Below are 72,089 nucleotides of genomic sequence, written 5' to 3' on the forward strand. Positions count from 1 at the left end.
TGTTTTGAATCTTACGGATCTGAACATTCATGTCACATGAAAGAAGTTGCAAAGGACAAATATGTTAGGTAGCATTCCACATCAAAAATTTAGTCTTTATCACTTCCCTACTCGAAGACGAATAGGAGTTAAGCTTGGGGATGCTTGATACGTCTCCAACGTATCTATAATTTTTGATGGTTCCATGCTATTATCTTGTCAACTTTGGATGTTTTGTATGCATTTTATATCTTTTTTGGGACTAACCTATTAACTCCGTGCCAAGTGCCAGTTCCTGTTTTTTCTGTGTTTTTGACCCTTTTCAGAGAAGAATATTAAACGGAGTCCAAACGGAATAAAATCTTCGGAATGATTTTTCCGTAACGGAAGATACACGGGGAACTTGAGAACCAAGGCAAAGGACCCCGGGGAGGTCACAAGCCCCCTAGGCGTGGCCCGGGGGGCCGCGCCTAGCAGTCTTGTGGGACCCCCGTGGCTCCTTTGCCCTACTTCTTCCGCCTATAAATTCCCTAAAAATCTGAAACCACGGGAGGGAGCCACGAAAATAATTTTCCGCCGCCGCAAGCTTCTGTCTCCGCAAGATCCCATCTGGGGCACGTTCTGGTGCCCTGCCGGAGGGGGATTCGGACACGGAGGGCTTCTTCATCAACACCACTGCCTCTCCGATGATGCGTGAGTAGTTCATCACAGACCTTCGGGTCCATAACTAGTAGCTAGATGGATTCTTCACTCTCTTGGATCTTTGATACAAAGTTTTCCATGATCTTCATGGAGATCTATCCGATGTAATCTTCTTTTGCAGTGTGTTTGTCGAGATCCGATGAATTGTGGATTTATGATCAGATTATCTATGAATATTATTTGTGTCTCCTTTGATCTCTTATATGCATGATTTCGTATCCTTGTAATTCTCTTCGAGTTGTGGGTTTCGTTTGGCCAACTTGATCTATAATTCTTGCAATGGGAGAAGTGCTTGGTTTTGGGTTCATACCGTGCGGTGTCCTCACCCAGTGACAGAAGGGGTAGCGAGGCACGCATCGTGTTGTTGTCATCAAGGGTAAAAATATGGGGTTTATATCTATTGCATGAATGTATCCCTCTACATCGTGTCATCTTTCTTAAGGCGTTACTCTGTTTGTTATGAACTCAATACACTAGATGCATGTTGGATAGCGGTCGATGTGTGGAGTAATAGTAGTATATGCAGACAGTATCGGTCTACTTGTCTCGGACGTGATGCCTATATGTATGATCATTGCCTTAGATATCATCATGACTTTGCGCGATTCTATCAATTGCTCGACAGTAATTCGTTCACCCACTGTAATACTTGCTATCATGAGAGAAGCCTCTGGTGAACACTATGGCCCCGGGCTCTACTTCACATCATATTTTCAGCTCTACACTTTCACTTTGTTGCACTTTCCGCCTTCAGATCTCACATTGCAATCAATCGTGAAGGGATTGACAACCTCTTTATAGCATTGGGTGCAAGTTTATTTGTTTTTGCGCAGGTACTTTGGAGACTTGCCTTGAAACTCCTACTGGATTGATACCTTGGTTCTCAAACTGAGGGAAATACTTACTGCTACTGTGCTGCATCACCCTTTCCTCTTCAAGGGAAAAACCAACGCAAGCTCAAGAGGTAGCAATGATCTTGAGTTGCCGGCAGTGGTACATGCTCTGATGACTTGGAGACATCTCTCGTTGGGAAGATAGGTTGAGGTCTACACGGATCACAAGAGTCTCAAATACATCTTCACCCAGCCTAGTCTCAATGTTCGGCAAACTCGTTGGGTGGAAATGATCCAAGATTTTAATCCAAGCGTGGACTACACTCCAGGAAAAGCAAATGTCATTGCAGATGCTTTGACCAGAAAGGCTTACTGCAACAGTCTCATTCTGAAGCCTCTCCAGCCTGATCTTTGTGAATCTTTCAGGAAGCTCAACCATCAGTTAGTACCTCAAGGATTTCTTGCTAATCTCCAGATTTATCCTACCTTGGAAGACCAAGTCCGACAAGCTCAACTTCTTGATGTGATGGTGAAGAAAGTTAAGATTGGCTTGGCAAAGAGCATTCCGAAGTATAAGTGCTTCCGTGTTGATGACAGACATACCTTGTTCTTCGAGGACCGCCTTGTCGTTCCGAAAGGAGAGCTCGGAAAAGTTATCATGGATGAAGCCCATAATTCCCTTCTCTCGATACATCCAGGAAGCTCCAAAATGTATCAGGATCTGAAGCAGACCTTTTGGTGGACTCGCATGAGACGTGAGATTGCTCAGTTTGTGAACGAGTGTGATGTGTGTCGTAGAGTGAAGGCGGAGCACCAACGTCCATCAGGTCTTCTGCATCCCTTGCCTATACCCGAGTGGAAATTATATCATGTGGAAATGGATTTTGTCACTGGGTTTCTGAAGTCCAAGAAAGGCAATGATGCCATCTTCGTCGTCGTCGACAAGTTGACCAAAGTTGCTCATTTCCTACCGGTCCAAGAGTCTATCTCGCCAGCTGAGCTGGGAGAGTTGTATACGTCAAGGATAGTCTCGTTGCATGGTGTTCTTATGCTCATTTCTTTAGATCGTGGAAGCTTCTTTACTTACAAGTTCTTGGATTCCTTTCAGACTGCGATGGGTACTAAAATCCGTTTCAGTACAACTTTCCATCCTCACACAAGTGGCCAAGTTGAGAGAGTCAATAAGATCCTTGAAGATATGCTCAGAGTGTGTGTGATTTCTTTTGGCATGAAGTGGGAAGATTGCCTGCCATTTGCCAAGTTCTGATACAACAAAAACTTTCAAGCAAGCTCCGGCAAGGCCCCATTCGAGATTCTGTATAGCAGGAAGTGCCATAACCCACTTGATTGGTCAGAGACTGGTGAGCGTCAGATTCTTGGGAATGACATGATTGCTGAAGTAGAAGAAATGTGTCATGACATTCGGGATAATCTCAAAGAAGCTCAGTCCCGTTAGAAGAGCTACTACGATAGCAAGCATCGTGACATGACTTTTCAGCTCGATGATTTTGTGTATCTGAAAGTGTCTGCTATGAAGGGCACTCAACGCTTCGGCATCAAAGGAAAGCTCGCTCCTTGCTTTGTTGGTCCTTTCACAATTGTTGGCAAGAGAGGCGATCTTGCATATCAGTTAGAGCTTCCTTCCAACTTCTCAAATGTGCATGATGTGTTTCACGTCTATCAGCTCCCGAGATGCTTCAAGACTCCCAAGTGCACAGTTGATCTCCAGGATATCGATCTCCAGCCTGACCTATCCTACCATGAGCATCCAATAGCAGTCTTGAAGAGACTGAGCGCAAGACCCGCAATATGTCAATCAAGTTCCTCAAAGTGCAATGGTCACATCACTCAGACAAAGAAGCCACTTGGGAGCGCGAGGATCACCTCCGTTCCGAGTACCCGGAGTTCTTCCAGTCATAGATCTCGGGTCGAGATCCTCTTGTAGTGTGGGAGAGTTGTGACAGCCCCAATGCTTTTCCTTCCTCCCTTGTAACTCCTTTCCATGTTTGGCAACCTTCTGATGCAATGTGAATGGATGAGAGACTTGATGATGTTGCCATTTCATGTGCATCATGCGTCATTGATAGCATTTTATTTCCTTTTGTCTCCCTTGTTTGATCTTGGTGTGGTGGTGTCACCTTGGTGGTGTATGTGATTGCATGTGTACTGGTGATTGATCTTGTGGAATGTGGTGTGGGTGCAACAAGAGCCCTTTAAAAAACCCTAGTTGCACGATGGACCAAAAACCCCTTCTTTTCAAATACCTTAGGCAGATTTGAAGTTTCTGTTTTGGCCTATTAAAAATGTTCAAGTTATTTAAAAACCCCTTTCAAAGATTTGTGGGTGGCAACACACACTTATTTGAATTTAATTTTCCTTTTGTTTTATTTTAAAACAAAGTCACGTTCAAATAAAACATGTTATTTTTCTTCACTCTAAAATGTCCCACCTATTTTTGTAAATAGGAGGAACATTTTAGATGCCCAATTATATTTTAGGTTTATTTTAACAATTTTCCCTAGCTCGTGGCTTTTACCTCATTTGTCTTTTGGTTTTATTTCTAACTTGTTTGAGAGTGAGAGAGAGTGAAGGCCATTTGGGCTCTCCTGGCCCATCTCCCTTCTGCGTGGCCCAAGTCCCCCCCCCCCCCCCCCCCGAACGGCATTGTCGACGTCTCCTTCTCCCCCTTTCCGTCAGAGAGGGAGAGTGTGTGAGAGAGGAGGTGCCACCGTGGCCCTCACGGGCGTTGAGGACCGTCAGCGTCGCCCTATTTAAGCCCATGTGGCCTAGGGTTGCGTGCTCTCCCTCCTCGCCGCCGACATCTAATCTTGCCTCCTTCTTTCCTCCTGTGCAAGTTTAGTTCTGTAGATTTAGTAGTGCAGAGAGGTTCAAGGAGAGAGCAGTGTGCCTCGCCGCATCACCGCCGTCCCCCTCGTCCTTGATAGCTCCTCCGGGGTCATCCAGATGGCAGGGAGGATGCCGGAGCCTCCCTCAACCCGTTCCCGTTGCTAGGAGGGCGGATCCCCCTCCCTGGCGTCGTCTCCGCGTCGCCGTCGTCGGAGCGGGTGCAGCTTCGCCGCGGAGCGCCTTGATCCTCTTCTTCCTGTCCATCGAGTGCGCTCGTCCTTTTCTTTGTGCCCCTCGGTCAGCCACCGTCGTCTTCTCCCCTCTCACGCGCGTAGCTAGACCTCTTTGTGTGTAGTGCCGCCGCCATCTGGTCTGCCTGGCCAGGAGCAGCAACTCCGTCGCGCCGCAGCTGCAGCCTCCCTTGCGGTGAGCTAGGCACGGGAATGGGTTCCCCTAGGTCCTCGCATCTCCTCTCGGGTTCCAGCCCCGTCGGTATGTGCCTGTGCCGGCGACGCCGTCCTCCCCTGATTCGGTCGCCAACATGGTGGTGACAGATGCAGAGGTGCTTCTCAAATTGCAAAGCACCCCCCATTAGTGTGCATCAAATGGCACAACGTAACTGGGTAACTATAAAGGTGCTCTACAGATAACTGGGTAACTATAAAGGTGCACAACGTCGAACCTTAAGTGTGCAGACCCTGCGGGTTCGAGAACTATGTAGACATGACCCGAGAGACTCCTCGGTCAATATCCAATAGCGGGACCTGGATGCCCATATTGGATCCTACATATTCTACGAAGATCTTATCGTTTGAACCTCAGTGCCAAGGATTCATACAATCCCGTATGTCATTCCCTTTGTCCTTCGGTATGTTACTTGCCCGAGATTCGATCGTCAGTATCCACATACCTATTTCAATCTCGTTTACCGGCAAGTCTCTTTACTCGTTCCGTAATACAAGATCCCGCAACTTACACTAAGTTACATTGCTTGCAAGGCTTGTGTGTGATGTTGTATTACCGAGTGGGCCCCGAGATACCTCTCCGTCACACGGAGTGAGAAATCCCAGTCTTGATCCATACTAACTCAACGAACACCTTCGGAGATACCTGTAGAGCATCTTTATAGTCACCCAGTTACGTTGCGACGTTTGATACACACAAAGTATTCCTCCGGTGTTAGTGAGTTATATGATCTCATGGTCATAGGAACAAATACTTGACACGCAGAAAACAGTAGCAACAAAATGACACGATCAACATGCTACGTCTATTAGTTTGGGTCTAGTCCATCACGTGATTCTCCTAATGACGTGATCCAGCTATCAAGCAACAACACCTTGTTCATAATCAGAAGACATTGACTATCTTTGATCAACTGGCTAGCCAACTAGAGGCTTGCTAGGGATAGTGTTTTGTCTATGTATCCACACATGTAAATGAGTCTTCATTCAATACAATTATAGCATGGATAATAAACTATTATCTTGATACAGGAATTATAATAATAACTATATTTATTATTGCCTCTAGGGCATAATTCCAACAGTCTCCCACTTGCACTAGAGTCAATAATCTAGCCCTCACATCATCATGCGAATTACATTGTAATAAATCTAACACCCATACAGTTCTGGTGTTGATCATGCTTTGGCCGTGGAAGAGGTTTAGTCGGCGGGTCTGCTACATTCAGATCCATGTGCACTTTGTATATATTTACGTCCTCTCCTTCGACGTAGTCGCGGATGAGGTTGAAGCGTCGTTTGATGTGTCTCGACTTCTTGTGAAACCGTGGTTCCTTTGCTAAGGCAATGGCACCCGTGTTGTCACAGAACAAGGTTATTGGATTCAGTGCGCTTGGCACCACTCCAAGATCCGTCATGAACTTCTTCATCCAGACACCCTCCTTAGCTGCCTCCGAGGCAGCCATGTACTCCGCTTCACATGTAGAATCTGCTACTACGCTTTGCTTGGAACTGCACCAGCTTACCGCACCCCCATTAAGAATAAATACGTATCCGGTTTGCGACTTAGAGTCGTCCGGATCAGTGTCAAAGCTTGCATCGACGTAACCTTTTACGGCAAGCTCTTCGTCACCTCCATACACGAGAAACATCTCCTTAGTCCTTTTCAGGTACTTCAGGATATTCTTGACCGCCGTCCAGTGATCCACTCCTGGATTACTCTAGAACCTACCTGCCATACTTATGGCCAGGCTAACGTCCGGTCTAGTGCACAACATTGCATACATGATAGAACCTATGGCTGAAGCATAGGGGACGGAGCGCATATGCTCTCTATCTTCATCAGTTGCTGGGCACTGAGTCTTACTCAATCTCGTACCTTGTAAAACTGGCAAGAACCCCTTCTTGGACTGTTCCATTTTGAACCTCTTCAAAACTTTATCAAGGTATGTGCTTTGTGAAAGTCCTATCAGGCGTTTTGATCTATCCCTATAGATCTGAATGCCTAGAATGTAAGCAGCTTCTCCTAGGTCCTTCATAGAGAAACTTTTATTCAAGTAATCGTTTATGCTCTCCAAAAACTCTACGTTGTTTCCAATCAGTAATATGTCATCCACATATAATATTAGAAACGCCACAGAGCTCCCACTCACTTTCTTGTAAATACAAGATTCTCCAACCACTTGTATAAACCCAAATGCTCTGATCACCTCATCAAAGCGTTTGTTCCAACTCCGAGATGCTTGCACCAGTCCATAAATGGATCGCTGGAGCTTGCACACCTTGTTAGCATTCTTAGGATCGACAAAACCTTCGGGTTGCATCATATACAATTCTTCCTTAAGGAAACCGTTAAGGAACGCCGTTTTGACATCCATCTGCCAGATTTCATAATCGAAAAATGCAGCTATTGCTAACATGATTCTGACGGACTTAAGCATCGCTACGGGTGAGAATGTCTCATCGTAGTCAACTCCTTGAACTTGTGAAAAACTCTTTGCCACAAGTTGAGCTTTATAAACGGTCACATTGCCGTCAGCGTTCGTCTTCCTCTTAAAGATCCATTTGTTCTGAATAGCCTTGCGGCCCTCAGGCAGTACCTCCAAAGTCCACACTTTGTTCTCATACATGGATCCTATCTCGGACTTCATGGCTTCTAGCCATTTGTTGGAATCTGGGCCCACCATTGCTTCTTCATAATTTGCAGGTTCATTGTTGTCCAACAACATGATTGATAAGACGGGATTACCGTACCACTCTGGAGCAGCACGTGGTCTCGTCGACCTGCGTGGTTTGACAGAAACTTGAACCGGAGTTTCATGATCATCATCATTAACTTCCTCCTCAACCGGCGTCACAACGACAGAGGTTTCCCCTTGCCCTGCGCCACCATCCAGAGGGATGAGAGGTTCGACAACCTCGTCAAGTTCTATCTTCCTCCTACTCAATTCTCTCGAGAGAAACTCCTTCTCGAGAAAAGCTCCGTTTTTAACAACAAACACTTTGCCCTCGGATTTGAGATAGAAGGTGTACCCAACTGTCTCTTTTGGGTAACCTATGAAGATGCACTTTTCCGCTTTGGGTTCCAGCTTTTCAGGCTGAAGCTTTTTGACATAAGCATCACATCCCCAAACTTTAAGAAACGACAACTTTGGCCTTTTGCCATACCACAGTTCGTATGGTGTCGTCTCAACGGATTTTGATGGTGCCCTATTTAAAGTGAATGCAGCTGTTTCTAATGCATAACCCCAAAACGATAATGGCAAATCGGTAAGAGACATCGTAGATCGCACCATCTCTAATAAAGTACAATTACGACGTTCGGACACACCATTACGCTGTGGTGTTCCAGGCGGTGTCAACTGTGAAACAATTCCACATTGTCTTAAGTGAGCACCAAACTCGAAACTCAGATATTCACCCCCACGATCAGACCGTAGGAACTTGATCTTCTTGTTACGATGATTTTCAACTTCACTCTGAAATTGCTTGAACTTTTCAAATGTTTCAGACTTGTGCTTCATTAAGTAGACATAACCATATCTACTCAAATCGTGAGTGAAGGTGAGAAAATAACGATATCCGCCGCGTGCCTCTACGCTCATCGGACCACACACATCGGTATGTATGATTTCCAACAAGTCACTTGCACGCTCCATTGTTCCGGAGAACGGAGTTTTAGTCATCTTGCCCATGAGGCATGGTTCGCACGTGTCAAGTGAATCAAAGTCAAGTGACTCCAAAAGTCCATCGACATGGAGTTTCTTCATGCGCTTTACACCAATATGACCTAAGCGGCAGTGCCACAAAAATATGGCGCTATCATTGTTAACTCTAACTCTTTTGGTCTCAATGTTATGTATGTGTGTATCGCTATCAAGATTCAATATGAACAATCCTCTCACATTGGGTGCATGACCATAAAATATGTTACTCATAGAAATAGAACAACCATTATTCTCTGACTTAAAAGAGTAACCGTCTCGCAATAAACAAGATCCAGATATAATGTTCATGCTCAACGCAGGCACTAAATAACAATGATTCAAGTTCATAACTAATCCTGATGGTAACTGAAGTGAAACTGTGCCAACGGCGATTGCATCAACCTTGGAACCATTTCCTACGTGCATCGTCACTTCATCTTTCGCCAGCCTTCGTCTATTCCGCAGTTCCTGTTTCGAGTTGCAAATATGAGCAACAGAACCGGTATCGAATACCCAGGCACTACTACGAGAGCTGGTTAAGTACACATCAATAACATGTATATCAAATATACCTAATTTTTCTTTGGCCGCCTTCTTATCTGCCAGATACTTGGGGCAATTGCGCTTCCAGTGACCCATACCCTTGCAATAGTAACACTCTGTTTCAGGCTTAGGTCCAGCTTTGGGTTTCTTCGTCGGATTGGCAACAGGCTTGCCGCTCTTTTTGAATTACCCTTCTTGCCTTTGTCGTTTCTCTTGAAACTAGTGGTCTTATTCACCATCAACACTTGATGCTCTTTACGGAGTTCAGACTCTGCGACTTTCAGCACCGCAAACAACTCGCCGGGTGACTTGTTCATCCCTTGCATGTTGTAGTTCAACACAAAGCCTTTATAGCTTGACGGCAGTGATTGAAGGATTCTGTCAGTGATAGCCTCTTGCGGGAGTTCAATCCCCAGCTCAGCTAGACGGTTTGAGTACCCAGACATTTTGAGCACATGTTCACTGACACACGAGTTCTCCTCCATCTTGCAAGCATAGAATTTATCGGAGGTCTCATACCTCTCGATCCGGGCGTTCTTCTAAAAGATAAACTTCAACTCCTAGAACATCTCAAATGCTCCATGACGCTCAAAGCGACGTTGAAGTCCCGGTTCTAAGCCATACAAGACTGCACATTGAACTACTGAGTAGTCCTCCTTACGTGCTAACCAAGCGTTCTTAACATCCTGATCAGCCGTAGCGGGTGGTTCATCTCCTAGTGCAGCATTAAGGACATAATCCTTCTTCCCAGCTTGTAAGATTAGCTTAAGATTACGAGCCCAGTCTACAAAGTTGCTTCCATCATCTTTCAACTTAGCTTTCTCTAGGAACGTATTAAAATTCAGGGTGACTGTCGCGTGAGCCATGATCTACAACACAAATATATTCAAAGTGGACTTAGACTATGTTCAAGATAATTAGAGTTTAACTTAATCAAATTATTCGCTAAACTCCCACTCAAAAAGTACATCTCTCTAGTCATTTGAGTGGTTCATGATCCACTTACACTAGCTCAAGTCCGATCATCACGTGAGTTGAGTATAGTTTCAGTGGTAAGCATCCCTATGCTAATCATATCATCTATATGATTCATGATCGACCTTTCGGTCTCATGTGTTCCGAGGCCATGTCTGCACATGCTAGGCTCGTCAAGCTTAACCCGAGTGTTCCGCGTGCGCAACTGTTTTGCACCCGTTGTATGTGAACGTTGAGTCTATCACACCCGATCATCATGTGGTGTCTCGAAACGACGAACTGTAGCAACGGTGCACAGTTGGGGAGAACACATTTTCATCTTGAAATTTTAGTGAGAGATCACCTCATAATGCTACCGTCGTTCTAAGCAAAATAAGGTGCATAAAAGGATTAACATCACATGCAATTCATAAATGACATGATATGTCCATCATCACGTGCTTCTTGATCTCCATCACCAAAGCACCGGCACGATCTTCTTGTCACCGGCGCCACACCATGATCTCCATCAACGTGTCGCCATCGGGGTTGTCGTGGTACTCATGCTATTACTACTAAAGCAACATCCTAGCAAAATAGTAAACGCATCTGCAAGCACAAACATTAGTATAAAGACAACCCTATGGTTCCTGCCGGTTGCCGTACCATCGACGTGCAAGTCGATATTATCTATTACAACATGATCATCTCATACATCCAATATATCACATCACATCGTTGGCCATATCATATCACAAGCATACCCTGCAAAAACAAGTTAGACGTCCTCTAATTTTGTTGTTGCATGTTTTACGTGGTGACCATGGGTATCTAGTAGGATCGCATCTTACTTATGTAAACACCACAACTGAGATATATGAGTTGCTATTTAACCTCATCCAAGGACCTCCTCGGTCAAATACGATTCAACTAAAGTTGGAGAAACCGACACTTGCCAGTCATCTTTGAGCAACGGGGTTACTCGTAGCGATGAAACCAGTCTCTCGTAAGCGTACGAGTAATGTCGGTCCAAGCCGCTTCAATCCAACAATACCGCGGAATCAAGAAAAGACTAAGGAGGGCAGCAAAACGCACATCACTGCCCACAAAAACTTTTGTGTTCTACTCGAGAAGACATCTACGCATGAACCTAGCTCATGATGCCACTGTTGGGGAACGTCGCATGGGAAACAAAAAATTTCCTACGCGCACGAAGACCTATCATGGTGATGTCCATCTACGAGAGGGGATGTGTGATCTACGTACCCTTGTAGACCGTACAGCAGAAGCGTTAGTGAACGCGGTTGATGTAGTGGAACGTCCTCACGTCCCTCGATCCGCCCCGCGAACTATCCCGCGATCAGTCCCGCGATCTAGTGCTGAACGGACGGCACCTCCGCGTTCCGCACACGTACAGCTCGACGATGATCTCAGCCTTCTTGATCTAGCAAGAGATACGGAGAGGTAGAAGAGTTCTCCGGCAGCGTGACGACGCTCCGGAGGTTGGTGATGATCTCGTCTCAGCAGGGCTCCGCCCGAGCTCCGCAGAAACGCGATCTAGAGGAAAAACCGTGGAGGTATGTGGCCGGGCTGCCGTGGAAAAATCGTCTCAAATCAGCCCTAAAACCTCCGTATATATAGGTGGGAGATGGGGGACCATGCCTTGGGGCTCAAGGAGCCCCAAGGGGGTCGGCCGAGCCAAAGGGAGGAAGGACTCCCCCCCAAATCGAGTCCTACTTGGTTTGGTGGGTGGAGTCCTTCTTTCCTTTCCCACCTCCTCCTTTTTTTTCTCTTTGATTTTTCTTCCAATGTGCATAGGGCCCTTTTGGGCTGTCCCACCAGCCCACTAAGGGCTGGTGCGCCACCCTCAAGGCCTATGGGCTTCCCCGGGGTGGGTTGCCCCCCCGATGAACTCCCGGAACCCATTCGTCATTCCCGGTACATTTCCGGTAACTCCGAAAACCTTCCGGTAATCAAATGAGGTCATCCTATATATCAATCTTTCTTTCCGGACCATTCCGGAAACCCTCGTGACGTCCGTGATCTCATCCGGGACTCCGAACAACATTCGGTAACCAACCATATAACTCAAATACGCATAAAACAACGTCGAACCTTAAGTGTGCAGACCCTGCGGGTTCGAGAACTATGTAGACATGACCCGAGAGACTCCTCGGTCAATATCCAATAGCGGGACCTGGATGCCCATATTGGATCCTACATATTCTACGAAGATCTTATCGTTTGAACCTCAGTGCCAAGGATTCATACAATCCCGTATGTCATTCCCTTTGTCCTTCGGTGTGTTACTTGCCCGAGATTCGATCGTCAGTATCCGCATACCTATTTCAATCTCGTTTACCGGCAAGTCTCTTTACTCGTTCCGTAATACAAGATCCCGCAACTTACACTAAGTTACATTGCTTGCAAGGCTTGTGTGTGATGTTGTATTACCGAGTGGGCCCCGAGATACCTCTCCGTCACACGGAGTGAGAAATCCCAGTCTTGATCCATACTAACTCAAAGAACACCTTCGGAGATACCTGTAGAGCATCTTTATGGTCACCCAGTTACGTTGCGACGTTTGATACACACAAAGTATTCCTCCGGTGTTAGTGAGTTATATGATCTCATGGTCATAGGAACAAATACTTGACACGCAGAAAACAGTAGCAACAAAATGACACGATCAACATGCTACGTCTATTAGTTTGGGTCTAGTCCATCACGTGATTCTCCTAATGACGTGATCCAGTTATCAAGCAACAACACCTTGTTCATAATCAGAAGACATTGACTATCTTTGATCAACTGGCTAGCCAACTAGAGGCTTGCTAGGGACAGTGTTTTGTCTATGTATCCACACATGTAAATGAGTCTTCATTCAATACAATTATAGCATGGATAATAAACGATTATCTTGATACAGGAATTATAATAATAACTATATTTATTATTGCCTCTAGGGCATAATTCCAACAGTCTCCCACTTGCACTAGAGTCAATAATCTAGCCCTCACATCATCATGCGAATTACATTGTAATAAATCTAACACCCATACAGTTCTGGTGTTGATCATGCTTTGGCCGTGGAAGAGGTTTAGTCAGCGGGTCTACTACATTCAGATCCGTGTGCACTTTGCATATATTTACGTCCTCTCCTTCGACATAGTCGCGGATGAGGTTGAAGCGTCGTTTGATGTGTCTCGACTTCTTGTGAAACCGTGGTTCCTTTGCTAAGGCAATGGCACCCGTGTTGTCACAGAACAAGGTTATTGGATTCAGTGCGCTTGGCACCACTCCAAGATCCGTCATGAACTGCTTCATCCAGACACCCTCCTTAGCCGCCTTCGAGGCAGCCATGTACTCCGCTTCACATGTAGAATCTGCTACTACGCTTTGCTTGGAACTGCACCAGCTTACCGCACCCCCATTAAGAATAAATACGTATCCGGTTTGCGACTTAGAGTCGTCCGGATCTGTGTCAAAGCTTGCATCGACGTAACCTTTTACGGCGAGCTCTTCGTCACCTCCATACACGAGAAACATCTCCTTAGTCCTTTTCAGGTACTTCAGGATATTCTTGACCGCCGTCCAGTGATCCACTCCTGGATTACTCTAGAACCTACCTGCCATACTTATGGCCAGGCTAACGTCCGGTCTAGTGCACAACATTGCATACATGATAGAACCTATGGCTGAAGCATAGGGGACGGAGCGCATATGATCTCTATCTTCATCAGTTGCTGGGCACTGAGTCTTACTCAATCTCGTACCTTGTAAAACTGGCAAGAACCCCTTCTTGGACTGTTCCATTTTGAACCTCTTCAAAACTTTATCAAGGTATGTGCTTTGTGAAAGTCCTATCAGGCGTTTTGATCTATCCCTATAGATCTGAATGCCTAGAATGTAAGCAGCTTCTCCTAGGTCCTTCATAGAGAAACTTTTATTCAAGTAATCGTTTATGCTCTCCAAAAACTCTACGTTGTTTCCAATCAGTAATATGTCATCCACATATAATATTAGAAACGCCACAGAGCTCCCACTCACTTTCTTGTAAATACAAGATTCTCCAACCACTTGTATAAACCCAAATGCTTTGATCACCTCATCAAAGCGTTTGTTCCAACTCCGAGATGCTTGCACCAGTCCATAAATGGATCGCTGGAGCTTGCACACCTTGTTAGCATTCTTAGGATCGACAAAACCTTCGGGTTGCATCATATACAATTCTTCCTTAAGGAAACCGTTAAGGAACGCCGTTTTGACATCCATCTGCCAGATTTCATAATCGAAAAATGCAGCTATTGCTAACATGATTCTGACGGACTTAAGCATCGCTACGGGTGAGAATGTCTCATCGTAGTCAACTCCTTGAACTTGTGAAAAACCCTTTGCCACAAGTTGAGCTTTATAAACGGTCACATTGCCGTCAGCGTTCGTCTTCCTCTTAAAGATCCATTTGTTCTGAATAGCCTTGCGGCCCTCAGGCAGTACCTCCAAAGTCCACACTTTGTTCTCATACATGGATCCTATCTCGGACTTCATGGCTTCTAGCCATTTGTTGGAATCTGGGCCCACCATTGCTTCTTCATAATTTGCAGGTTCATTGTTGTCCAACAACATGATTGATAAGACGGGATTACCGTACCACTCTGGAGCAGCACGTGGTCTCGTCGACCTGCGTGGTTTGACAGAAACTTGAACCGGAGTTTCATGATCATCATCATTAACTTCCTCCTCAACCGGCGTCACAACGACAGAGGTTTCCCCTTGCCCTGCGCCACCATCCAGAGGGATGAGAGGTTCGACAACCTCGTCAAGTTCTATCTTCCTCCTACTCAATTCTCTCGAGAGAAACTCCTTCTCGAGAAAAGCTCCGTTTTTAACAACAAACACTTTGCCCTCGGATTTGAGATAGAAGGTGTACCCAACTGTCTCTTTTGGGTAACCTATGAAGATGCACTTTTCCGCTTTGGGTTCCAGCTTTTCAGGCTGAAGCTTTTTGACATAAGCATCACATCCCCAAACTTTAAGAAACGACAACTTTGGCCTTTTGCCATACCACAGTTCGTATGGTGTCGTCTCAACGGATTTTGATGGTGCCCTATTTAAAGTGAATGCAGCTGTTTCTAATGCATAACCCCAAAACGATAATGGCAAATCGGTAAGAGACATCGTAGATCGCACCATCTCTAATAAAGTACAATTACGACGTTCGGACACACCATTACGCTGTGGTGTTCCAGGCGGTGTCAACTGTGAAACAATTCCACATTGTCTTAAGTGAGCACCAAACTCGAAACTCAGATATTCACCCCCACGATCAGACCGTAGGAACTTGATCTTCTTGTTACGATGATTTTCAACTTCACTCTGAAATTGCTTGAACTTTTCAAATGTTTCAGACTTGTGCTTCATTAAGTAGACATAACCATATCTACTCAAATCGTGAGTGAAGGTGAGAAAATAACGATATCCGCCGCGTGCCTCTACGCTCATCGGACCACACACATCGGTATGTATGATTTCCAACAAGTCACTTGCACGCTCCATTGTTCCGGAGAACGGAGTTTTAGTCATCTTGCCCATGAGGCATGGTTCGCACGTGTCAAGTGAATCAAAGTCAAGTGACTCCAAAAGTCCATCGACATGGAGTTTCTTCATGCGCTTTACACCAATATGACCTAAGCGGCAGTGCCACAAAAATATGGCGCTATCATTGTTAACTCTAACTCTTTTGGTCTCAATGTTATGTATGTGTGTATCGCTATCAAGATTCAATATGAACAATCCTCTCACATTGGGTGCATGACCATAAAATATGTTACTCATAGAAATAGAACAACCATTATTCTCTGACTTAAAAGAGTAACCGTCTCGCAATAAACAAGATCCAGATATAATGTTCATGCTCAACGCAGGCACTAAATAACAATGATTCAAGTTCATAACTAATCCTGATGGTAACTGAAGTGAAACTGTGCCAACGGCGATTGCATCAACCTTGGAACCATTTCCTACGTGCATCGTCACTTCATCTTTCGCCAGCCTTCGTCTATTCCGCAGTTCCTGTTTCGAGTTGCAAATATGAGCAACAGAACCGGTATCGAATACCCAGGCACTACTACGAGAGCTGGTTAAGTACACATCAATAACATGTATATCAAATATACCTAATTTTTCTTTGGCCGCCTTCTTATCTGCCAGATACTTGGGGCAATTGCGCTTCCAGTGACCCATACCCTTGCAATAGTAACACTCTGTTTCAGGCTTAGGTCCAGCTTTGGGTTTCTTCGTCGGATTGGCAACAGGCTTGCCGCTCTTTTTGAATTACCCTTCTTGCCTTTGTCGTTTCTCTTGAAACTAGTGGTCTTATTCACCATCAACACTTGATGCTCTTTACGGAGTTCAGACTCTGCGACTTTCAGCACCGCAAACAACTCGCCGGGTGACTTGTTCATCCCTTGCATGTTGTAGTTCAACACAAAGCCTTTATAGCTTGACGGCAGTGATTGAAGGATTCTGTCAGTGATAGCCTCTTGCGGGAGTTCAATCCCCAGCTCAGCTAGACGGTTTGAGTACCCAGACATTTTGAGCACATGTTCACTGACACACGAGTTCTCCTCCATCTTGCAAGCATAGAATTTATCGGAGGTCTCATACCTCTCGATCCGGGCGTTCTTCTAAAAGATAAACTTCAACTCCTAGAACATCTCAAATGCTCCATGACGCTCAAAGCGACGTTGAAGTCCCGGTTCTAAGCCATACAAGACTGCACATTGAACTACTGAGTAGTCCTCCTTACGTGCTAACCAAGCGTTCTTAACATCCTGATCAGCCGTAGCGGGTGGTTCATCTCCTAGTGCAGCATTAAGGACATAATCCTTCTTCCCAGCTTGTAAGATTAGCTTAAGATTACGAGCCCAGTCTACAAAGTTGCTTCCATCATCTTTCAACTTAGCTTTCTCTAGGAACGTATTAAAATTCAGGGTGACTGTCGCGTGAGCCATGATCTACAACACAAATATATTCAAAGTGGACTTAGACTATGTTCAAGATAATTAGAGTTTAACTTAATCAAATTATTCGCTAAACTCCCACTCAAAAAGTACATCTCTCTAGTCATTTGAGTGGTTCATGATCCACTTACACTAGCTCAAGTCCGATCATCACGTGAGTTGAGTATAGTTTCAGTGGTAAGCATCCCTATGCTAATCATATCATCTATATGATTCATGATCGACCTTTCGGTCTCATGTGTTCCGAGGCCATGTCTGCACATGCTAGGCTCGTCAAGCTTAACCCGAGTGTTCCGCGTGCGCAACTGTTTTGCACCCGTTGTATGTGAACGTTGAGTCTATCACACCCGATCATCATGTGGTGTCTCGAAACGACGAACTGTAGCAACGGTGCACAGTTGGGGAGAACACATTTTCATCTTGAAATTTTAGTGAGAGATCACCTCATAATGCTACCGTCGTTCTAAGCAAAATAAGGTGCATAAAAGGATTAACATCACATGCAATTCATAAATGACATGATATGTCCATCATCACGTGCTTCTTGATCTCCATCACCAAAGCACCGGCACGATCTTCTTGTCACCGGCGCCACACCATGATCTCCATCAACGTGTCGCCATCGGGGTTGTCGTGGTACTCATGCTATTACTACTAAAGCAACATCCTAGCAAAATAGTAAACGCATCTGCAAGCACAAACATTAGTATAAAGACAACCCTATGGTTCCTGCCGGTTGCCGTACCATCGACGTGCAAGTCGATATTATCTATTACAACATGATCATCTCATACATCCAATATATCACATCACATCGTTGGCCATATCATATCACAAGCATACCCTGCAAAAACAAGTTAGACGTCCTCTAATTTTGTTGTTGCATGTTTTACGTGGTGACCATGGGTATCTAGTAGGATCGCATCTTACTTATGTAAACACCACAACTGAGATATATGAGTTGCTATTTAACCTCATCCAAGGACCTCCTCGGTCAAATACGATTCAACTAAAGTTGGAGAAACCGACACTTGCCAGTCATCTTTGAGCAACGGGGTTACTCGTAGCGATGAAACCAGTCTCTCGTAAGCGTACGAGTAATGTCGGTCCAAGCCGCTTCAATCCAACAATACCGCGGAATCAAGAAAAGACTAAGGAGGGCAGCAAAACGCACATCACTGCCCACAAAAACTTTTGTGTTCTACTCGAGAAGACATCTACGCATGAACCTAGCTCATGATGCCACTGTTGGGGAACGTCGCATGCGAAACAAAAAATTTCCTACGCGCACGAAGACCTATCATGGTGATGTCCATCTACGAGAGGGGATGTGTGATCTACGTACCCTTGTAGACCGTACAGCAGAAGCGTTAGTGAACGCGGTTGATGTAGTGGAACGTCCTCACGTCCCTCGATCCGCCCCGCGAACTATCCCGCGATCAGTCCCGCGATCTAGTGCTGAACGGACGGCACCTCCGCGTTCCGCACACGTACAGCTCGACGATGATCTCAGCCTTCTTGATCTAGCAAGAGATACGGAGAGGTAGAAGAGTTCTCCGGCAGCGTGACGGCGCTCCGGAGGTTGGTGATGATCTCGTCTCAGCAGGGCTCCGCCCGAGCTCCGCAGAAACGCGATCTAGAGGAAAAAACCGTGGAGGTATGTGGCCGGGCTGCCGTGGAAAAATCGTCTCAAATCAGCCCTAAAACCTCCGTATATATAGGTGGGAGATGGGGGACCATGCCTTGGGGCTCAAGGAGCCCCAAGGGGGTCGGCCGAGCCAAAGGGAGGAAGGACTCCCCCCCAAACCGAGTCCTACTTGGTTTGGTGGGTGGAGTCCTTCTTTCCTTTCCCACCTCCTCCTTTTTTTTTCTCTTTGATTTTTCTTCCAATGTGCATAGGGCCCTTTTGGGCTGTCCCACCAGCCCACTAAGGGCTGGTGCGCCACCCTCAAGGCCTATGGGCTTCCCCGGGGTGGGTTGCCCCCCCGATGAACTCCCGGAACCCATTCGTCATTCCCGGTACATTTCCGGTAACTCCGAAAACCTTCCGGTAATCAAATGAGGTCATCCTATATATCAATCTTTCTTTCCGGACCATTCCGGAAACCCTCGTGACGTCCGTGATCTCATCCGGGACTCCGAACAACATTCGGTAACCAACCATATAACTCAAATACGCATAAAACAACGTCGAACCTTAAGTGTGCAGACCCTGCGGGTTCGAGAACTATGTAGACATGACCCGAGAGACTCCTCGGTCAATATCCAATAGCGGGACCTGGATGCCCATATTGGATCCTACATATTCTACGAAGATCTTATCGTTTGAACCTCAGTGCCAAGGATTCATACAATCCCGTATGTCATTCCCTTTGTCCTTCGGTGTGTTACTTGCCCGAGATTCGATCGTCAGTATCCGCATACCTATTTCAATCTCGTTTACCGGCAAGTCTCTTTACTCGTTCCGTAATACAAGATCCCGCAACTTACACTAAGTTACATTGCTTGCAAGGCTTGTGTGTGATGTTGTATTACCGAGTGGGCCCCGAGATACCTCTCCGTCACACGGAGTGAGAAATCCCAGTCTTGATCCATACTAACTCAAAGAACACCTTCGGAGATACCTGTAGAGCATCTTTATGGTCACCCAGTTACGTTGCGACGTTTGATACACACAAAGTATTCCTCCGGTGTTAGTGAGTTATATGATCTCATGGTCATAGGAACAAATACTTGACACGCAGAAAACAGTAGCAACAAAATGACACGATCAACATGCTACGTCTATTAGTTTGGGTCTAGTCCATCACGTGATTCTCCTAATGACGTGATCCAGTTATCAAGCAACAACACCTTGTTCATAATCAGAAGACATTGACTATCTTTGATCAACTGGCTAGCCAACTAGAGGCTTGCTAGGGACAGTGTTTTGTCTATGTATCCACACATGTAAATGAGTCTTCATTCAATACAATTATAGCATGGATAATAAACGATTATCTTGATACAGGAATTATAATAATAACTATATTTATTATTGCCTCTAGGGCATAATTCCAACAGTCTCCCACTTGCACTAGAGTCAATAATCTAGCCCTCACATCATCATGCGAATTACATTGTAATAAATCTAACACCCATACAGTTCTGGTGTTGATCATGCTTTGGCCGTGGAAGAGGTTTAGTCAGCGGGTCTACTACATTCAGATCCGTGTGCACTTTGCATATATTTACGTCCTCTCCTTCGACATAGTCGCGGATGAGGTTGAAGCGTCGTTTGATGTGTCTCGACTTCTTGTGAAACCGTGGTTCCTTTGCTAAGGCAATGGCACCCGTGTTGTCACAGAACAAGGTTATTGGATTCAGTGCGCTTGGCACCACTCCAAGATCCGTCATGAACTGCTTCATCCAGACACCCTCCTTAGCCGCCTTCGAGGCAGCCATGTACTCCGCTTCACATGTAGAATCTGCTACTACGCTTTGCTTGGAACTGCACCAGCTTACCGCACCCCCATTAAGAATAAATACGTATCCGGTTTGCGACTTAGAGTCGTCCGGATCTGTGTCAAAGCTTGCATCGACGTAACCTTTTACGGCGAGCTCTTCATCACCTCCATACACGAGAAACATCTCCTTAGTCCTTTTCAGGTACTTCAGGATATTCTTGACCGCCGTCCAGTGATCCACTCCTGGATTACTCTAGAACCTACCTGCCATACTTATGGCCAGGCTAACGTCCGGTCTAGTGCACAACATTGCATACATGATAGAACCTATGGCTGAAGCATAGGGGACGGAGCGCATATGATCTCTATCTTCATAAGTTGCTGGGCACTGAGTCTTACTCAATCTCGTACCTTGTAAAACTGGCAAGAACCCCTTCTTGGACTGTTCCATTTTGAACCTCTTCAAAACTTTATCAAGGTATGTGCTTTGTGAAAGTCCTATCAGGCGTTTTGATCTATCCCTATAGATCTGAATGCCTAGAATGTAAGCAGCTTCTCCTAGGTCCTTCATAGAGAAACTTTTATTCAAGTAATCGTTTATGCTCTCCAAAAACTCTACGTTGTTGCCAATCAGCAATATGTCATCCACATATAATATTAGAAACGCCACAGAGCTCCCACTCACTTTCTTGTAAATACAAGATTCTCCAACCACTTGTATAAACCCAAATGCTTTGATCACCTCATCAAAGCGTTTGTTCCAACTCCGAGATGCTTGCACCAGTCCATAAATGGATCGCTGGAGCTTGCACACCTTGTTAGCATTCTTAGGATCGACAAAACCTTCGGGTTGCATCATATACAATTCTTGTGATGTCGGCCGCACCCCCTACCTGGCGCATCGAAGATGTCGGCGATGCTAGGTCGACACCTATGGGAATCAACGTGAAACCCTTGTGATCGTAGGGCGGGGAAAGACGACGTGAAGAGCAGAGCTAACGATCAACACCCGACAAACCTTTTTACCCAGGTTCGGGACGCTTACGCGTAAAACCCTAAGTCCTGCTCGTGGTTGTATTAGTTGTTTTGTTGTTTGTTACCGTGACTGACGATAACCGTCTTCTGGCCAATGTCCAAAGAGTCTAACTCCTTGAGAATGAGTTAAAGGCCTCCTTTTATAGGCAAAGGGGTCACCTACAGTGCTCGGTGGTAGGTTCACGAGAAGTTACACTCAACCTAGAGCGGTGCTTATCCATCTACCGCTGTTAGGTGCATGAAATGCACGTCTTGTCCTTGTCAGCAATGTGCTGGTGAAGACACGTGTCCATCCTTTTCGACACCTGGACCCCTGCGCTGGCGCATGCGGAATGCGCTGGAACTTGGGGGTGGCACTATGACAAGGGCGGTTGCCCTCCAGTGCCTAGCCCGTCATCCCGACAAGGGAGCTTGCCGGGACCTTGGTTCTTCGTCCCGGCAAGGAAACTTGCCTCGGGGGCTTCGGTGTCGTCCCGACAAGGAAGGCTTGCCGAGGTCTTGTGCTTGGTGAGTTCATCACGCCCACTAAACGAGCGTGGCCTTGGTTATCTTCCCGGCAAGGCAGGCTTGCCGGGGCCTTGGTGATCTTGCGGGTGCATCTTGTCTCTATCCTGCCATGCCCTGCCGTCACGGGCTATTTGCGCGTGTGCACAAGTCTGAGATACTAGGAACCCCAGTCTTTACTGCATCGATAAAGGGATTTTAGTGTTAGTACGGGACCGGATCAAATGAGATCGAATTGATGAATACGGGCAAGATATAGCCGCTGCGTCAAACCCTGAGGCTGGCCATAGTGGGGGTATCATAGCTAGTAACATAGTCTTGGGACTAGCAAACATGGTGATGTGACAAATAATTAAAGAAGAGAGAGAGATTAGAGTAACATAGATAGATACCGTAATATGTTAAATGCTATGCTACTATGTGTCATGCATGTCAATAAATGAGATCACCTATGATACTAGTTTATGATACTATGCACTATGAAGGTAGTATCATACTCCCTCCGTTCCTAAATATAAGTCTTTCTAGAGATTCAACTAATGGACTACATACTATGTATATAGACATACTTTAGAGTATAGATTCATTCATTTTGCTTCGTATGTAAATATCTAGTGAAATATCTCAAAAGACTTATATTTAGGTACAAAGAAAGTATAATAGTAACATATGCACGATACTATTATATGTTACTCACCGAGCGATCCATGCCGACACACCCGGCCGAAACAACACACCACAGTCCACAAGGCGCGCCGCGTCTACACTCTACACTCTACACTAGCACTAAAAGCAGCAGATGCTACGCTAACGCTACCTCGTGCGCTTTACTGATGCATTTACTCCCGTAGAGGGGAACGGGCACTCCTCGAAAGCAGAGGTCGACCGAGCTGATCTCCAAATCCCATTTCCTGTTCCTGTTCATCAGAGAGAAGGGAGATAATGGCCGCCGGCGAGAGAAACGAGCCTGAGGCGGCGGCGGGGCCATTGCTGGCAACGGCGAGGGAGAGGAAGCTTTGCAAGGAGGGGTGCCCAGGGTGCAGGCTGGACGAGATGAACAAGACCAAGACCGGCATCCCCTACCTCAACTTCTTCTACGTGTGGGTCGTCTGTCTCTGCGCCGGTGAGTGTGCCCCTCCATCTTATTTGAGTTTCTTGTTTCCGGCATGGTCCCCTCCCTCTCTTCTCATCCATCTTGTTTGAGTTTCTTGTTTCCGGCATGGTCCATGCCTGTAGCACGCGTACGCCATTTCTTCTGCTCCCCTAAACCTGTACTCCTTTTCTACAACACATTAACACATGTACTGGAGTAGTAGTATTATAAGTATTTCACATCAGTCTGAGGCACAAACCAGAAAACCAAAAGTAATATGCCAAGTTAACAAAACAAGCTTACCCTCTATGCCTCGTACTTAGGACGACGGGTCCGTAATTAATCAGTTGAACATCGCATGGAACTTTGGAAGTTCCAAATTCCAAAAAGAAAAGGAAATTGCTTATTTTCAACCGGCTGATCTTCGTTAACCGGCTGATCTTTCTTCTGCCACGTGTCCTTTGTGAACCCACGCATCGCCTTTCTCTCTTCAATCTTCATCTTATCTTCTTCAACAGCCACACAAACTTTATCCTCGGGTGCTCTGCTCTTTATCCCCATTCTCTTCTTCATTGAAGCAGCACTAGCTACCACCGGCTACGAATGGACGGGGCAGGGAACGCATGCTTCCCATTCCCGGCACCGGCGTTATTAGCCGGGGCTGCATCGCAGCATGCGTGCGCTTCATACCACCATCCGCTTCCGCTGTGCGCTTCATACCACCATCCGCTTCCGCTGCCCACGAACTTCATCGTCGCGTCTGTCGCCGCCGCCGCCGCGTCAGCCATCGCATCATGCGCTGCATAGCAGTCACCGCTGTCACCGTCGCGCGCTGCGTCGCAGCATCAACCGACAAAGCAGCAACAAGCTACCGCCGGCCACTGACGCATCGAGGAACGCAGCCTGGCTACTCCCTCCATTTTTATATACAAGACCACTGTCAAAATTACAAAATTACAATTTGCATATATACAAGGCCACTAACACTAATCGATGCAATATTAATGGTGTTTACCTCGTAGTACTAGTAAAGGAGGACATTAATTATCCGTTGCATGCATGAAGGAGTGAAATCATTGGCTTGATATGCATGAGAGAGAAAAATACACATTAATTTACACGATAAACAAGGAGATAAGTTATCTTGTAACATTGACTTAAAATGCATTAACTTTTGTCTTGTACCTGTAATGTGGGTTTGTGGCCTTGTATATAAAAATCGAGGGAGTACTCGTCATCCCAGCCACCAGCTGTCGCCGCATGCTGCGATGGAGCGCCGTCGTCGTGATGTTGTGATGGAGCATCGCCGGAGTTGCATTGGGGCATCGCCGGGGCCGGCGGGAGTGGTGCATGTTGTGATGGAGCATCGCGGGAGTTGCGTTGGAGCATCGCCGACGTTGGCGGGGGTGGCGCATGTTGTGATGGAGCATCGTGAGAGTTGCGTTGGAGCATCGCTGGCGTCGACGGGGGTGGCGATGTTGTGATGGAGCACCGTCGGGGCCGGCAGGGATGGCGCATGTTGTGATGGAGCATCGGTGGGGGTGGCGCATGTTGCGATGAAGCATCGCCCGTGCCGGCGGGGGTGGCACGTGTTGTGATGGAACATCGCCGGAGTTGCATTGGAGCATCGCCGGGGCCGACAGGGGTGGCGCATATTGTGATGGAACATCGCTGGAGTTGCATTGGAGCATCGTCAGGGCGGCGCAGTCGCGATATGGAGTGATGAAGCATTGCCGGAGTTGCATTGGTGCATTCCCGGAGTTGCATTGGAGCATTGTTGGGTTTACATGGTGTTTCCTTGGAGCATCTTTAGACGGGACGTTGGTCCGGCAAACATTGGTGGGGCTGCACTGTCGGATAGAGGATGTGTTATTGTTACAACCCGCCGTAATAGTAACATGCTCGTGTTTGGAACATATCAAATGGTTGCAGCGCTTTGCATCCGATAGCGTGCGAGGCGACTGATCTTTCCTAGGATAAGTCGGATGATTTGTAGCACACGTCAAAAGAAAACCATGGCACAAACTAAAAGAGTGTAACAGATAGTTAGAAGGGAAAGAGGGATTGGTGGAATATTTGTTATATTGCTTGAGCCTTATAGACATATATACAGGAGTACAACGATCAATTTGAAGTACAAGACAAGATAGGACAAATCCTAGTCTATCTCATATTTTCTAATAATAAATATACTCAACATCCCGCCCCCCAATCACAATGGTAGCGACACAGATGGTGAGACTGGAGAAGAATCCGAAGGTAAGCTGTCGGTGCACTGAAGACCGGGGTCTCCTGTGCCCCAGACTTGTGCACGGGCGCCGGCAACCCCTTTAACGACAAGGCACGACGAAGGCTGGTAGGAAGACTAACCTCCAAATTCACCAAAGCCACACCCCTCCAAGGGTGTGAGGAATAAGCCCAATCTCCAAGGCCCCGGCAAGCCCCTCTTGCCGGGAAGACATCCAAGGCCTATAAAAGGAGGCCCGAGGCTCAGTTCTAAGGGTTAGACACTTCGGGCATTGGCCAATAGGCAGTCACTGTAGCAAGTAATCCTGCAGTAAGCACCTAATACAACAAACAAAGCAGGAGTAGGGTTTTACGCACTAAGCGGGCCGAACCTGGGTAAAAACGTTCCCGGTGCTGATTGCTAGCTCTGCTCTTGGCGCCACCCCTCTCCCCGCCGAACGATCAAGAGATCCTTGGGGGGTTCCCGTAGGTGTCATTTCCCCGACATCTTTGGCGCGCCAGGTAGGGGGTGAGAGCATTTGCGCTAATCTGAGCAAGCTCTGCGCCGAATTTTAGGAGTTGAGCGCACCGCCGCAGTTCCCCGAAGCGGGACACGACGATGCTCGCTTCACTCTGCTATGGCCTCCTAGCGCCTGCGCGGGCGCGCTGCTGCGCAAGCGCAGGCCAAGGAAGCAGAGACCCCAAGTTCGACACCATCAAGCTGATGCGCCGCTCCAGGACAGTACGTTGCTGTCGAGGGTGTGCCTGGGGGCTTTCGCGAGGCCTCCGGCGCATACTCCGGCGGACGCACCTTTGCGGAACGATGCATAGCCGTCGAGGATGCGCCAACAGGTCCCGAAGCCCCGGCACGCACTCCAGCAGAAATGTTTTCTCCCTGGAAGTGTCGCGTCGCCGCCAAAGATGTGCTTGGGGGCTCCACCAGCATGGCCTGGCCAAAAAGAGAAAAAAGAGTTACACCCCGGCAAACCCCTTTCCCACGCGATGGTCAAAGGCTATCGGTAAGAACCTTGCCGGCAAGGAGGTCGACGGGGGGTGTAACATCCGGCTTGCCGGGGATCTGAGGCCCCGACAAAAGATTCAGACGCCGCGCGAAGAAGTGCCGCGGCACGACAGATAAGTGACAAAAACTCTAGATGAGATTTTTGGGTAGATAGGTTGTTTCCTTTCTAGAAATCACAATCTTTGTTTGAGAAACCTGTGCGCAGAAGGAACCTTGCTAGGATCAGTGCACCTTGGTTTTGTTTTGAGCTCGTTCAACGACCTGAACGGCCACAGAGCGCCTTCACACCGTTTCGAACTTGCTCAACAGACCAAGCGGCTACGCAACACCTTATTTCGCCTCGAGCCGCGCTCGACGATTTAACGGTTGCACGAAGTGCGACAAGGAGTCTTGCCGGTAACGACCCCTCCGACGAACTGCTAAGGATCCGTTCCTCAAAGCACTAGCGGCAGGACCAGTCAAGCCGGCAAGCTTCCGGAAAAACGCAAGGGGTGTATCATATAAAAAGAGGGATCAGACAAAACGGAAACAATATTTCATTCATTTGTTTGAGGCAAACTCAAACATATTACATGGATGATTTTTACTACTCTAACCTATGATACTGTCTTTGGCGAGGGACAATGCTTGCCGGACAGAAGTTCAAGAAGACAAAAAACGGCAAGGCCCGCGGCGCAACCCAGGCTGGTTCCTCCTGGACCAGCACTGCGCGGAGGAGAACGGGGCCAGAAGGGACGGTGGAGCTAGGAACCAGGCGCTACTAGCTATATGCGGCAGCGTCGGTTCTTCCGGCGCGTCGGTCCCAACTCGGGAGGAGGAGAGCCGCGGACTGACGATGATGGTGCGGCCGACGGTCAATCCGTGGTCAGGTCCTCGTACCCAGGCTTAGCCTGCTGAGGGTCTGACCCGTACCCGCTGTCACTCTCGTCTGTCCCTTCCTCGCCGCCCTCGCGCAAGGAAGGGCTTTCAGTCCCGCTCGAGCTCTCTTTGCAGCAGCTGAGGCGTACACCTGAGCTCCCGTATATCTTGACGGAGAGCAGGTTGTCCGCCATCATCTTGAAGCGAAGAACGTGCCCATCCCAGAGATTATGGGTGCGAGCAAAGCTCTTCCACCCACGGCCAAGGAACAGGAGCCGAGGACCCGGTTGCTCCACGCCATCGGTACGACGCCGTTGCCGCAGCCATGCACCCAGAGCCACAGCATCGGGAGCTTCTCTTCGCCCATCGCCTTGGCGAAGGCGCTTGGGAGTTGAAGTCGAGTCCTGATGCAGCCTTGCAGCTTGAGAAGGAACTCCAACGGAGTCCTTTCAACATGAGTCTCCGCAGGAGCAAGCCTCGGAGAAGGCCGGGGTGTTGGAGTGGCATCCCGCCTTCCCCGGCCACGGCCTTCGCGGCGACCGCGGCCCCTCGCCCCTCCGCCACCTCGGGCACTCGGGCCGCCCTTCGCAGCTGCGGCTCCTGAAGCTGTGGCATGATCCGAACGAGATCCTCTCGCCGCTCTGGCGGCTGATGGTGGCTCTCCTCGTCTCCTAGCCATGGTTAGGGGCGAGCGCCACCTGAAGCTGAAGAAGATACTGCAGACAAGTCAGGGGAGCTGTGCGTTTCAGGAGTTGGATTGATAAGCAAAACCCCCTCACAAACCCCCTAATTTATAGGGCGAGGCGCGGGGGCTAGCCCTCCTCACTCCGGAAACCGCGGCCCCTCTTGCCCAATCGCCCATGATCACGGGTGAACAGGGAGCCACCCTGCTGCACCAATGCATGCAGGGGCAGGCCCTGCCACGGCTGCGACATTTAAGGCCACAATCACAACTTGCCCGACTGTTACTGCGCATGCCTCGCGCGTGGCAAAAGCGTTTCGGGAGGTGGGACGGCCACTGTGCGCACGCCTCTCCACTTCGTGCGTCCGATGCACGACGTGGGGAAAGACAACAACCAACGGCTTCAAACTGCAAGATACCCTGTCACGGAAGCCCGTGCACCACTTTGGGTCTGGCCCAACGACGCCTCGCACACGTGTATGGCCCAGGCCCGGGGCTCCTGTCGGTGCACTGAAGACTGGGGTCTCCTGTGCCCCAGCCTTGTGCACGGGCGGCGGCAACCCCTTTGACGACAAGGCACGACGAAGGCTGGCAGGAAGACTAACCTCCAAATTCACCAAGGCCACACCACTCCAAGGGTGTGAGGAATAAGCCCAAGCTCCAAGGCCCCGACAAGCCCCTCTTGCCGGGAAGACATCCAAGCCCCGACAAGCCCTTCTTGCCGGGAAGGGTCCAACGCCTCGGCAAGCCTTCCTTCCTGGGAAAAGCATTCAAGGCCCCGGCAAGTCCTCCTTGCCGGGAAGATAGGCAAGGCCCCGGCAAGCTTTCCTTGTCGGGAAGGTAGACTAGGCCACTGGCGAGGGCACCAGCCCGACAAGCCCCATTCGCCGCCAGGTGTTTCCCTCCTGCCACAGTGCCACCGACTACCATAGCGCCAGCGCATCCCTCATGCGCCAGCACAACGCCCAAGTGTCAAAACACATGGGTACGTGTCGATACCATCCTGATCGGGTCAGGAGACTGGTGAGGAATTTATTGCCCCTGACACCACGGTAGATAGACAGCTGTGCACCCTGTTCACTGTACAAATCGTGAACCCTCTGTTGAGCACTGTTGGTGACCCATTTGCCTATAAAAGGAGGCCCAAGGCTCAGTTTAAGGGGTAAGACACTTCGGGCATTGGCCAACAGGCAATCACTGTAGCAAGTAATCCTACAGTAAGCACCTAATACAACAAACAAAGCAGGAGTAGGGTTTTACGCACTAACGTCCCGAACCTGGGTAAAAACGTTCCCGGTGCTGATCGTTAGCTCTGCTCATGGCGCCACCCCTCTCCCCGCCGAACGATCAAGGGATCCTTGGAGATTCCCATAGGTGTCATTTCCCCGACATAAGCCGACGATCATCTCCCCACAGTCGTAACGATCGATGCATCATGAAGTTGTGGCTGGAGTGAAAACCGCGAGGTTGCTCAAGCAAGGCGGTAGCCCTTTGTGCCGATGTCGAGGTAGCCGAGAGCGTAGGATGGTGTAGGCGTGGTCGAGGTAGTCGTATGAAGAACGCTATGGTCGATGTTGAGTCGGGGTAGCCGGTTTCGAGGAAGTCGCGATGGAGCCGCGATCGTAAGGAGGCGCCGAGTTAGTCATGGGCGCAGTGGTGACGAAGTAGTGGTGCGCCGGGAAGAAGGCGTAGTTGAGACATGTCGTGCCGGGTTTGCCAAGCCTGGGTACGCATCCTGGATGAAGGCGCACATCGGTGTTGCCAGCACCAGGCATGCGTAGATGGACGAAATCAATGTTGGCGATGCGTCGCTCCAGTCTTGCCAGGCCTGGGAGCACATCTGGGACGAAGGCGCACGTCGGTGTTGCCAGCATCGGGCATGCGTAGACGGGAGCCTGCACAAACTGGTACGTCATGTTGAGGAGGCTAGCGGAGAAGGAGTCAACGACGGTTGCGGCGCAAATCGACGGGGGGCGATGTTGCCCACGGTGGTCAGAGTAGACGAAGTGGTTGGGGTAGACAACGACGACGCTGGCGATGAGCTGGTGCTGACGGAAATGAAGGGGGTGGACGGGCGGCGCGGCTCGGGTGAGCGAGCTGCAGCGGTGTCGAAGAAGAGCAGCGACGTCGAAGAAGAGCAGTGGCGGCAGCCTGACGGCGATGCTCAAAGTAGGCGAGGAAGAACCCACAGCGTGACGAAGACAGGCTCGGACGATGGCGTTCCCGCACCGAGGGAGACGACGCGACGTATACCACAGGAAGTCGATATCGAGGACGTCGCAGTGGACCGCACGCCGCGGCGCAACGGCCCGAAGGGGCGACGAAGCGGCAACGCGCGGGTCGGGGCGACGGTAGAAAGACCTCGGGGCGGCGGCGTGGACCGCGTGCCACGGCTCTATGGCCTGAAAAGGCGACGCATCGGCGGTGCGCGGGTCGGTGGAGCCACGGGGACGGCCTCGGGCGACGGTGGGGACCGCGTGCCGCGGCTCTACCGCCCGAAGGGGCGGTGTAGCGGTGGCTTGTGGGTCGGGGCAACCATCAGAAGAACCACTAAGCGGCGGTGCTGTGGCCCGACGGGGCGACGTAGCGGTAGTCTGTTGCTCGATCGGTGGAGAGGGGAGCTATACTCGAGGACAACCTTCACAGGACGCGTGGAGGCGCATTCAATCGACTGATCAGGTCAGTCGCACGACGTAGATGGAGTCTATCGTGACGGGCGGGTGATCAATCTGATTGCACGCGAGGTCGGGGGCACTGCCCGACGATGATGACGGCGTCGTGGACGGTGAAGCGGGGTGGTCAAGCAGACCAAGGGGACGACGCTGGCGGGGAACGACGTGTCTGAGGCAGGCGACGCCCGAGCGCAAAAGCTCGAGGGAGCTGACAAGTGGCGACAGAGAGCCGAGACCGAAAAGCTCGAGCCGACAAGGCCGCCCGAGCCAGGGAGACGACAAGCCCGAGGCGGTTGATAAACGGCGGCGGAGACGGTAGGTGATGTAAGATCCTGATTGGACGCAGGCGACGACGACTGACACGGAGCGACAGGTGGGCAGACGCGTGAACGACGGTCGGGACGGACCGCCGCGTCCCCAGTCACAGAAGTGGACGGGTCACGCCATCGTCAAAATTTAGGCGCGCATGTGTCGATGATGGCGGCGGACAATGCAACCCGATCTTAGATCGAAAAACCAAAAAGACAACGCCGATCAAAACGACTGACGGAAGAGAGAAAAAACTGGATCAAGAGATCGGGAAAAAGACTCTCTAGGGCAGCCGGTCAACATGACCGGTGGACAAACCCTAGGTACGGGCGACGTGGTCCTCCACGTCGGTCATGGAGGCTGACCGTCCCGAGGGCGGCCCGCGGAGCGGAAGCGACGGGCGGCGGGTAGGTCTAGGAACTTGCAGCAGATACCATGTTAGAAAGGAGAGAGAGATTGGTAGAATAATTGTTGTATTGCTTGAGCCTCATAAACATATATATAGGAGTACAATGATCAACTTGAGTACAAAAGAAGATAGAACAAATTTTAGTCCATCTCATATTTCCTAATAATTAATATACTCACCACAGATCATCTAAAACCGTAGCCAAATTCACTGTTTTGACCCTTTTTGTAACGTTAAGCCGGATCTGACCCCGGTGGGGAATATTTTTCGGATTTGAACCTTCTGTTACTGTCAGACCATTTGACGGTAGGGTATGACAACCTACCGTCAAGGCCCTGGCGGTAGGAAAATGGCCTACCACCGCAGGGGCCGGCGGTAGCATGTGTAACCCTATCGCTAAGGAGTCCGACGGTAGGCACACACACGCATTGTGTCTGTAACTTAGATTTTTTTTACGGTAGGCATGCAACCCTATTGCCAGGGACCTCGGCGGTAGGTTGTTATACCCTACCGTCAAGGGGTCCGACGGTAGCAAAAGGATCAGATCCGAAATTTTTCTTCATCAGGGTCAGATCCGGCTTAACCTTACTAAAAGGGTCAAAACAATGAATTTTGTCGTGTACCATAACCATTAACCACAGTTTGATAGGATGGATGTACTTAAAAATAATGGACGACCACAACACATCCCATCCCCTCAGTACGTATGTGTACCATCGGCTGGGTGAAAGCTGAGAAAGATGTGGTAACTTATCACAGATGCGTAACTTTTTCTTTTCCGAAATGACACGGGTGCGTAACTGATACGGAAGGCAGGAGACAACAACACATGCATGGCGTGGGACCTCTCGGTGTAGAATTCCATCACATCTATGCTGGAGTAGTATTCAGGCCATTTTCAATGCATTGGTGAGATGTTAAGCACGTTAAATAGTTTAGCAACTAAACTCTCCAATGTTTGGGACCTCTCGGTGTAGAATTCCATCACATCTATGCTGGAGTAGTATTCAGGCCACTTTCAATGCATTGGTGAGGTGTTAAGCACATTAAATAGTTTAGCAACTAAACTCTTCAATGCATAGTTTCTTAGCTTATTGTAGCTAAGCCTCTTTATTTAATACTTTTGCAACTAAAGTTATGCATACATTGATGCATTTCTTTCATTTAATTGTTTTACCTAGGTTCACGCGTTTAGCATTGTTTTTTCCTGTATCACTACACTCATCTCTCTTCTATTAATTAACTTGCCACATCAGATTTTTTGTCTATGTGACAACCTTAGCACCTGTAGAAGGTGGAGCATTGGGAGTAGCCTCAAACTCCAAACCAAAATACTACTCTATGTTGTTGTAAGCAGCAAAAGGTTTATGTCCATTAACTCCTTGAACATGGCATGGTAGGGTAGTTTCGACCAATTGATTAGGGCTAGCCAAACTTGCCATTAGAGCACAATTTGTGGATTTGCCAAAAGTTTTGCCGAATTCCCGAAACTGCATTTTCGCAACTGCTTTCAAAAAGTTTGGATCAACGGTAGCCAAAGCCAACGTTGGGTTGCTCTACATCTGCCATATGTCCAGAGCGTTTCCTAGACAAAGGCGCGGCCTGCGCGGCTTACCATGTGTGACCTTGACTGACCTATACACACACAGTTGTTTCATTGATACTATTCCATGTGCTGTGCTTCGGTGCCTTGTCTAGTACACTCAGTAGTGTCAGCGTCTCCGTTACACATGCGTGGCATATAGACGGGAAAGGTCACATGTGTACAACAGATGGAATACTATGTAGACCGGGGGTCATCCTTCTTTTCTAAAAAAAAAAGATGAAATAATATGTTGGACCCCATATGCTATAGCCTAGCACTCCTACCATATACTAGGAGGAGTAGCTGATTTGTGGTCTTCACACCAACGGTCCAACCCCGGTTGCTCTCGGGACGGCAGGAAAATAACTGTCCATCGATTCCCGGACAGCGAGCAAGCGAGCGCAGCCTCGGATAGCATGGAGGAAGTTTCCAGGAAGCTACCGCAAAATGGAGTGGACCCGTTGGTGGTTATTCGCTGGTTAGACTTACCGAGCACCTCATGATTAGGAAACTTTTTGTCTCCATGTCATCAAATTAGAAAGTTCTTCACACCGTATGCCAAAACCAGTTTCACCTGGACCCGCCACTTTCCTTCCTATAATCAAAGTGCAAGTGTGAACAAATATGAACACATTAAATTCAGATTTGATTTCTTTTATAAAAGGGTACTCAAATTATGAGTCACTTTCATCGTTGGAATCCTGGCGACATGCTCTTCAAAGCTAGATCCTGCATGGGTATGTTTTGATGAATTTTTCTTGTGTGCAATTTAGTCCATGTTTTGTGCAACTGCCTAGGAGTCAATGTGTAACTACCTGAAAGTGAATGTGCAACTTTCAGCCTACCACGTGGATGTGCGGATGTGCAGTTTTCACCAGTAGCACCCCCACCACCAAAACTACCTCCTTTCAGTAAGATGTGCAACTTCATCTGTTGCACGGGGCAACTGTCTAGTAGTTAATGTGCAACTTTCCTCCTGTTCGTGAACGTGCTTTCACTGTTTGCTGCATCAACCAACTGCCTAACAGTGGATGTGCAACTTTGGATACTCGGCCAACTGTCTAACAATAATGTGCAATCTTCCTTCATACCCCCATGAATGTGCAATTTCCCTACTAGCATCTAGTCCAAACAATCCCTTTAGGCCTTATCTATATGCAACTTTTCACTACCCTCATGAATATGTAACTTTTCGCTATCCTCATGAATGCAGAATTTTCACCATCCAACTATTCTTGCCTGTGAGATGTGCAACTTCTTATGTTGCCCCAGCCAACTACCTAGCTGACTTTGTGTAACTTCGTTTGTTGCCCTCACTAACTGAAACTACATATCCATAAGTTGGGAGGTGAAGGAGTTGCATATCAACTAATAGGCAGTTGGTTTGAACAATAGACTAAGTTGCACATATCGCTGATAGGAGAGGTGGGACAGGGTGTGTCAATAGTAAAAAAACTACATATGCACAAATAAGGAGGAGGGTTGCACATCGACTATTAGGTAGTTGGCCTGGACAGTAGGGTAGTTGCACATCAAGTTGTCATGGTTGCTAGATTGCAACCTCATCAGAAGTTGGATCATGCAATTGCAAAAAATGGTTTTGAAAAAGTTGCACCATGCAATACTAAAATTGTATGATGCAGTACCAAAGTTGCATCATATAGCACCAAAGTTAGCATAATATATTTTTGTCAAAATATACCCATACGGGATCTAGTTTCAAAGATCTCGTAGCTGTTAAGCTTCATGCACTAGCCAATGCAACAAAAAGTCCGAACTGATGGAAAGACCTAGGCAATCCACATATACACTTCAATACCCTCTCTCATTTGTGACACGGAAAGTCAACACGTGGACAAACTCAGAGGTATGGCTCAAGAGGCCTATACGTGGACACATAGGGGGCGGCAACAATTTTTGAATAAACTACGAAAGCCAAGACTTGAACTCAAGTCCTTATGTCCTGATACCATGTTAAGCTTCATGCACTAGCCAACGCAACCAAAAGTCCAAACTGATGAAAAGGGCTAGGCAATCCACATATACACTTCAACAGTAGCGATGAATCCAAAGATGAAGATGAATCTGAATTCCGACGCACCATTTGAAAGATATGGACCTGTTTTTCCTTCGAGTGTGACTAGTCAGTCCACATTTAATGCCAGCAACCACATGCTGCCATGCGGCCTGAGTTAGGTGGGCGCGTTTAATACGATCGTGGCGGTGGTTGGATAGCTGATAGGTAGGTGGGGCCGTGATGGAGATGAGTGGACGCGTGGTGTGCCCGTCTGGCATCCGCTTGGGCACAAAATCGGTCACAGATTTGGGTCGAAAATGTCTCTAGACGGACAGTGAACGGGGCAACTTTTGGGGTTGGGTCAGCGTGTTGGGCCAGTTTTTTCGTCTCTTTGGACACAAACGGACACGCATGAACAGTTTGGGTTGGCCCGTTGGAGTTGCTCTGAGCATAACTAAAATGACTAGGTTTCTTGTGGTGGGACCAACGTACCATGTTTTAAGTTCACTAGTGCTCGTATTTTCTTGAATTTATTTCAGACTTTTCGACGATGTTTGTTCAATGGAAGGAGGGAGAAGTTTCCATCAGTCACGAGACGTCTGTGATGATTTTGTCAATCTCAATATGTATTAGCGCAGTCTCTTGAAGGTGCTCATAAGGGTAGGTTGTGCGTGTATACATTTATAAGGTTGAGAGTATGTGTGTATATGTGAGCGTCTGCGTTTGTACTGTATTTCTCATGAAAGAAAACTCCACCATACAATAAGTTTTTTATACCTCTAAAAAAGGAATTTGCCATTATGAGAAAGAGGAGCGGCCGCACTTGTCTAGTACATACACATGCACTTGGGCCGTAAGCCTTTCCAAAGGAGAAAGACTTGGCCAACCCTCTCATCCCACCGCCTAAATTTAGCTAAACAAACCAAAGGCAAGAATCCAGGAACAACTGGAGCCAGGCTTCATTCACCAGCTCTTGGCAAACGAGGATGCCGCGCGAGTCTCAGAATCCAGGCATCATCTTGATGTGGATTGAGCACGTCCAACGGAGTAGGAGGAGTCACGTAGCATTCAGCCGCAGCCGCAGTCCAAGGCATCGAGATGACCGGATCAGGCCGAGAGGTGCCATTGCTCCGCGTCAGGAAGGTATACCATGAACGATGCCCCGGATGCAGACAGGAGAGGAAGACGCAGGCCGACCACCGGATACCCTACACGGAGTTCCTCTACATTTGGATCGCATGCTTGTGTGCCGGTATGATGCCACACAATGCTCTGTTTTACAGGATTTCCTCTGATGATCAGGCAACATCCTCTCATGGAACAGCCGTATGACTGCCAGAATCTGGAGGGCGTAGAGATGTTATAACATTTGGATTCGCCACTTTAGTACAATAATGCAATCCAGTCGCTTTCAATTAACATAACCAAGAAATTCTGATTTGGGACTTCAGAACATTAGGGGATGCTCCCAAACATGTGCCTTTCTGCATTTATTTCATGGTTTCTTCAGAGGCTCTCTCTGCAGTTTGTCTACAAAACTCACTTTTTTTTGTCACCTTCGTTAAAAGATTGGACATAATTTTATAGGTTATGTTATTAATTTATCTATATCAGTTGTTGGCGTTTGCTAACTAACAACTTGGTTTGTTATCTTTCCAGCTCTACCGATCCAGTCACTGTTTCCCTATCTATACTTCATGGTATGTACAGAAGTCGCAAAACTTTAACATCTATCCTGATTGTATGCATAAATTATCGTTTGTTGAATTATTACATACCTTGTGATGATTAATTATGTGTTCGCCGTTGTTATGAATTAACAGATTAGGGACTTGAAAGTCGCAAAGCAAGAGCAAGACATTGGGTTCTATGCTGGTTTTGTTGGTGAGCATTGTCCCCTGTAAATGCTTGTCAATTTACTGGAAAAATAAGGGAATAAAAGACACAAGTACACCGAGTAGACTTTAGTAGCGTTATCATGCAAAAATAGTTATTTTTTGACCAGTAGCTACTGACCGTATACTCTGTCTCAAGGGGCTACTTATTTCCTTGGAAGAACCATCAGTGCTGTGCCATGGGGCATTTTTGCTGACAAATATGGGAGGAAACCCTGCATTGTTATCAGTATCCTCTCAGTGTATGGAAAATTCAGTTACATTACAAAAACATATTTCGTACTCCATTCAATTAAATCAGAATTAATCCTATGCTACTACTTCTTTTTCAGGATCGTATTTAACACCCTTTTCGGCCTTAGCACGACTTACTGGATGGCAATTGTAACTAGAGGGCTACTTGGGTTACTCTGTGGTATATTAGGACCAATCAAGGTAATTTCTGTACACTGAGGGTGACTGAGTTAATTAAGAAAACGGCATTAGTTGTTGAACACTCACGGTTGTGTCTGCATTCTTCAGGCATATGCTTCAGAAGTCTGCAGAAAAGAGCACCAGGCACTAGGAATTTCTCTTGTGAGAACAGTCCATCTTATGTTCAGATTCTCGGTTTGATTCATTTGAAGAAAGGCTTATCTGTTACTAGCTGATAATTATGTCTGACATTATGTCAGGTTACATCTTCACGAGCAATAGCCCTTGTTATTGGACCAGCCATTGGAGGATTTCTTGCACAGGTGAGGATCAGTCAACTTTGATGTTGAGTTATAGAAATACAGAACTATCCTTGCAGAATTAACATCATATTTAACTACTTTATCAAACTAAGCGTAAGTTACTTGCACACAGTAGTTCAATAAAGCCATTACTGCAATAACCCACTAGGACACTGTAAGTATATGTAACCGTGGTGTAGAGCTTGAGAATAATGGATCATCTACTAATTGGGGCAAAATCAAAATACTGGACCAATAGGCAAGAACTTTCCTGTCATGGCAGTTCTAGGAAAGTACAGATATGCTTTATTAGGAGGGATTTATATTTAACAGTTAAAAGTGATAACTAGAATTTTTGTCGAAGGACGAACACAACCTCTCCCTTTGGAGGATAGTTAGTAATCTTATATTAATGGCCCTGGCTAACATTGTGTATTCTCTATCCTGTATCAGCCTGCAAAGAAGTACCCGGGTCTTTTCTCTGAGGAATCCATATTTGGAAGGTAGATTATTACTCATATTCTTTCAATGATACAAATTTTGCATTTTTGGGAAGATAAGATAAACCTTTCAAATTACATCTACTTATAGGTTTCCATACTTCCTCCCTTGCTTCGTCATATCGGTTCTAGCGGCAGGAGCATGTCTTGCATGCATTTGGCTCCCGGTAAGCCCCTGAATCTCCTTCCGATTTTTTTTTCTCTCCCTTGATTTCCTACTTGAATAAATGATTCTTTTTAGGAAACTCTGCACATGTATCATGATGACAAAGTGGAAGCTATTGAGGAAATGGAGGCACAAGTTGTTGATTCGACCTCTGAAGACAGGAAAGCTAAACAATCTGGATCAGGCAGAATGGCATCCACAAAGGACCTGCTAAAGAACTGGCAGTTGATGTCAGCAATAACCCTCTACTGTGTGTTTTCTCTCCATGACACAGCTTATCTTGAGGTAAATCTATGTTTAGGCATATTGAACATATTCAACGACGTTTTGGATTGAAAGGATGCTAGTATTTATTATATCTACCCTTAAGAGAACAATCATGTTAGGGACTAAAGCAACCTTTTTTTGTAAGGAACTAAATCAACTTTGCATGTGTTCTGTAAATTCCATGGTCAGATATTTTCACTCTGGGCTGTGAGCAGTAGAAAATACCGGGGACTGAGTTTTACATCTCAGGAGGTTGGTACCGTGCTAGCTATCTCAGGTATGTGATGTTTCTTCAATTTGTATAGTACGGACATTGCGCAAGAGAAACATTCAGCACAAAATGAATGAACTGGACACATATCTGGCATCTCTCCTTTACCTATTACGTGTTTTGAACTCCTTTACCTTATGGCCATTTTTGTTCGATCTTGCAGGTTTTGGTGTTTTGGTATATCAACTTCTGATTTACCCGCTCCTTGCCAAGTATGCTGGGTTAGTCAAGCCATTCCGATCTGCAGCGGTATGTGACAAGAACATTTTACGTCAAGATACTTCATTAATATGTCTAATCTATTATGCAGTACCAAATGCATGTTTGTTTTTTCAGGTATTATCTATACTTCTCCTTGCAACATATCCATTCATGGCTAACCTATATGGCGTGGAGCTCAAAGTACTCATCAACATAGCCTCGCTTCTTAAGAATATGTTTGCGGTATGTCCATTTTCTAATCGGAACAAATTGTTAGAATATTATTATTTGTATTGCTTCGTTTAAAGTGAAAAATAATACAAACTAGGGGTGTCCGTCGGTGGTTGGCAAAAACCCTAGAAGGAATTCTTTTGAGAGGACTCGGATGGAAGAAAATGTTCCCATTTGGCTCCAAACATTCATACTTCGCCTCCCCCCCCCCTTCCCCCCTGTTATGTCAGTCCAGCTCCGCCACGGACCTCACTGCTTACATAGTAACATCCTATACAAACATGTTCATCATCTCGGTGAATAGGACGGAAGATCAATAGAGCCTTCCTTTAAAAGAATAAAAACACGTTGATGACAGTTTGGGCGGGTCTAAAGAGACCATAATGGAGCACCACTCGTGCAGATGAAATAAAATTGGATGTGCATTACCCTTGGACAATCAAGCTCCACAGGGATTTTAATAGACAATTTAATCATGAACATATTTTGATTTTTCATCTAAAATGGAACAGGCTACGATTACTATTGCCTGCAACATTCTGCAGAACACAGCGGTGGTATGTATCATCTGTCTCATTGTGTTTTCTTTGATTCATTTCTGCTATGTTCTAACTTCTCCAATGAAAACATGTACAGGCACAAGAACAAAGGGGTGTAGCAAATGGTATATCTGTGACTCTCATGTCAATCTTCAAAGCAGTAGCTCCAGCAGCAGCAGGAATTCTGTAAGCACAGTGTTTCTTTTATTTTGTGAGTAGGAAGTCCTGTGAGTTTTTGCTTGGCCGCAAGTGATTCCCAACCAATTAGCTAACTTTTGCCTTTATCTAGGTTTTCATGGGCTCAGAAGAACATAACCGGATTGTTCTTACCAGGTAAACACATTGCTCATCCAGCCCATGCTAATTGCACTCATACTGATAGCTTTGCTTTCGACTTGAATGGAAGCAAGTACATATTACCAGGGCATATACTTCTTTGATTTATCATCCGATATGCAGGTGATCAGATCCTGTTCTGGATGCTGAACATGGTGTCAGTAATCGGGCTCTCGCTGACGTTCAAGCCATTTTTCTCTATGCCGAGTGCGCTAAAATGATGAGCACACAATTATGTTCATCTAGCTAGTTAAGTAAACTTGGGGGCACTACCGCAGATTGCAGCCCTGGATAAAAAAACTGCGCCGTGTATTGTGTCACAGATACTTTTCATAATTTTTTGTTTGTGTGATCAGATGTGGCAAGATCTCTTTTTTTGGGGGTCAAAACTCCTACGCACAAGACTTGTTCCTTTTTTTTTCCTCGAGAAAACGCAAAGACTCTGCATTTCATTGAAAAGGGAGATAGTTTAGCAGTACACGCCTCCGAGGAGGAGGCTCACCGGGGTGCAAAAACTTAAGTACAAGAACTAGTGGACGTCCCAGGTTAATGGCATGATCACCCCAAGGCTAGTAGCCCCAGCCCGAACCCAAAGGGATGCCTCCTCTCTGATCCTAGTCGCGAGCAGGGCGGTGGATGGCTGCTTGCCGTCGAACACACAGGAGTTGCGGTGCTTCTAGAGCATACATGCCGTCAGGTGAGTAGTCGTGGCTAGGCCCTTGCGCATGGGTTTTGGCGTCTCCAGCTTGGCGTGCATCCATCAGTCGTTCAGTGTGACCTCTTGGTCTGGCGGTCGGCAGGTTAGCCGTAGCCAGGAGAGCGTCTCATGCCAAACCTGTCGCGAGAAGGGGCAGGTGAAGAGCAGGTGGCTCATCGTTTCAGGCTCCTGGTCACACAAGACGCAGCACAGATGGTGTTGAAGGTCACGACGGCGCAATCTGTTCGCGGTTCAGCACCTATCCAGACTGATGAGCCAGAGGAAGAATTTAACGCGTGGCGGGGCCCAGCTCCTCCATGTCAGCTTCCATGCGTCGCAGCTAGCGGAGCCGTGGAAGGTGGTGGAAGGTGGCCAGGTAGGCGCTGCGTGCAGAGTAGGAGCCGCTCGAGGTCCACCTCCAGATAAGCTGGTCTGGCTTGTCGTTGAGGGCAGTGCCTTCGGTTTCACGCCAGAGCAGCAGGTATTGACCGATTTCATGGATGACCATGTCGCCGTGAATATCTCGCGTCCAAGCATAGTTCAAGAGGCCCTCTGCGATGGTGTGCTGCTTGTGCCGGTGCTTGGGGATGCAAGCATAGAGCTGTGGCACGATCTCGCCGATGGAGCGGCCATTGATCCAGCGGTCCTCCCAAAATTTGCCTGTTCTGCCGTCTCCCACGATGAGTGAGGTGGAGGCGAAGAACAAGGCGTTCTCCTCCTTGGAGAACTGGAGGTCGAGGCAATGCGAAGCACGACCCTCGTCAGTGCGGCTGAACCAGAGCCACCACAGCCGTAGGGCGAGCCCAGCACGCTCCATGTCCTGGACGCCGAGGGAACCAAGGGGGAGGGGCCGGCAGATACGACGCTAGTTGATGTGGCAGCTGCCGCCGTTTGTGGCGGCGCGGCCCTCCCACAGGAATCATCTCCCGATTTTCTCAATGAGCCTCATCGTTTTCTTCGGTGGGGCGAAGACGAGGATTTGGTGGATAAGGATGGCGCGGAGCACGGACTTGACAAGTGCTAGGCGGCCCGCTTTGTTCATGAGCCTGGACTTCCAGTTAGGGAGCATGCCGCCAATCGTGTCAACCAGGGGCTGCAACTGGGCGCTAGTGAGTCGCCGGATGGTGAGAGGGATCCCAAGGTACGTGAGCGGCAGGTCCGCGATCTTGCACCCAAGGAGCTCTGTGATCAGCACCCTGTCTCCCGCTGCGTAGTTGAGCATGGTGGCGGAGCTCTTGTTGTAGTTGACGTGGAGTCCCGTGGCTCGCCCGAAAAGCTCTAGGATCGCCTTGATCGTGGAGAGGTCGCTTGGGGAGGGGTGGCAAAACAGTACCACGTCGTCTGCGTAGAGTGAGATGACCGGGATGGGGCGGCGGGGGTGCAGCTGCTCCAAGATGCCCAGGGACATGGCCCGTCGAAAGAGGCGTCCCAGCGTATCCACGGCGAGGACGAAAAGTTGGGGCGACAGAGGGTCGCCCTGCCGCATCCCCCGACGATGCCAAATAGGGGGACCCGGCTCGCCGTTGATCAGCACCCGCGAGCAAGCGGACGACAGCAAGATGGCCAGCCAGTCAAGGAATCTGCTCCCAAAGCCATACCGACGGAGCGCCTCGAACAGGAAGGGCCACGGGATGGCGTCGAAGGCGCGCGCGAGGTCGAGTTTGAGCAAGACCCAGGGCGCGCGCAGCTGGTGCAGGAGGCGCATCGATTGCCGGACAAGAACGAAATTGTCATGGAGGGAAAGACCGGCGATGAAGGCGTTCTGGTTCTTGCTGACCAACCTGTCCAGCTTCGGTGCCAAGCGCAGGGAGAGCGTATTGGCAAACACTTTGGCGACTAGGTGGATGAGGTTGATGGTTCGGTAGTCGCCGATGGCCTGGGCATCCGAGCGCTTGGGAAGGAGGGAGAGCAGGGCCTGGTTGAGGCGGTGAAATCCTCTACCCCGCAGCTGATACAGCTGATGGAAGACAACGACGATGTCGTGCTTAATGGTGCCCCAGCAGGCACGAAGAAACTCTGCAGTGAAGCCATCCGGCCCTGGCGCCTTGTGCGCTGGCATGCGCGTGATCGTGCCCCAGATTTCCTCCTCCGTGAATGGAGCGTCGAGGTCCTGGAGGTCATCGGCGGGGTCGATCGGGTGCTCCAGGTTGAGCGTGCACTCGCGGTCGGGAGCCGTGCCAATGAGGTCGTCGAAGTGCACGAGTGCAGCCTCGGCCATCTTGCTCTGCTCGGTGAGGATCTGATCCCCAGTGGACAGGCTGAAGATCGTGTTCTTTTGCCGTCAATAGGAGCATTGCCGGTGGAAGAAAGCGGTGTTGGCGTCCCCATCCTTCAGCGAGGCGACGCGTGCCCGTTGTCGGGCGATGGTACGCTCCAGCGATGCGAACCCCAGGTAGGCGAGCTTCAGGCTTTTGTGCAGCCACGCTTCATGCGGCGACAACGTCCGATCCTCCTGGGCTTTGTCAAAACTGAGGATGAGCACCCTGCAAAGCGCGAGCTTGTGCTTGACGCTGCCAACTGATTTCACACACCAGCTGGTGAGCTTCGTGGCGGTGGCCTGCAGGCGTAGCAGAAGGCGACGGAAAGGGTCGGCATCATCCACTGATGCCCAGGCCTGCGCAACAGTCTCCTGGAATCCGTCAAGGCACAGCCAAAACTCCTCAAAGCGGAAACGACGGTGGGCGGGGGGCGTGGGGGAGCAGTCCATCAGGAGGGGGCTGTGGTCGAAAACCATAGAAGCGAGGCAATGCAGGTGGCACTCGTCGCCGGCGTCCTCCCAGTCCGACGTGCAGAGGACACGGTCAAGGCGAACCAGCGTGGGCGGGGATTGCGCGTTAGACCACGTGTACCAGCAGCCGTTGAGATACACCTCTCTCAGAGCGAGGTCGTTAACGCAGCGCCGGAAGCGGCCCATCATCCTCCGGTTTAAGTTCTCGTTGTTTTTTCCTTGTCGCGCAGGATCAGAAAGTCTCCACAGATCATCCACGGGCCCGTGTAGTCGCAACGCACGCCCCGAATCTCCTGGAGAAACGCGACCTTGTCGTCGTCATCCTGCGGGCCATAGACTATGGAGATCCACCACGGAGTGCCCTCAGACGTGGCGACCCTAGCGGTGAGGGCTTGGTGGTGAACATTGGGTCGGATATAGTCACGACCCTGCTCTTCCACGCTAGGAGGATGCCCCCGCGCGTGCCCTCTGTGGGCAGGAACAAGTAGTCGTCAAAGTCGAGGCCAGGGCCTCCAAGACGATCGAGGGACAGATAAGTTCCATCTTCGTTTCCTGCAGGCATACTACCGACGCGTCGGCCGTAGCAATGAGCGAGCGAATCGCCAGGGGTCGCGCACACGCGTTCAGGCCGCACACGTTCCATATCACAAACTTGAGGTTGTAAGCCATAAAACAACTAGTTCGACGATCGGACTACAACAGCGAGCTAAACCTCCGCGAGGCAGCCATCAGGCACAAGCGTGCAGGGAGCCGAGACAATGTTCATGGGCAGCTCGCGATCGACCAGTTTGGCGATGGCTGTGAGCACGTCAACCGAGATTTCCGTCGCAAACACCCCGTCGTAAGCCTTCATTGCATTAGTTGTGATCGTCTGGTTGGCGCCGACGATACCCAGGGTGCACAGGACCTACACGCGAGCCCGCCGCTCCGCGGTGGGGGGGCACCGAGGACGCGACCTTCGATGTAGGAGAGCAGACACGACGTGGCGAGAAGCAGATGGTCTGGCGACGAGGGCGCTTCCCCGGGGCCGGCAGGGCTTGTTCCTGGTGAGAAGATCAATATTGCTTTCGTGGATTGTTGATCTGAAGAGTTTCATATGTACCTTGAACTCCGCAACAATGGGTCCATTTTTTCAGATTGGGAAACTATCATTTCGATCTGAACCTTGCTATCCACATCTAAAAGAAAAAACCTTGATATCCGCCATAGCAACTTACATCGCGTGCATTGCAGAACTAGCAAACTGAAACACTAAGGATGTGTTTGGTTACCTGCACCATTTTTTGCCACTTCACATACCTGGTTAAGGTAATGCTGGCAAAAAACTAACATCTGAATGTTTTTTTGGAAGATCCATCTACGTTGGCGATTTTACTGATAGCAGAAAGCAATGGGAGAACAAAGTGGGGCGAAGATCCGAGGATCGGCGGACGTTGGACCACAAGTCGGCCGAACTTATGGAAAAAGGAATAAAAAAAGGAAAGAAACCAAAAAAGGCTCCTAATGAGGAATCTCTCACGGTGGGTCCCCGAAGGGGCTCTCAATGCATCTAGCTCCCGCTGACCTCCATTGCTCCATTGTAATTGTGATCCCTGAGATGATATCTGTGATGTTTGGTATCTTATTCTGGAAGGTGCATTTGTTACGCTCTTGCCAAATAGCCCAACAAGTGAGAAGTCTCATCGTGTTGGTTCCCTTCTTTCATTCGCCCTCGGTTTCTTCCTGAGATTCTAGTGCAATGGTCGTGGTAGATTGTCCTTTCCAATCCTCCTTTGGTTTGAGTACGCCACAACCTTTCCATTGACCTATCTTGCTCCATACCTCCTGCGAAGCCGGGCAAGTCCAAAAGAGGTGCTTGCAAGACTCTAGGTTTCGGACACACAATTGGCAGAAGTATTCATCGGGCCATCCCTGTCACTGCAATCTGTCGTTGCAGCACAACCTGTCTTGGAACATTAAGAAGGAAAGAATCGTCATACCTCCTGGTGCCCAAGCCTTCGAAATCAGCTTGTCATGGCTGGAAAAAACTCTTCCCTGAAACTACATGGAGTATGCACATCTCGCCGAGTAATTTTCGGACTTCTCCATGCGCCAGGAGATGTGGTCCGGTGTGTCGTCCAATAGTCAGACGTCTCGTTGTTGAAGCAACCGGTGCAGGTGAAGGAAGTCTTGAACCAGGTGGTGGTTGTTGTCGTGTGCCAGGTACCCGATCCAAACTTCATCCTTAAGCGCCTCCCGGACCGTCCTTTGCTTCCATCTAGAGTGCTTGTATAGCTGTGGGAATTGCAGCGCCAAAGTGGCCTGGCCCGGCCACAACGAGTGCCAGAAGGATGTCGAGCCCCCATCCCCGATGGTGACGAAAGTTTCTACGGCGAACATGGTCTTGTCGATCTTGCTGCATGGTACCTCTGTCCCCACCTGAGGGATCGGTAGAAGATGTGTCTAGAGAGGGGGGGGGGGTGAATGGACTACTTGTCAAGATAAAATTTCTGGCCTAACCCAATTTCTAGGAAGGCAGAAATCTAGCAGTTCTAACAAGTATAGAGCAATCTACACATGCTAGTCAACATATATGGCAACGGAAAAGTAAATACTTTGCACATGTAAAGGAGTAGAACTTAGGAGATCAAACACAAGGGGTTGACACAATGATTTTTGGCATGGTTTCCATAGGTGGCGCTATCGTGCGTCCATGTTAGTGGAGACTTCAACCCACGGAGGGTAACATCTGTGAGAGTACACGGAGGGCTCCACCCACGGAGGGTCCACAAAGAAGCGGCCTTGTCTAGGTAGATCTTCACTAAGTAGGCGATCTCCTTGCCCTTACAAACATCTTGGTTCAACTCCATAACACGAAGTAGGAGGCTCCCAAGCGACACCTAACCAATCTAGGAGGCACCACCCTCCAAAAGGTAATAGATGGGGGTATATCAATGAACTCCTTGCTCTTGTGCTTCTAAAGATAGTCTCCTCAACACAAATATCTCTCTCACAGAGGATAGGAATGGGTAGGAGAAGTTTCAAATGATTGGATTGGAATATCTTGATCTCAACACATGAGTAGGTGGTTCTCTCTTAGAAAATGGATCTGGAAATGAAGTGTGTGTTCTGAGTGCCTCTCCCACGAATGAGAGGTGGGTGAAGGGGTATATATAGGCAGCAGCCAAAATCTAACCGTTACACACAAAAGTGCAAACTCGGTGACACCGAAGTGGACAACTCGGTGGTACTTTTTAGCTCAAAGGTGTGAACTTTTGAATCTCGGTGAGACCGATATATAGAACTCGGTGGCACCGAAAAGGTCACTAACGATCAGATGGCCAAACTCGGCGTCATCGATACTCAAACTCGGAAATTCCGATTTTGTGTATCTGGGCAACAGAGTGTTGGTCACCCAAACTCGGTAGCACCGATGCAGTTTCGGTTGCACCGTTTTGGTGGGAATGGCTAGGGTTCTGTCTTAGGTTCAAACTGGGTGGGTCCGATGTGGCAACGTCGGTGACACCGAATTTGTATATGTGGAACTTGACAGAGTGGATATGTGGGGAAAATGACTAAGTGTTTTGGTGACTAACTTTGAGCAGTTTGAGCAATCACTTCATTTTACTACCTCACCCCCTTTTAATAGTATTGGCTTTCCTATGGACTCAAAAGTGATTTCTCACAAATATAAAATGAAAGAGTCTTCTAGTTTGAAGCTTGAGCCAATATTATTCCTTTCTTGCATCCAGGGCCATCTCCACATAAACCTTAAGCCATAGCTCTTCATGGACTATACCTGAAATATCTAGGTAAAAGTGTTAGTCCAAGAGGCAATGTATGTTGTCATGAATTATCAAAATCACCAAGGGAGCATATGTGCTTTCAATCTCCCCCTTTTTGGTAATTGATGACAACATACAATCAAAGCTTCAAATAAAGATACTCATAAGGATATGGCAACTTTGACAAACATATGACTAGTAGAAGCCCCCCTAAATGTGTGCAATCCCTTTAAAGGATAGTTGCTTTGGAATGCATGGGCACACACAAGGTAGAAGGACAAGACAAGTCATATGGATCTTGGCTATATGCATCAAACAAATGTGAATGAAGGACTTCCATGTTCAAGACTCCCTCTTGCAAACAATATGTGGAAGAAACAAGAGGTCATCATGAACAAGGATATGATGCATATACTTACCTTGAGAATCTTGAGCGTCTTGACATAGAAGTACACTTGGGAAAACAAATGTTAGATAACACAAGAGTACCCTGTTGTAAAGATGCAAAGAACTTCAAAGATACCAAGAACTTGAAGAAATATGTCTTCAAGATGTCTTCAATAACCAAGAATTTTTCTCCCCTAAAGATAAATATGTAAAGTTTCCTCTCCCCGTGAATCATAGCATGTAGATATTGGGAGTAGGCAGGGAAAATAATTTCAAACCAATAAAGCCACGTTTATCTCTCTCCCCCTTAATGTGTAAGGTTTGATACAAGTATCTCCCCTTAATGTTGTTTCCCCCTATTTTTGTACAATCTTATTAATGATATGTCTCCCCTATAAGTAGGTTCACTAAATGGAAGCTTTGATGATATTTCAGCCCCTTTGGCACAATTACCAAAAATAAAGGCAGAGGGTAAGGGCTCACTGAGAGATAGGGATCCTGGATACTTCTCTCTTTTCTAAGGGTTCCTTGAATTTAACTCCCCCCCTTAGATATTTTGTAGTGCTCATCGAATGTTCTCCCCCTTAGGTATGGATAAGAGGTCCTTGAATGATCTCCCCCTACGGTAGGGATCCTTGAGAATTCACCCTCTTATATTGCATGGGATCACTGAGATTTTTACCCCCCTAGAGAAGTTGTCTCCCCCTAAGACAATAGTCCGGAAGAAATTTGTCAAAGCAACAAAGTCAGAAAAATCGGAGTCACCGAGGCATAATGATTCGGTAGAGCCGAGATTAATATTTGGGCCTATGGGAGAAATCGGTTGGACCGAGTTTCCCAATCTGGTGAAATCGAGTTGCAATGATAGTCAACTCTTTAACAGAAACTAGGTTGATCGAAAGTATTGTTTCAAAAGTTCAAGAGTAAAAAACATGATAATTCCAACTGAGACAGTTAAACAGAACACAAGTAGGATTTGTTTTTGAAAATACACACATATAGATGAGAGAGGTATGGTTCTAAGAATGTGAAAGATCAAATGTGAACCATACAATATTCTCCGTCTAGATGTGGGGCGGTGACTATGTAACGACTAAGACGCGGTCCTTTCCGATTTGGGAAACGAGGCCCGAATTGGAAAGAAACGCATCTAAGCATTTCACAAACATGGTAACATAGCACATACATAATAATAGAGGAATGGAAATAAGGGATTCAACTGTCATCTCATAAATATATCAGAGTTACATCACGCATCCAAACAAGGTAGTTCCACTACGGACTACAAAACATGAGAAATGACTTGCTACCCTGCATGCTTGCCCACGATCATGACCACGCCTCAGTCTTCTAGATAGTTCACGTACAGGCGGCCGTTCTCCTCATCGTACTGCCACGCCAGCTGCGTGCCATCGGGATCACCTGTCTCGGGGGTACCTGAACCTGTTGGTGTTGTGAAGGAATCTGTGAGCCACGGGGACTCAACAATCTATGACCTCGGTGCCAGAACTAGTCAAGTTATTAGGTTGGAAAGGTGGAGTATTTAGGTTGCAGCATCCTAAGCTTTATATGGTGGCTAACTTACATAGAGCGTGTATTGAAGGTGGTTTATTCTAACGGTCGATGTCTAACTGATCACTAAGTGATCCTGAACACCTACTTACGTCAATCATAACCCCACCGTGTTCCCGATCGAAGAGAGGTCTTCGAAGGGGACAGTCACGGTTACGCACACAGTTGGCAATTTTATTAGCTTATGTTTAAGTTGTCTATTACCGGATTTTAACAAATATTCCAAGTTGCCACATAACCGTGGGCACGGCTTTCCGAAAGATTAAACCCTGCACGGGTGCTCCAACTAGTCCATCACAAACGTACACGGGCCGCAAAGTAATCCTCTATCACGAATCTCGTGATCTCGTCGGATTCCTTAGAGGAAAACCTGAACTCTAGGGAGAACCAAAGCTTCACTGGGATTCCTATACGCAAGATATATCGCTAAGGTAAGACAAGACTAGCAGGACCTCCCGACGTGTCGACGACCCTGATAAGAGCCGTGTATCTCAGTCTCAGGACACGCCGGATGAGCACAACGTACAGTGGCCTGATAGAGATCTCCCGAGTTGCCCCGGGTTGGCCCTGCACACGACTCTAGTTTGGACCAACACCCATGAGGAGCATTGGCCCGGGTTGTTGATTAAAGATCCTCGGGGTGATCATTCCCTATGCAGATTATTATTAAGTGATTAGCAAATTAACAACAATGTTGGGTCCTACCGGACAAGTCTTAACACTACGCGATTTATCAAGGGGGTCCCCATAACAACCCCGAACGTGTTAGGAGCGATCATTATGGAATCAAACACCGGTAGCCGGTAACTATGGCGGCAATAACGGAACAAAGCACCCGACAAAAGGCTAGGCCTTCCGTTATTTACCAAGTATATAGGTGCATTAATTAAATAACAGATTTAACATAATGATATCAACTCATGTTATCTCATGAGACAAGGCACCTGCAACTAGCAACGCTAACGTCAGTAGCTGAGCAAAGCCTACTTAGCCATACAAGATTTGCTAGGAAGGGATAAGTGTTTGGGTTTCATGGCAATATCAGGAGGCAATTTATTTCAGTGGTAGGCAGCGAGCATATGATGGAAGAAATGTAATCTAGCATAACAAGTCTAGAGATGGAATCAAGGTCATATAATCTTGCGTGTGATGTCCTTAGCTTGGAACTGCTCTTGTTCGTCCTGCACGTACTCTCCCGAATCCACGTACCCGTTCTCCGATCCCGGTGCTACCCAACATAAAAATAACATGCAATGAACAACAACACCTCAAGATGCAACAAGCGCATGATGCATGAGATGGATATGAACATGCAGCTCTATTCTACTCACTAGCACAAGCACGAGAAGTAAATACATGTTCCTGGACATAACTTCACCCTAAGCCATCTTGACATGCATGAGAATGACATCATCATATGCGTCACGTGAAAACGATGCAAAACCATATAAAGAACATTACAAACGGAGCTACGGATCAACGGGAAACAACGAAACAAGAAATGAAGTGCTACGTGTCAAATACATCACAACACACTCCAATGGCATAACTCTGGTGTTTCCAGGTTGCCAAGACATAAAACAAACCAACATGGATGGGGTGGTGCAAAGAATAACACCACACCATCATCTATGCACTCACAAGCATCAAAACATTCAAACTACACACTCTGCCATAAACAACATCATAGCACTTTGAAAGCTACATGCAAAGCACCTACAGCCACCCAAACATGCCAAATAAGATATGCGGCAGTATCTATCCAAGAGTACCACAAGCACAAGCAAAAATATAATGCAAAGGAGTTTCACACAGAAAGTTACACACCTGCTAACTTGGACAAAAACATCAGTTTTCAGGGACTTAGTGAAAATTCCAGATTCTCACTAGCTGTTTATGCTCTGAAGCATTTTGACAGCACCCAAAACAATATCTACAGGACTCCAAATGGATTGAAACTTTACAAAGAACTAGACAAACACATAAGCTACAACTTTCCAGTTGATAGCTAAGGCTGAATCACAACACATGGACCTGCACAAGCTCAACAACACGAGAAGAAAATATAAGCAGATTCTCAGATTTTCACTAATCTGGAATTTCAGCCACATGCCTACTTTGATTGAGCACCACTTGCACATATGAGTTCCTAAGCATGAAACAGAAGCAACATGTGGTAGAGGGGATCACCCTCGACTGCCACAACAAAGAAACAACCCCTTGGGCTCACCACATCTCATGGAACCAAGCCCTAAACATAGAACAATCTAAAATATGTCATCTCCAGAAAGTGTTCCAATGGCAAAACTGACTTCACCAATGGATTCCTGGGATGATTCTACCCCAAAACATATATAAAACATATGCACTTGCATGGAACAAATGGGCACAAACTAGTAAAGAAAATCTACATGGAATCATATCTAGTGAATAGTGCATCATCACATGTGCTATTCACTAGAGCAACAACTACACAAGCATATGCACTCTATCAACACTACATTGGTGCACATGAGGGGTATACCTCATGCTCTTGTGCCTTAGCACACCACCACACACTCACATTCAACAAGCACCACTACCCACAAACATACACCACAAAACATGCATTCCTACTCATGCTAGTTAGAACACACTCACTACTTACTATCACATGCACATGAGCTCATCAAGGCACCACATGCCTTGAGCATGTGTGGTGGGACACACACACACCACCCAAGAGCACCTACACTCACAAACACAAGGTATGTGGGGAGGGAAAAACCCACCCACACACATACACACACTTGCTCAACAAAGGGCCCAAGCATATCAACCCCACATCTTACCACAAATCTCACATACACACATTTGCATGAATATGCTAGTGCACACCCTCAAGCTAGAACACAACTAACTTACATAACTCACATGGCACAAGCATCACAAGGTGTATTTCACCACTACGCCACATGACACTACATAAAACTACACATATGATATCTTCACATGCAGCAAAACAAAAGACACAACAAAAGATGGAAACAACTAGCCTTACATAACCTGCCTCACAAGCACCAGCAGCACAGTATTGCAAGCAACAAAATACACCTCAAAAAGGGAAACATGGGAAAAATCATAAGGGCTTGGGGGGGGGGGGGTTCGAATCCAAGCCCCTCTGGACCTCTCGTGCAGCTATTGCCACCCTGCTACTACCACTACTTCGACAGAGAAGGGAGGCTAACAGAGGTATTTCCTCTGCTGCAGCTAAGCTACTGTCGAAACAGGAAAATAATTCAAAAAAGGGGGGTGCTCTCTCTGGGACTCGAACCCTGCACCTGCTGTTAGCACATACAACACTACACGCACCACACACCTGGGATACACATCGCGAGATTGACACAGAGGAGGTAACCCTCTAGGTAACACTATAGAGCATCTAGTTCGCTCTGTGTGCACAGAGTGGTGCCGACAGCAGAGAGGCCGCCGGGGCATGCTCTGCTGCTGCTGCTGCGCCGCGCCAAAGAGACGAGCACCTATGGCTACTACTACACTACCCCTACCTGCACAAACATCAGCACACCACCTGCACAGAGCACACACATGCATATAACACACATAGGTCCTGTCGGCTCCTCTACGGACAGAGACATGCACAGATCGCCGGCCTGATCTACTGCCGGATCTAACCGAGGGAAGGCAGGAGGGAAGGAGAGTAGCTCACCTAGGGAAGGAGGATGGGGCGCCGATCGAAGGAGGAGGCCGACTGGAGAGGAAGAAGACCTGAAGAAGCCCTGAAGGTACTCTGCCGAAGAACCGAAGAAGAGGAGGGAGAACACCGGGACCGAGCCGTAGACGTGGAGCTGGCCGTCGGTGAGGTCGCTCCCCGGCCTCACAAGGACGGGAATGGGGCGCGGGCACCTCTCCCGTGCCCCTGGACATGACGGACGGTGCCGGAGACGACGGGAGCGCGGCGGTCGTCGGCGGCGTGCTGCTCTCTCTCATTGCTTGCGATCTACAGAGACTACCTGCAGGGAAGGAAGAGGGGAAGGAGATGGTGGCGGCGCAGATGGGGAAGGGGGAAACCCTAGGGAAAGAGAGGGGCACAAACGCCACCGTTTTATGGGGGCCTCGACGTATGAGCCCTCACGGCGGCTCGCGCGCTCTCTATGTAGCCCGACGGAAAGCGGCACGGGATTCAGACGGCGTCAGGAGGAGGAAGGAGGTCATGCGCCTGGGCTGCCGCGCGGGAAGAGAGAAGAGATGGGCCGCCAGGGGGGAGGGAGCCCACCTGTGGCACCACTTAAGAAGAAATAACCCCTGGGGGTTTTTCCATTTACAAAAGTAACCAGAGAAGAAAAGAAATCACATCCAAATCTAAAGATGCTAAAAATAAAACTAGCACACCCCTGGTCATAAGAAAATATGCCCTATTTCAGAAAAATAGAAAAGGAGTATTTGGGCCAATTAAATATTTTCAAAACAACATTTATGTTGGCTGTTTTGGAAATATTTGCACCTTTCAAATAAGGATTAAAGCAACAACTTCACCTCTACAATTCCACCACAAAAATATGCTAAACCTTGGGCATTTTTAAAACAGAGAAGAGGCAAAGATTATTTGGCTTAGGACAAACTAGAGAAGGGGAAGTTTTATAACCCTAGAGCAACCACATAGTGCTACAAACAAATGCACCACTCCACTTATCAACACATACCACAACACATCACCACATCACAAGGATCACACCAACACACAAGCTCACAAGGCAATAACACAAGACATGGTAAGAATGGGATGGCATGGATGCATGCATGCAAAAGAGAATAAAACAAGGGGAGCATCACATGAAATCATATGCATAGATAGCTCTCATGTCCATGAGAAGTTGGACCCACATAGGCAAGGTTCCAAATATGGTAAGCTACACACTTGGGGCATTACAAACTCTCCCACACTACAAAAAGATCTCTCCCCGAGATCTACGCCTGAAAGAACTCCGGAAATTCAGAATGGAGGTGATCCTCGCGTTCCCAAGTAGCCACTTTATCAGAATGGTGTGACCACTGCACTTTGAGAAATTTGACAGTCTTGTTGCGGGTCTTGCGCTCAGTCGCCTCGAGAACCGCAACTGGATGCTCACGATAAGATAGGTCAGGCTGAAGGTCGATGTCTTGAAGATGAACAGTGCGCTCGGGGGTCTTGAAGCACCTCCGGAGCTGAGAAACATGGAACACATCATGCACATTTGCAAAGTTTGACGGGAGCTCAAGCTGGTACGCAAGGTCGCCTCTCTTGCCAACAACTCTGAACGGACCAACGAAACGAGGCGCAAGCTTGCCTTTGATGCCAATGCGTTGCGTACCCTTCATAGGCGACACCTTGAGATAGACGAAGTCATCAAGCTCATAAGACATGTCATGATGCTTGATATCATAATAGCTCTTCTAACGGGACTGAGGTACTTTGAGGTTATCACGAATGACCCGACACATCTCCTCAGCTTCTTCTATCAAGTCATTCCCAAGGATCCGACGCTCGTCGGTCTCGGACTAGTTGAGCGGCGTACGTCACTTCCTGCCATAGAGAATTTCAAACGGAGCCTTGCCCGAACTAGCTTGATAACTGTTGTTATACGAGAACTCCGCAAAAGGCAGACAATCCTTCCACTTCATGCCAAAAGAGATAACACATGCTCTCAGCATATCCTCAAGAACTTGATTGACTCGCTCCACTTGACCACTAGTCTGAGGATGAAAAGCTGTGCTGAAACGGATCTTCGTGCCCATCGCAGACTGAAAAGAGTCCCAGAACTTGGAAGTGAAGATACTTCCGCGATCCGAAGAGATCATCATAGGCACGCCGTGCAAAGACACAATCCTGGAAGTGTACAACTCTGCAAGCTGAGCTGCGGAAATGGATTCCTTGAGTGGAAGAAAATGAGCCACTTTACTCAACTTGTCGATGACGACGAAGATGGCATCATTACCCTTCTTGGACTTCGGAAACCCGGTGACGAAATCCATCTCAATGTGATCGAACTTCCACTCAGGAATGGGCAAAGGATGCAAAAGACCTACTGGACGTTGATGCTCTGCTTTCACCTATCGACATACATCACATTCATTTACGAACTGAGCAATCTCACGCTTCATGCGAGTCCAGCAGAAGGTCTGTTTCAAGTCCTGATACATCTCGGAGCTTCCAGGATGAATAGAGAGCAGAGAGTTATGAGCTTCTTCCATGATTACCTTTCTAAGATCACCTTTCAGAACGACAAGACGATCCTCAAAGAACAACGTGTCCCTGGCATCAACACTGAAGCACTTATACTTGGGAAGACTCTTTGCCACGCCAATCTTGACTTTCTTCACCATTGCATCAAGAAGCTGTGCTGCTCGGACCTGATCTTCCAAGGTAGGAGAGATCTGAAGGTTTGCAAGAAATCCCTGAGGTACTAACTGAAGGTTGAGCTTCCTGAAAGACTCACAAAGGCCAGGCTGGAGAGGTTGCAGAATAAGACTGTTGCAGTACGCCTTCCTGCTCAAGGCATCTGCCATGACATTAGCTTTGCCTGGCGTGTACTCAACACTCGGATTAAAATCTTGGAGAATTTCCACCCAACGTGTTTGCCGAAGATTCAGGTTAGGCTAAGTGAAGATGTACTTGAGACTCTTGTGATCGGTGAACACTTCACCCTTTCATTCCAGCAAGAGGTGTCTCCAAGTCCTCAGAGCGTGTACCACAGCTGCTAGCTCAAGATCATGCACATGATAATTCTTCTCCACTAGCTTCAACTACCTGGAGGTATAAGCAACCACTTTCTTCTCTTGCATCAGAACTGCACCAAGACCCTGGAGAGAAGCATCGCAGAACACCTAGTAAGGCTTGGAATCATCCGGAGGAACCAAGACTGGAGTAGAGTGAGATTCTCTTTGAGTGTGTCGAAGGCCAACTGACACTCTGGAGACCAAGCATACTTCACACCTTTCTGAAGAAGACTTGAGTGCGGCTTCACAATCTTGGAGAAGTTCTCAACGAACCTTCTGCAATAGCTTGCAAGCCTGAGAAAGCTTCGAAGCTGCTTCACATTCTGCGGAGGCTCCCATTCAACAATGGCCTGGCCCTTGGACGGATCAACTTTGATGCCCTCGGTAGAGATAATGTGACCAAGATAGATGACTTCTTTCAGCCAGAACTCACACTTGGAAAACTTGGCATACAATTTGTACCCCCTCAGCTTATCAATCACCAATCTGAGATGTTCTTCATGTTCTTCCTCAGTTTCAGAAAAGACCAGAATGTCGTCGAGATAGAGCAAGACAAAGTCGTTCTTGAACGGAGAGAATATGTAGTTCATCAATCGACAAAATGTCGGAGGAGCATTTGCCAGACCAAAAGACATGACCGTATACTCATACGAGCCAAAACTAGTCCTGAAAGCAGCCTTCGGAATATCTTCTTTGCGAATGCGAATTTGATGATAGCCCATTCTGAGATCGAGCTTGGAGAAGATCTTAGCCCCTTTCAACTATTCGAACAACTCAGTTATGTTCGGAAGTGGATATTTGTTCCTGATTGTCTTCTTGTTCAATGGACGGTAATCGACACACAACCGGTCCGTGCCATCCTTCTTCTTGACAAACAGAACTCCACAGCCCCACGGAGACGAGCTCGGTCTGATCAAACCCAAACGCTCCTGCTCATCGAGTTGCCTCTTAAGTTCCTTCAACTCTTCTGGACCCAATTTGTACGGCCGTTTGCACACCGGCTCGGTACCTGGCTCAAGCTCAATGACAAATTCAACTTCTCGGTGCGGAGGCATGCCTGGCGGCTCTTTTGGAAACACATCTTCATATTCGCAGACTACTGGGACTTGCAAAATAGGATTAATCTCACCCTTTTCATTCAAAGAGAACAGACGGATTGTATCATCGCGCGCCGCGAATATAATCACGTCCTCCGAAGAATGGGTAAGCTTCACTTCTTTAGCTTCACAATCAATCGATGCCTTGTTCATGGCCAACCAGTCCATACCAAGGATCAAGTCAATGCCGGAATTGCCCAAGACAATAGGAGATGCCAGAAAAGAATAGCTACCCATCTTGACAGAAACACCCGGAATGAACAAACTAGAACTCAAATGCTTTGCAGGAGAAACGACTGCCAATGGCTTAGACAACTGCTCCTGACGCAGATTATGCTTGGATGCAAATGGATATGACACGAAGCAATGCGAAGCACCAGAATCAAATAACACTTTAGCATGAATATCATTAACGAGGAGGTTACCCATGATCACATCTGACGAGTTTTCTGCCTCAGCCGCATTCACCATGTTGACTCGAGCTGATCTGGGGTTGAACGTGACAAGAGCATTACTTGGAGGTTTGCGTGGAGGAGGAGGCGGCAGACGGAGCTGAGAAGTGCACTTGTTGGCATAATGACCCTTTCGCCCACACTTGTGACAAGTAACCTCTGCTGGCTGCCGGTACTGGGTCTGAGGAGGCCCTTGCTTCTGATGCTGGAATCTCTGCTGAAAGCCTGGGTTGGGTGGGTGGGAAGAACCACGGCCACCAGAATGCTTGAGCTACTGCGAGTGCTGAGGAGGAGGAGGAGACACCCAAAACTTCTCTTGCTTCTGAACCACCTGAGTAGAGGAAGAGCTGGAATCTCTGAAGCGCTTCTTAGAATTCTCCACCCTGAGCAAGGCTGCCTCTTCCATAAGAGCTAAGTTGTAGAACTTGTCGACCTCCTCAGGATCGTGCAAAGCAAGAGCTAACTGCAAATCTTCTTTCAAGCCACATCTGAAGTGATAAATCTTGCTCTTCTGATCAGGGATATCCTGCAAGGCGTATCGGGCTAGCTCGTGGAACTCAATGTTTTACTTGTACACGGAGTTACCACCCTGCTTCAAGCGGCTGAACTTCTCACGCATTTCCTCCACCAAGCTGGAAGGAATGTAGTGGGATCTGAAGTCACGGCAGAACTCATCCCAAGTGAACACTCTAGCGCCTCTGGAATCCTTCAACTGTTGCCACCAGATAGATGCTTGCCCCTTCAGCTGGAATGTAGCAAATTTGAGGAAATCCTCAGGACGAACATTGCTGCACTCAAAATGCTTGTTCATGTCGCGGATCCAATCCTCAGCATCAAAGGGCTGGTCACAGGAAGTGAAAGTCTTCGGTTGATTCGACAGGAACTGACTCAGATTAGCAAACTGATTGCCACCATGCTGGAAATTGCCTTGCTGCTGATTACCCCTCTCTTGCAAGAACTGTAGCAGCATCTGAGTGTTTGCATTAGTAGCAGCCATCACCGCTTGCCAAGCCTCAGTAGGAGGAGGCGACAGCGGAGGAGGATTCTCCGGAGGAGGAGGTGGTAGCGACACATCCTCACGCCGTGGATTCTGACGAGTTGGTGGAGCCATCCTGAAGACGGACAACACATTAGCCCACCAAATAAATTGAAGATATAGCTGAATCAAAATGACAGGAATATCTTAACAGGAATATAGCAATTGCACTCGAACAAAATAGTAAGAATGCTTCCTCAAAATGACGGTCGACAAAATTCTGATTAAGACCACTACAAACAAGTATGAGCTAGAACTGCTCGGAACAAACAAATGATCGAGATTTCATCCGATATCTTCATGGATAAAATTGCACGGGCTCGAATTACAGTAGCCATCCTGTGCAAGGTAGTGCACACGACTTATGAAGTATCCCTGAGTCGTAGCGAGCTACAAGGACTCTTTAAGACACAACGAGAACCGTTGTAAGATGACCGTGAACAAACACACCCACCGAACATCGAATCCCAACCTCACATCATGCATCTATAGGAAGATAGTCCTATAAGATACTACTTGATATCCCACCTATGAATTCCCGAAATATCTGGTCATGCAATCTGGTACACGGATAGAAGGAGTAATATCACACAACTCCTATACTAATCCGTCACCTGTATCACATCCGTCAACACACAACCAGAATCTCAAACCTTCATCTACAACAGACCCTCGTGATCACAACGATACAAAGTATGGCAGTACTCCCGAACAATCTGCACCAGTACTGGGGACATCGGGGTTATCTCGCCACTACTAGTATTGAAGCAATTACGAACATCCTTCGTTCTTAGATACTCAGAAATCTGAATGATGGCGATGTGCGCAAGAATCCCCTGGAGCTCAAGTCCCCGGAAGAAATCAGGGCAGACGGGAGGCACCAAGAAAGAACTCCATCACATCGAAATCATATAGATTTCACAAATACCCGCGTGATCCTAATTTTTTTTGAGCGATAAGAGGAGTAGAATTAAGATTTCCCAAGTCGGAAACCTCACCAGAGCATGGAAGAGGAGAAAAAAGAATCCTACTCTCCGATATAACTAAGACTCAAAACATTTTACTAGACTTGACTCGGCCAAGTACGATCACACAAAGTCTCCTATGGTCGTAAGGCTCTGATTACCAACTTGTAACGACTAAGATGCGGTCCTTTCCGATTTGGGGAACGAGGCCCGAATTGGAAAGAAGCGCATCTAAGCGTTTTGCAAACATGGTAACATAGCACATACATAATAATAGAGGAATGGCAATAAGGGATTCAACTGTCATCTCATAAATATATCAGAGTTACATCATGCATCCAAACAAGGTAGTTCCGCTACGGACTACAAAACATGAGAAATGACTATGCTACCCTGCATGCTTGCCCACGATCACAACCACACCTAAGTATTTTGGATAGTTCACGTACATGCGGTCGTTCTCCTCATCGTACTGCCACGCCAGCTGCGTGCCATCGGGATCACCTTTCTCGGGGGTACCTGAACCTGTTGGTGTTGTGATGGAATCTTTGAGCCATGGGGACTCAGCCATCTATGACCTCGGTGCCAGAACTAGTCAAGTTATTAGGTTGGAAAGGTGGATTATTTAGGTTGCAGCATCCTAAGCTTTATATGGTGGCTAATTTACATAGAACATGTATTGAAGGTGGTCTATTCTAACGATCGATGTCTAACTGATCACTAAGTGATCCTGAACACCTACTTACGTCAATCATAACCCCACCGTGTTCCCGATCGAAGAGAGGTCTTCGAAGGGGACAGTCACGGTTACGCACACAGTTGGCAATTTTATTATCTTAAGTTTAAGTTGTCTATTACCGTATGTTAACAAATATTCCAAGTTGCCACATAACCGTGGGCACGGCTTTCCGAAAGATTAAACCCTGCAGGGGTGCTCCAACTAGTCCATCACAAGCGTACACGGGCCGCAAAGTAATCATCTATCACGAATCTCGTGATCTTGTCGGATTCCTTAGAGGAAAACCTCAATTCTGGGGAGAACCAAAGCTTCACCGGGATTCCTATACGCAAGATATATCGCTAAGGTAAGACAAGACTAGCAGGACCTCCCGACGTGTCGACGACCCTGATAAGAGCCGCGTATCTCAGTCTCATGACACGTCGGATGAGGACAATGTACAGTGGCCTGATAGACATCTCCCGAGTTGCCCCGGGTTGGCCCCGCACAAGACTCTAGTTTGGACCAACACTCATGAGGAGCACTGGCCCGGGTTGTTGATTAAAGATCCTCGGGGTGATCATTCCCTATGCAGATTATTATTAAGTGACTAGCAAATTAACACCAATGTTGGGTCCTGCCGAACAAGTCTTAACACTATGCGACTTATCAAGGGGGTCCCCATAACAACCCCGAACGTGTTAGGAGCGATCATTATGGAATCAAACACCGGTAGCCGGTAACTATGGCGGCAATAATGAACAAAGCACCCGGCAAAAGGCTAGGCCTTCCGTTATTTACCAAGTATATAGGTGCATTAATTAAATAACAGATTTAACATAATGATATCAACTCATGTTATCTCAGGAGACAAGGCACCTGCAACTAGCAACGCTAACGTTAGTAGCTGAGCAAAGCCTACTTAGCCATACAAGATTTGCTAGGAAGGGATAAGTGTTTGGGTTTCATGGTAATATCAGGAGGCAATTTATTTCAGTGGTAGGCAGCAAGCATATGATGGAAGAAACATAATCTAGCATAACAAGTCTAGAGATGGAATCAAGGTCATATCATCTTGCGTGTGATGTCCTCAGCTTGGAACTGCTCTTGTTCGTCCTGCACGTACTCTCCTGAATCCACGTACTCGTTCTCCGATCCCGGTGCTACCCAACATAAAAATAACATCCAATGAACAACAACACCTCAAGATGCAACAAGCACATGATGCATGAGATGGATATGAACATGCAACTCTATTCTACTCACTAGCACAAGCACGAGAAGTAAATACATGTTCCTGGACATAACTGCACCCTAAGCCATCTTGACATGCATGATAATGACATGATCAGATGCGTCACGTGAAAACGATGCAAAACCATATAAAGAACATTACAAACGGAGCTACGGATCAACGGGAAACAACGAAACAAGAAATGAAGTGCTACGTGTCAAATACATCACAACACACTCCAATGGCATAACTCTGGTGTTTCCAGGTTGCCAAGACATAAAACAAACCAACATGGATGAGGTGGTGCAAACAATAACACCACACCATCATCTATGCACTCACAAGCATCAAAACATGCAAACTACACACTCTGCCATAAACAACATCATAACACTTTGAGAGCTACATGCAAAGCACCTACAGCCACCCAAACATGCCAAATAAGATATGTGGCAGTATCTATCCGAGAGTACTGCAAGCACAAGAAAAAAGATAATGCAAAGGAGTTTCACACAAAGTTACACAGCTGCTAACTTGGACAAAAACATCAGTTTTCAGGGACTTGGTGAAAATTCTAGATTCTCACTAGTTGTTTATGCTGTGAAGCATTTTGACAGCACCCAAAACAACATCTACATGACTCCAAATGGAATGAAAATTTACAGAGAACTAGACAAACACATAAGCTACAACTTTCCAGTTGATAGCTAAGGCTGAATCACAACACATGGACCTGCACAAGCTCAACAACACGAGAAGAAAATATAAGCAGATTCTTAGACTAAGTGAAAATCTTAGATTTTCACTAATCTGGAATTTCAGCCACATGCCTACTTTGATTGAGCACCACTTGCACATATAAGTTCATAAGCATGAAACAAAAGCAACATCTGGTAGAGGGGATCACCCTCTACTGCCACAACAAAGAAACAACCCCTTGGGCTCACAACATCTCATGGAACCAAGTCCTAAACATAGAACAAATCTGAAATATGTCATCTCCAGAAAGTGTTCGAATGGCAAAACTGACTTCACCAATGGATTCCTGGGATGATTCTACCCCAAAAACATATATAAAACATATGCACTTGCATGGAACAAATGGGCACAAACTAGTAAAGAAAATCTACATGGAATCATATCTAGTGAATAGTGCATCATCACATGTGCTATTCACTAGAGGAACAACTACACAAGCATATGCACTCTATCAACACTACATTGGTGCACATGAGGGGTAGACCTCATGCTCTTGTGCCTTAGAACACCACCACACACCTACATTCAAGAAGCACCACTACCCACAAACATACACTACAAAACATGCATTCCTACTCATGCTAGTTAGAACACACTCACTACCTACTATCACATGCACATGAGCTCATCAAGGCACCACATGCCTTGAGCATGTGTGGTGGGACACACACACACCACACACACCACCCAAGAGCACCTACACTCACAAACACAAGGTATGTGGGGAGGGAAAAACCCATCCACACACATACACACACTTGCTCAACAAAGGACCCAAGCATATCACCCCCACATCTTACCACAAATCTCACACACACACACTTGCATGAATATGCTAGTGCACACCCTCAAGCTAGAACACAACTAACTTACATAACTCACATGGCACAAGCATCACAAGATGTATTTCACCACTACACCACATGACACTACATAAAACTACACATATGATATCTTCACATGCAACAAAATAGAAGACACAACAAAAGATGGAAACAACTAGCCTTACATAACCTGCCTCACAAGCACCAGCAGCACACTGTTGCAAGCAACAAAATACAGCTCAAAAAGGGAAACATGGGAAAAATTATAAGGGCTTGGGGGGGGGGGGGTCGAACCCAAGCCCCTCTGGACCTCTCGTGCAGCTATTGCCACCCTGCTACTGCCACTACTTCGACAGAGAAGGGAGGCTAACAGAGATATCTCCTCTGCTGCAGCTAAGCTACTGCCGAAACAGGAAAATAATTCAAAAAGGGGGGGGGTGCTCTCTCTGGGACTCGAACCCTGCACCTGCTGTTAGCACATACATCACTACACGCACTACACAGCACTGGGATACACATCGGGAGATTGACAGAGAGGAGGTAAACCTCTAGGTAAACTATAGAGCATCGAGTTCGCTCTGTGTGCACAGAGAGGTGCCGACAGCAGAGAGGCCGCTGGGGCATGCTCTGCTGCTGCTGCTGCGCCGCGCCAGAGAGACGGGCACCTACGGCTACTACTGCACTACCCCTACCTGCACAAACATCAGCACACCACCTGCACAGAGCACACACATGCATATAACACACATAAGTCCTGTCGGCTCCTCTACGAACAGAGACATGCACGGATCGCCGACCTGATCTACTGCCTGATCTAACCGAGGGAAGGGAGGAGGGAAGGAGACTAGCTCACCTAGGAAAGGAGGAGGGGGCGCCGATCGAAGGAGGAGGCCCACTGGAGAGGAAGAAGACCTGAAGAAGCCCTGAAGGTACTCTGCCGCAGAACCGAAGAAGAGGAGGGAGAACACCGGGACCGAGCCGTAGACGTGGAGCTGGCTGTCGATGAGGTCGCTCCCCGGCCTCACCGAGGACGGGAATGGGGCGCGGGCACCTCTCCCGTGCCCCTGGACATGACGGACGACGCCGGAGACGACGGGAGCGCGACGGTCGTCGGCAGTGTGCTGCTCTCTCTCAGTGCTTGCGATCTACAGAGACTACCTGCGGGGAAGGAAGAAGGGAAGGAGATGGTGGCGGCGCAGATGGGGAAGGGGGAAACCCTAGGGAAAGAGAGGGGCACAGACGCCACTGTTTTATGGGGGCCTCAACATCTGAGCCCTCACGACGGCTCGCGCGCTCTCTCTGTAGCCTGACGGAAAGCGGCACGGGATTCAGACGGCGTCAGGAGGAGGAAGGAGGTCATGCGCCTGGGCTGCCGCGCGGGAAGAGAGAAGAGATGGGCCGCGAGGGGCACCTGTGGCGCCACTTAAGAAGAAATAACCCCTCGGGGTTTGTCCATTTACAAAAGTAACGAGAGAAGAAAAGAAATCACAGCCAAATCTAAAGATGCTAAAAATAAAACTAGCACACCCCTGGTCATAAGAAAATATGCACTATTTAAGAAAAATAGAAAAGGAATATTTGGGGCAGTTAAATATTTTCAAAACACCGTTTAATTGGCTGTTTTGGAAATATTTGCACCTTTCAAATAAGGATTAAAGCAACAACTTCACCTCTACAATTCCACCACAAAAATATGCTAAACCTTGGGCATTTTTAAAACAGAGAAGAGGCAAAGATTATTTGGCTTAAGACAAACTAGAGAAGGGGAAGTTTTATAACCCTAGAGCAACCACATAGTGCTACAAACAAATGCACCACTCCACTTATCAACACATACCACAACACATCACCACATCACAAGGATCACACCAACACACAAGCTCACAAGGCAATAACACAAGACATGGTAAGAATGGGATGGCATGGATGCATGCATGCAAAAGAGAATAAAACAAGGGGAGCATCACATGAAATCATATGCATAGATAGCTCTCATGTCCATGACAAGTTGGACCCACATAGTCAAGGTTCCAAATATGGTAAGCTACACACTTGGGGCATTACAGACTAGGTCACCTATATTAGAGTATTTGACTTGAGGAGTCATGCAAGGATGCTTGATCATAGGTCATACTCATCGTTAAGCTCGAAATGGGGTTACCATTTTTTGATTAAGCATTTTGATGTCTTCATATCACTTGAGTTCCTTTACTCCATTAATTGGTGTAGAGATTTATCAAGGGTATGAGTACATACCTTCGAATGATGTTGTTGACGTAGCATGTAGGTGAACTTGTTGTGGATGCTCAAGGTTGACGAAGATCATCTTGTGTTGGGAGCAATCGATGTCATTTTGATTCACTTTTCACCTACAATGGTTAGTCATGCAAGGAAGAACATAATATATCCAAATGACATGAGTGAAATTCATAATCATAGTGTTGTCAAGGATATGATTTTGTTGTCTTCTTCCTTCATCTCCGAAGAAATAGGTTGTTGATACTTGGCCATGTCAAGATTGCTTTTGTTTGGAGCTCGTTGCAATCTTGTGGAGTGTATTTCATCCAAGTACCAACAAAAGGTTAGATATGATACAAGGGATCATAGTTTCCAAGACATAAGATGGTCATATCAATGGCATCAAGGAATAATTATTCAAGCTCATGCCCTTCCATGCATCTGAGTGAGTCTAGCTCAAGTTTGAAGCATCAATGATGTTCAACTTACTCCTCAAATGACAGAACACTTTCTCATCAAGTGGTTTGGTGAAAATATCAGCTAGTTGTTTGTTAGTACAAACATGCGTGAGATCAATATCTCCTTTGGCAACATGATCACGGCTGAAATGATGTCACTCTTGGATGTGCTTAGTTCTAGAGTGTTGCACATGATTATATGCAATCTTAATAGCACTTTCATTGTCACACAACAATGGTACTTTTCTAACATGAATGCCATAATCCTTAAGGGCTCCTTTGATTCACAGGGTTGGGGAAGCATTGGGATAGGAAACATTCAGGAATAGGATGCACTTCCCACTGAAATCCTACGCCAGGTAAGCAAAACAAAGGAATTTTTCCATGAAGTCCAACCTCATGCTTGTTTTCCTGTGTAAATAAACTAAGAACTTCCTATAGGATTGGTTCCTAAGGAATGCAATCCTGCGAATCCAACAACATGTAGAGGAAAAATTCTAGAGGGTACCAATCCTGTAAAATTCCTATGCAAATCTTGTGAATCAAAGGAGGCCTAAGCGTTTGAGACATCCATAGTAATTGAGCACATCATGATCCAGCGGCAATGTATTCAGCTTCGACAGTTGATAAGGATACCGAGTTTTGTTTCTTGGATGTCCAAGAGACTAGAGATCTCCCAAGAAATTGTTGGAAATATGCCCTAGAGGCAATGATAAATAGTTATTATTATATTTCCTGTTTAAAGATAATCGTTTATTATCCATGCTATAATTGTATCGAATGAAAACATAGATACATGTGTGGATACATAGACAAAACAATGTCCCTAGCAAGCCTCTAGTTGGCTAGCCAATTGATCAATGATAGTCAAGGTTTTCTGGCTATATGCAAGTGTTGTCACTTGATAACTGGATCACATCATTAGGAGAATCATGTGATGGACTAGACCCAAACTATGAACGTAGCATATTGATCGTGTCGTTTTATTGGTATTGTTTTTTGCGTGTCAAGTATTTATTCCTATGACCATGAGATCATATAACTCACTGGCACCGGAGGAATACCTTGTGTGCACCAAACGTCACAACGTAACTGGGTGACTATAAAGGTGTTCTATAGGTATCTCCGAAGGTGTCCGTTGAGTTAGTATGGATCAAGACTGGGATTTGTCACTCCGTGTGACGGAGAGGTATCTCGGGGCCCACTCAGTAATACAACATCACACACAAGCCTTGGAAGCAATGTGACTAAGTGTAAGTCACGGATCTTGTATTACAGAACGAGTAAAGAGACTTGTCGGTAACGAGATTGAAATAGGTATGCGGAGACCGACGATCAAATCTCGGGCAAGTAACATACCGAAGGACAAAGGGAATAACATATGGGATTATATGAGTCCTTGACACTGAGGTTCAATCGATAAGATCTTCGGAGAATATGTAGGATCCAATATGGGCATCCAGGTCCCGCTATTGGATATTGACCGAGGAGTGCCTCGGGGCATGTCTACATAGTTCTCGAACCCGTAGGGTCTGCACACTTAAGGTTCGATGATGTTTTAATATAGTTGAGTTATATGTGTGGTTACCGAATGTTGTTAGGAGTCCCGGATGAGATCACAGATGTCACGAGGGTTTCCGGAATGGTCCGGAAATGAAGATTGATATACAACATGGTTTCATTTGGTCACCAGAAAGTTTCGGGCAATTCCGGCAGTGTACCGGGAGTGACGAATGGGTTCCAGGAGTTCATCGGGAGGGGTCCATCCACCCGGGAGTGAGCCCAAGGCACTAGGGTGGCGCCACAAGTCCTTAGTGGGCTGGTGGATTCAGCCCAAGGGGACCATGGCGCGACATAAAGAAATACCAAAAGAAAAGAAAAAGAAAAAGGGAAAGAGGGAGGTGGGAAGGAAGAGGAGGACTCCTCCTTTCCCAAACCGAATTGGAGGAGGAGTCATCCTCCTCCTAGCGCCAGCGCACCCTTGAGGGCCTTGTCCCTCAAGGCAAGCCCCTCCCCCTCCCTCCTACATATAGTGGTGTTTTAGGGCTGATTTGAGACAACTTTTGCCACGTGCAACTCAACCCTAGACCACATAGTTCTTCCTCTAGATCGGCGCAGCTCGGGCGGAGCCCTGCAGGAGTAGATCATCACCACCACCGGAGCGCCGTCACGCTGCCGGAGAACTCATCTACTTCTCCGTCTTGCTTGCTGTATCAAGAAGGCCGAGACCATCGTCGAGCTGTACGTGTGCTGAACACGGAGGTGTCGTCCGTTCGACACTAGATCGGAACAGATCGTGGGACGGATCGCGGGACGGTTCGTGGGACGGTTCGAGGGACGTGAAGACATTCCACTAAATCAACCGGATTTCTTAACGCTTCCTGCTGTGCGATCTACAAGGGTACGTAGATCCAAATCTCCTCTCGTAGATGGACATCACCATGATAGGTCTTCGTGTGCGTAGGAAAATTTTGTTTCCCATGCAACGTTCCCTAACAGAAATTGACATGTACCCGAGGTGGATTTTCTATGAACCTTGTCTCCAGCTTAATCCCAGTCAGAATAACCAACAAGATCAAAATAAGATCCCTTGGGATACCATATGCCAAAGTTTGGTGTATGTATAAGGTATCTCACTATTCTTTTTCACAGCCAATAAATGACATTCTTTGGATGTTGCTTGATAGCGGGCACACATGCGAACAGTTAGCATGATATCAGGACGAGAGGCACATAGATATAACAATGATCCTATCATTGATCGATAAACCTTTTGATCAACGGGTGCATCATACTTAGTGTGGTCAAGATATCGAGTAGTAGGCATGGGGGTTCTCATACCTTTGCATTCTTGCATGTTGAACTTCTTGATCAAGTCCTTGGTGTACTTGGTTTGAGATATGTGCGTACCTTCTCTCGACTATTTGATTTGTAATCAGAGTAAGAACTTCAGTTCACTCATCATGGACATCTCGTACTTCTCTCACATCAGCTTTCCAAACTTTTCACTAAAATGTGGGTTAGCAGAACCAAAGATATTATCATCGACATATATTTGACAATCAAATAGTTCGCCATTTACTCTTTTAGTGAATAAGGTTGCATCAATTTTGCCGATCTCAAAACCCTTTTCAATGAGAAACTTTGTTAGGCATTTGTACCAAGCCATAGGTGCATGTTTAAGGCCATATAAAGCATTGCGAAGTTTGTAAACATGATCAGGTTTCTTAGAGTTCAGAAAACCAGGAGGTTCTTTAACATGAACTTCCTCTTCAATTTCTTCGTTGAGAAAGGCACTTTTAATATCCATTTGGTAGAGAATTATATCATGTTAATTGGCATAAGCTAGAAGAATACGAATGACTTCAAGTCTAGCAATAGGAGCATAAGTCTCACCATAGTCCATACCTTCGACTTGCATGTATCCTTGGGCTACGAGACGTGCTTTGTTGCGTACAACATGTCCGTCTTCATCTTGCTTGTTCCGAAACACCCTTCTTGTACCAATGATATTCCGCTCGCCTTATGATTTTTCAACAACTGTCCAAACTTGGTTCCTCTCGAAGTTGTGTAGATATTCATGCATGGCATTCACCCAATCTGGATCTTGGAGTGCTTCTTCTACCTTCAAGGGTTCAATTCTAGATATGAAAGAATAATGCTCACAAAAGTTAGCTAATCGAGATTTAGAGCAGTGATTCTCCCGTTGTTTATGTCGCTGTGGATTTGTTTCAACGTATGATCTCTGTCCACTCTTGCTCTAACTCTTGACAACTTCTTCTTGTTTGGTGGAGGAGCTTCTTCTTCATCATCATCATCTTGAGCATTGTCATTGGCGTCATCTTCTCCTTGAGGTGGTGGTGAGGAAGGTTGAGGTGGATCATCATGATGTACTTCTTCCTCTTCTTCATCATGTAATGTTCCGCCTGTGGATGCTTCTATGTCATTTTGTGGTTCGCCTTGATGCGAAGTAGGAGCTTCCACTTGAGTTGATGAAGTGCTTTCCTTCACCTCCATGGGACGAATATTGCCAATGGACAAATCTTTGATAGCTTCCGAAGGTTCCTTATCTCCTATATCAATTGGCAATTATTCGACTTGCTAACCGTTAGTCTCATCAAACTTTACATCTACCATCTCTTCATCTTTTAGAATGAAGTTGTTGTAGACACGGTAGGCGTGAGAGGTTGATCCGTAACCAAGAAGGAAACCTTCATAAGATTTAGGTGCAAATTTAGATCGACGGTGCTTATCAAGAATATAGCACTTAGAGCCGAATACTCAAAAGTATCCAACTTGGGGTTTGTTACCGGTGAGTAGCTCGTATGCCGTTTTACCGAGAAGCTTGTGTAGGTAGAGTCAGTTTATGGCATGGCAAGTTGTTTCCACGGCTTCTGCCCAAAAGTGTCTTGGAGTCTTGTATTCGTCAAGCATCGTTCTCGCCATCTCTACGAGTGTCTGGTTCTTCCTCTCATCCACTCCATTTTGTTGAGGTGTATACGGCGTCGAGAACTCATGTGAGATACCTTCTTCGTCAAGGAAAGTATCCACATTAGTGTTCTTGAACTTTGTTCTGTTGTCGCTCCGAACATTCTTGATCTTCACTTCAAACTGGTTTTGAGCTTTTCGAGCGAAGTTCTTGAAGATCATTTGTACCTGGAACTTATCATTGAGAAAGAACACCCACGTAAATCTGGAAAAATCATCAACAATAACTAGACCATAAGAATTTCCATCGAGGCTCTTGTAAGCATTGGGACCAAAAAGATCCATGTGAAGCAACTCGATGGGGTCTTCTTGTGGTCATGATGTTCTTCACGGGATGACTTCCACCAACTTTTTTTCCTACTTGACAGGCACTACAAAGTCTATCCTTGTCAAAGATAACATCTTTAACACCAAGAATATGATCACCTTTGATAAGTTTGTCAATATTATGCATACCAACATGTCCAAGCCTTCTATGCCATAACCAACCTTTAGAAGATTTTGCAACAAGGCATGTACGGGGTTTGGAAATCTTAGATAAAACAACAATGTATAGATCACCTCTACGTAAACAGTAAAGACGATGTCATGATTTTCGCTACGAAACACTCGACATTCAACTTTCGTAAACAACACATCAAAACGAAGTCTGCTAGTCTAGATATGAAAGAAGATTATAGCAAGGGAGTCAACAAGCACGACATTCTGAATGGAACTGTCACGAGATACGACCATCTTACCAAGACCAAGTACCTTACCTTTGGAGTTGTCTCCAAAAGTCACATACTTCCGAGATCCACGGTTTGGTGTAATCTCATGGAACATGTCTTTATCTCGGGTCATGTGATCTGTGCATCCACTATCGAGAACCCACTCCTTACCACCAGCCATGTAGTCTTTAAGGTTAGCCATAAGACTGGTACTCTTCATGGTCTTCTCATACTCGATGTCAAATTCTTCATCTTCATTGTAGTAGCCATGCTCCACATTGTCATCATCGGATGAAGTTTCCTCATCATAAGAAACAGGAATTTCATCAGAAATTTGACTATGACAATGTTCAAGTTTATGCATTCAAATGGCTTCAACAATGATATTGTTAATAGTAATGACATCTCCTTCAGCACACATGAGGTCACGAAGCTCAAATAGGCATTTATCAAAGTTAGGATCGGTTGGCTTCATTTTGTGAAAAGCAATGCATTTGTGGAAAAGGATATCAAGATTTTTCAGTGAATAATTTGGATATGTTTCCTCTAAGTTTTTCCACAAGGTATGAGCACACTCAAAGTTTTGCAACTGATTAAGCACGTTTCTTGGTAAACCTCTAATGTTAAGATTGACAGTGTTAAGGTTACCAAGCATGTTAACTTCATCATCATGAGAAGTATGTATGGGGTCAATGGGAGGCACATAGGGATATTCAATATACTTGCGCAAATGGAACTTATCGAATATGTCAAGCATTTCGTCTTTCCATTGTCTAAAATACTCCACATCAAGAATAGGCACTCTACAACTAAAAATATCGGAACTAGTCACATTCATCTTCCTCGAATGGCTATTAAACCAAGGTTTTGGAGACCTTGCTCTGATACCAATTGAGGGATCGATAGAAGATGTGTCTAGAGGGGGAGGGGAGAATAGACTACTTGTCAAGATAAAATTTCTAGCCTAACCCAATTTGTAGGAAGGAATAAATCTAGCAATTCTAACAAGTCTAGAGCACCCAACACATGCTAGTCAACATATATGGCAGCGAAAAAGTAAAGACTTTGCACATGCAAAGGAGTAGAGTTTAGGAGATCAAACACAAGGGGTTGTGTAATGCCCAAGATGCGGTCCTATCCTTATTTTGGCGCGAGGGCCTCGACGGGGATAGAAACACA

At 47.0% G+C, this 72,089-nt stretch overlaps 2 protein-coding genes across 4 annotated transcripts; both read left to right on the top strand.

Annotated features, from left to right (window-relative positions):
- The first annotated feature begins 22,792 nt into the window (after positions 1–22,792).
- LOC123443608 (probable peptide/nitrate transporter At3g43790) lies at positions 22,793–40,385 on the top strand. 3 transcript variants are annotated; one of them, XM_045120069.1, is made up of 17 exons: positions 22,793–23,159; positions 36,568–36,608; positions 36,732–36,792; positions 36,943–37,045; positions 37,136–37,238; positions 37,326–37,379; positions 37,478–37,540; positions 37,973–38,022; positions 38,111–38,186; positions 38,261–38,470; positions 38,642–38,729; positions 38,887–38,972; positions 39,060–39,167; positions 39,668–39,712; positions 39,792–39,880; positions 39,984–40,027; positions 40,154–40,385. In XM_045120069.1, the coding sequence occupies exons 1-17, from the start codon at positions 22,979–22,981 to the stop codon at positions 40,249–40,251; spliced, it is 1,500 nt and encodes a 499-aa protein (XP_044976004.1). In that variant the 5' UTR covers positions 22,793–22,978; the 3' UTR covers positions 40,252–40,385. The 3 variants fall into 3 exon arrangements, with proteins under 3 accessions (XP_044976004.1, XP_044976006.1, XP_044976005.1); XM_045120071.1 differs by lacking the exon at positions 22,793–23,159 and adding an exon at positions 31,265–35,568; XM_045120070.1 differs by lacking the exon at positions 22,793–23,159 and adding an exon at positions 35,628–36,160.
- LOC123443609 lies at positions 25,778–31,160 on the top strand. The gene is made up of 2 exons (XM_045120072.1): positions 25,778–25,845; positions 29,291–31,160. The coding sequence occupies exon 2, from the start codon at positions 29,698–29,700 to the stop codon at positions 30,589–30,591; it is 894 nt and encodes a 297-aa protein (XP_044976007.1). The 5' UTR covers positions 25,778–25,845; positions 29,291–29,697; the 3' UTR covers positions 30,592–31,160.
- Positions 40,386–72,089: the final 31,704 nt, after the last annotated feature.

Source organism: Hordeum vulgare, chromosome 3H (genome assembly GCF_904849725.1).
Source record: "Hordeum vulgare subsp. vulgare chromosome 3H, MorexV3_pseudomolecules_assembly, whole genome shotgun sequence".
Taxonomy (NCBI): Eukaryota; Viridiplantae; Streptophyta; class Magnoliopsida; order Poales; family Poaceae; genus Hordeum; species Hordeum vulgare.

Bases quoted from the DNA above. Each gene is read 5' to 3' on its own strand.
- LOC123443609 (XM_045120072.1), top strand. From the start codon at position 29,698: ATGGACGAAATCAATGTTGGCGATGCGTCGCTCCAGTCTTGCCAGGCC.
- LOC123443608 (XM_045120069.1), top strand. From the start codon at position 22,979: ATGGCCGCCGGCGAGAGAAACGAGCCTGAGGCGGCGGCGGGGCCATTG. The intron at 36,609-36,731 runs GTATGTACAGAA...ATGAATTAACAG, and splicing joins TTCCCTATCTATACTTCATG to ATTAGGGACTTGAAAGTCGC. The intron at 37,046-37,135 runs GTATGGAAAATT...CTTCTTTTTCAG, and splicing joins GTTATCAGTATCCTCTCAGT to GATCGTATTTAACACCCTTT.